This window comes from Scardinius erythrophthalmus (genome assembly GCF_964197995.2).
Source record: "Scardinius erythrophthalmus genome assembly, chromosome: 4".
In the NCBI taxonomy this organism is placed as follows: domain Eukaryota; kingdom Metazoa; phylum Chordata; class Actinopteri; order Cypriniformes; family Leuciscidae; genus Scardinius; species Scardinius erythrophthalmus.
Window position 1 is genome coordinate 4,242,464 of NC_138224.1, and position 72,089 is coordinate 4,314,552.

Consider the following 72,089-nt stretch of genomic DNA (forward strand, 5'->3'; position numbering starts at 1 on the left):
TGATATTTTTCTGAAGTTTTCTCTTCTCCAAATCACTAAACTGTCAACACAACTCGCTGCGCAGTCTCTGCTCCGTATCTTCATCCAGACGAACGCGACGGCAGTGTAGGCAAACCCGGTGTAGTGCCGAATTCTGTGACTCTAGTAGGCGCTGTAGTGATAGTAGGGTTAAGATTAGGATTGGGATTAGGAGTAGGTTGGATTAGCACAATACAGCGCCTACTAGGGTTACAGAATTTGGTGGGTCACAGAATTCGGCACTACACCGGCAATGCAATATACATCATGGCACTGAATAATATGTAGTACCTCCTTAAAAATGTATTATGAATTTGATATGAGTAGATTAAAACATTCATACTATATGCCTATCTGAGTGTGTTATAACCATACTTATTAGTGAATAATCAGAATAATAAAAAATTGCATGTAAACTGTAAGTGAAGAGTTCTGCTCGTGTCATGTAAACATCTTACTGCGTTTAAGACCTAGTCTGATTATTAGAAATAATCGCATTATTGGTGCACATGTAAGCGTAGTCACTGCTGCAGCTCAGAGTCACTGAACGGCCCTCCAACAAAACCAGCTGCGTTTACAGACACAGATGTACATGTTCATCTAAAGGAAGAGAAAATCAATCAAGCAATTACATTATGATTTACAGCACTAATTCTAGATGATCAGACAGTGGCTTCTCATACAAAAGTGTATTTTTAGTGCTGAAAGTCATATTGTGACTGTGAAACAAAGTATACATCACATAATACTTTTATGGTGAAATTGCATCTTTTTCCTGTCAATCCATGTTTATTGTATGACCATAAACAATGCACTTTCATTGCATCCAAATGCAATCTAGATTGTGTTATGCAGTTACTGTATTACATTCACAGCATTTATGTCATGTTGTGTTGGCCATGCTGGTTTTAAAAATGATTTATTACATGAAAATGATAAAAACATTAATATTATTATTCCATATTTAACATTTTAAATATAATTTTTATGTTTAATTTATATAGTTTAAGGTTATTTTTTAGCTTTTAAGTCTGAAATCTGAAGTCTAATAAAGTAATGACTGTGAGTAAATTAGAAGAGCCTCTTGATACTCACACTGGACGTCCAGCATCACTGATGCGTTCTGAGGGTTTCGCCCTCCTGTGGTGATTTTTGTAAATTACACCATTGGAAATCGAGTCTAATGAACATAAAAGTCTTTCACCCTCCTGTGGTGATTTGTGTAAATTACACCATTCCAAATTGATTATAATAAACATAAAAGGGTTTTGCCCTCCTGTGTTGATTTGTGTGAATTACACAGTTGCATATCAAGTCTAATAAACAAAAAAGTGTTTTACCCTCCGGTATGCTTAATGTACAACTATGCAATTTCTTTTCCATAAACACTGGATGAAGCTGATTACAATTATAATCTTTTTTTAGCAAAAAAAAAAATACATTTTGAATAGAAAATGAATACACTGATGTATAATAAAATACTATGTTAATGTTTTATTGTATATAATAAAATAAATGTTTTATCCCTCCAGAAGGAGCTCCTATTTTTAAAGGAGTTTCTGTCTGAAAGTGTGACACCAGAAGAAGCTGACTGTGTTCTCAATCACAAGTAATGTGCAACATAAACAACACACTGAGGTGAAGTCCGTTTCCCACTGCTGATCTGTTAAGAGAAGAAATGCTTGTTCAAACTCATGCTATTTTACAGAAATGAACTTCTGACTCCTATATTTTCTGTAAGATCTCTGACCAAAGGTCACAAATGCGATAAATCGCGGGTATGAATATACACTGTTGGAAAGTTTTCTTTCATCGAAGCAAGACCAGTAGACGTTGGGATAAGCAGAAGTGATTTATTGGGATCTTCGCTGTGTGTCGTCTGTAGTGTTCTTCCAAGTCTAACTCAAGACAGTTGCCTTGCAAATTTATAGTCATTTAGGGGGAGGGATTTACACTGAGGTTGAACAAAGCATGCAAATTAAGTATACAGGTTAAGGAACCCACCCCAGACTCCAGCGTGTTACCAGTCTCAATCCAATCAGCATAACCATTCAAACGCATATGTGCTAATCCAATCAGCCCAACGATTCAATGTCTGGGCTGTGGCTCTGGGTGAAACTGGGACTCCAAGAGCCATTAAAGACAATAAGGAGAAAACAGGAATTGCAACTTTGCATAGCAGAATCATTATCTCAACCTTAAACGCTAAATACAATATTCTTTACAGTGATGTAATGTATGGAAGTATATTTGAAATAGATTTAAAATTTGTAACCCTTCAGTCGCCCGTTTGAGAGTTCTTAAAAAAACTCTCACATAATATACAAATTTAAACACTTATTCTGTGTTGTGTCCTTGATTTACATGAGTGTCATAGTTCTTCTCAAAACATAACTGTTGACACATACGACGCAGGGTGTAAAATGTCGTATAAATTACATGATTACACAGAAAACCATGTAGCATAAGAGTGGAAGTCTTGAAAATCCATGGCGCCTGAATTGCTGTGAAGTCTGTTTCCTGTAGAGTCCATTTCCCATGTAGAGTCGCTCGATGACTCGTCCCTCATGAGGCTTGTTCATGGAAATCTTAGGTGATGCTTTACATTAGGATGCCGCTTGTGAAGACATCAACACATACCTGTATCACAAGAAAACAAAGAAACGGCAGACCAGCAGTATTCATGCATAGACTTCATTCTTCCATAAGTCATTTGATCGTATAGTGGTTTTACGTCTAACTCTTATCAAAGTAAACTTCTGCTGACCATATAGTTTTTACATATAACTATATTACAGTAAACATTGTGATCGTATAGTGTTTTTTCTTAACCTAGTCTTAATTGATTCGACACCTATGGACCAGTGAGGTAGGGATAAACTACTGAGGGGGAAACCTATGAGGAAATCTTCACCACATGGCTGACCCCTGAGGCCTGTTGCACTTCGGTTCTTCCATGGGCTCCGCACTGGTCTGTGTGTCCTATTCTGTCCCTGTGTTGTGTGCACACTGTACAGTGTGAGAAAAATTGGCACATTTACATTCTCCAGTGAAACATCAGTCATAATAGACATCATAATACAGGATTGGTGCCTAACTGGAATATTCTGTGGTATAACATTTAAGGCTGTGAGTCTTACTTAACCAGGGTCCCCCAAAGGAAGGCGGAGACAGTCACTTTACTTTTGTTCTATTAAAGAAAAATCAGTCTTTCATCTTTGTTGTTGTTTCTGGGGAAATTAAGCACTCTCAGCCCAAATGGTTAACACATTATCAAGTTGCCCCCGAGTTAAATGACGAGGGGAGGGGCTGCTTCAGAGTAGCAAGCAGGCTGAGCAGAAGCTGAATAACTTTGTTAACTTCTTTAAAGTACTTTTTGTGTTTTCTACATTCTTTTCCAAAATGTCTGTGCTTACCACAGTAAGAACAACTGGCTTCTCTAGGACTTTTGCGTTTCTTTTGCTTCTCTGAGTTGACCTTAAAAGAAACTGCTGCAATTCTTATTCTCTCTTTGACATCAGAGTCTCTTTCCCAAGTAGCTAAACTGTCCAAGTTGTTTTGCAAAGTTCTCGTAGCCCATGTGATGTTTAAGAAAGGCAACGCCTTTCTGTGTTCTGACAAAAGCCCATCAAACTATGTGTGAACTAAAGGGCCATTATCATTTAACACCTTCTCTGAAGTGTCCGCTATACCACTGTATGCTGCAGATGACTGACAAAATCTTTCTGTGTACTCACAAACAGTTTCACCCTTCTTCTGTAAACAAATGGTGATATTTGACCAGTCAACTTTTGGTCCAACAATGTTCTTTAGCACTTTCAAAACTTCCTCTCTCAATTCATCTTTACTGGCCTGTTGCAGTTCAGAATTGTTTACAGCACTTTCAAAATCATTGAATTCTGACTCAGTCAAGATCTGTGATATTAGCTGGGTGACTTCATCTAGAGACATATCATAGAGCCGCATCTTTTTAGACAACTCTCTCCTAAACTCAGAAAAATTTCTTTGCACTGATGGCAAACTTTCAACAAGTCTGTCTATTTCCTTAGGACCTAAATATGTTTGGCAACAGTTTGTATTTGGACAACAGAAGAGTTGGGAGTAACACTTTCAGTTCCCTGAGATTGTCTCCTAGCCCCACAAACCTGCACTGAATCTACAGGCTCATCAGTTACTGATTGGATGGCTACATCTGTTTCAAAGAAAGCTTTTAAGTCAGGATAATTGTTATCAGGCTGACTAACTTCTTCCACATCAGTTTTTTCTGCATCTTTGTTGCGGTTAACTTTCTTAGTCACAGAAGATAATCTAGCATGGAGCTCTTTGATCTGTTTCTCTAGCTCTGAGTTGCGCTTAGACTGTTCTGTAGTTAGTGTTAAACCAAATTCTCTGTGACAACAGATAATGGCTTTCACATTGTTCTTGCGAACTTGCTCCTAGTACCTTCTTACAATCTTCAATTGACCATACTTTGTCTGGGTGAATGGCAAATTTCTTTGTCAAATTCAATCTGACTTCCTCAGTCACGATTGAGTCCATGCATTCTCCTAACAAAGACTTAAACTCATTGTCTGTCCATAAAAGGGTAGCTAATCCACCTTTCTCCATTGTGGGAATCAGCCTAGCATTCCTTCTAACCATTTTGTGACTTCCTTTGTTACTTCACAATCAAAAAACACTAAAACTTCTCTCTACTGTCTTACAAACAGGGTACAATCTTATTAGCACATGACGCTAATCTTCTCTAGCTTACAGAGGATAGATCTTGTCTAGCAAGAGGATACACACAAATATTAACATGTACTGCTAATCTTCCCTGCATGGCAGAGGATATCTTTCATCTCTAAAAGCAAACTTTAGAGGCTTATCTTTAGTTAACCAAACTCTACAGCTGTTTGTTAACTACTTCTCTGAACGGCGCAGAGGAAAACAATTTTGTACTGGTCTGCAATGGTTCTTTGAATGGAGTGAAACTCACCAAGTCTTTCGTTTGTAGAGAAAGATTCCATCTGGAAAAATTCAGTCTTTGAGATGTTTTTGGAGCTTGAAGTTTTCAATCTGGATTCAGAAGATTCAGTCTGGAACTTAGTCAGATCTTTGGGCTTGAAGTTTCAAGATTCAGATCTTTGAGCTTGAAGTTCTTTGTTGAGTTTCCTTTTTCTCCATCTGGGTCACGGCACCATCTGTTTGAAAGTTTTCTTTCATCGAAGCAAGACCAGGAGACGTTGGGATAAGCAGAAGTGATTTATTGGGATCTTTGCTGTGTGTCGTCTGTAGTGTTCTTCCAAGTCTAACTCAAGACAGTTGCCTTGCAAATTTATAGACATTTAGGGGGAGGGATTTACATTGAGGTTGAACAAAGCATGCAAATTAAGTATACAGGTTAAGGAACCCACCCCAGACTCCAGCGTGTTACCAGCCTCAATCCAATCAGCATAACCATTCAAACGCATATGTGCTAATCCAATCAGCCCAAGGATTCAACGTCTGGGCTGTGGCTCTGGGTGAAACTGGGACTCCAAGAGCCATTAAAGACAATAAGGAGAAAACAGGAATTGCAACTTTGCATAGCAGAATCATTATCTCAACCTTAAACGCTAAATGCAATATTCTTTACCGTGATGTTATGTATGGAAGCATATTTGAAATAGATTTAAAATTTGTAACCCTTCAGCACTATATTGTTATCGCGGGCACTTCAAAATACCGTGAAAAATAATAGATCAGAATTTATATTTATAGTACGCGCATTAGCTTATTTTCCATCAACCGCTTAAACAAACACTGCGTATATGCTGCGCAAAACACGTGCGCACTCTGATGTAAACAATCCGCACATGTATTAGCACTGTGTGCATGCGGCGCAGTGCGCACTCTAGTCTAATGTAATGAATCCACACATGGAGAAGCATGGCGGAAGGAGGAACGCTGCCGACGATTTATCCCCCTTCTAAAAGCAGGGCTGCCAACTCTACGCATTTAGCGCGAGACTCACGCAATCGACACTTTTCACACGCTCTCGCGCCACACATTCATTTTCTCACGCAGAGAAAAATCACGGAGCAAAGAGGACACTGACACCGACAGACTAGACAGAGCAGGCTACTTATGATATGAAAAAAATTCTCAGCTCTCATGTTCTGTCCATTTTATTACAAAATTCATTCGTTTTGGTGCCTCAGTTCAAGTAAACCGATCATATTACTTTTTATTTAAAGATACAGTACAAGTTACCGAAAGGTATTTATGCCTCATACATAATATCGATCAATCAGTGTTTTTCAACCACGGAAAGAGGTCAATAAAACTGCAGGTGAACAATTATGTCACAGAACGTTACATTTACCTCAGGAAAGCCGTTTAATGACCAACACGTTAGCTGACTACAAAAAGTATTTTGCTAAATATGTGCACTATATTACATTTTTATTATATTTTTACTTGTTTCACAATTTATTATAATGAAAACCAAATTATATTATTTAATTTAATTTGTTAATTTTTAACCTTTAATAATACCAGCTGACAGGGCTCTCTGTATGTTTACAGCATTATGTGAGATATATTTTTTCTTGAGAAAAATTAACATGTAGTCTATCTACTGTAGCCTACCTAATATTTATCCAAAGAGTCAATAATGAATCAAGATTGAAATCAAATCCCAAGAATTGAATTGAAATCGTGAAAATTGTGTAAAATTCTGTTTAGTTACCAAATGTTTTGACAATCACAATTACACCTATTGTGATGCAAGTTGTTTTTTTTCTACATCCCCCCGCCCAATCCATCCGTTTCTCTTGAGCAATTAAAATATTGTGATAATAACGTATACCGTGATAAAAGCTCAATCAATTAATCGCAGCATGAAAATTTGATACATGCCTACTTTAGAGTAAGTTTTCACTTGTTATCATTAGTAAACACGAACGAACGAATGCTTTGTTAATATTAGTTAATGTTAATTTCAACATTTACTAAACAAATTTTGCATTACCTAACGTTAACAAATGTTAACAAATCAAGCTTTTAATGTTGTTTATATGTCTATGTGGTTTGGAGACAAACCATGTACAAATGCATTAGTCAACACCATTGCTGAGTATTTTCTCCTTAAAACTGCAATGAACCAAAGACAGTCTCAAAAACACAGTTTGAATTCGCTGGTGTTTCTGACGTCACAAACTTGTAACCAATCAGGCCAACGAGTGGATCTCTGAGCTGCTGTGAGTGAGTGTGTGTGTGTGTGTGTGTGTGTGTGTGTGTGTGTGTGGGGGGGGGGGGTAATTTGCATATTCATAGAACCACCTATACTAAATGAGTCAAGGGTGTAGAGTTATATTCAAACTATTTTAAGGCATTTTAAAGAAAAGAAAAAACTTTTAAATATGTAATTTTGGTGATCAAAGATGAGTTTTAAGCGATAAAATACAGGGGACTTTAAGTGTTACAGATTATTTCAAGTAATTTGCCATAAAGTAGCTAATATCTGTCCATCATAATGTTAGTTCATTCATATAGTATATGGATAGTTCGTAAAAGAAGATATTTTGGAGAACATTGGCAACCAAAAACATCATTGGACCCCATTAACACTGAGGGGAAAAAAAACACTTGAACATTTTTCACATTATCTTCTTTTATGTTCAACAGAAGAAAGAAAGTCCTACAGGTTTGGAATGATAGAATTGCAATTTATTGGTGAAAATTTGCTCGAAAAATCCATTTGTGGTGTTTGAGTTATGCATAAAGATTTTAAGGTTTCGGTTCATTCTAAAGGCTCGTTCACACCAAGAATGATAACTATAAAATCATAACAATATTATCGTCCACAGTCACACCAACGAACAATATCGTTCTGTTTATTATAAGTGCGCTCTGCAGTTTTGTTGTCTACTGCTTTAAATGCTCGAGCTCTTTACAGCAGGATGGATTCTGATTGGCTGTCAATGTTTTTTATCGTTCATCAGCTGAAAAGAAAAAAATACTTTCAAAAATATAATTTTTTGTGCCGTTATAGTTATCGGTCTAAACAGGCCTTTAATGTTCCACAACATCTGCACTGACCAACGGTGAAATTGCATTCTGTCCGAGTTGGTACTATCAGTGTAATGATAGAGACGGATGCAAAATGCAAGTAAAAACTGTTTATTAGTTTTCAGTAGTATAAGACAACAGTTCAGAGGACAAACACTCAGGTGAAATATGATGCAGGGACTTCGACGGGCAACCCAGTGATGGTGTGCGGTGATCAGTGTGCTCAGGAATCCAGGGAACAAACAATCCAAACGAAGCCACAACGATCTGACAACATGAGACAGTGATCACTGAACATATAAAGGGAAAGGGAAGTGATTACAGCTGGTGCTAACAATCAACCTGAGATTGGATACCACGCACACACACACACACACACACACACACACACACACACACACACACAAACACACAAACACACAAGAGAGAGACAGTGGATTCCTGAACCGTGACAATCAGGTCATGTGACCTACAGTGTCAGCTGCGTCGCTTCACTGCCATTCACAACTCCTCTCCCGGGGCCTAATTGGGATAATAAAGTGTTCATGATACTACTTTTTCGCATACTGTATAGCAGGGAATAATTCGATTTTGGACAAAGTGCAACTGTTCCTTTTCTGTCTTTAAACAAACAAGCGACAGGTCATGTTTTCATAAATCGTGTCTTCTGATGACACATCCGGGATCTTCGCCCTACTATCTTGTGGGCTTTGGTCTTCCTTGAGGTCGGTCGCAGATGCTGCGTCTCCTGCAGAATGATGACAGACCTCAGCATATTCCTCGGTCAGTGAGGAGGCGCCCCTGATCTCTCCTGACGGCGGCTCTGCGTTCGGGAAGTCGATGGTGGAATAATGAAGAGATTCTGGTGATCTTGGTGTAACGGCTGACAGCATGTCATTATTCCCGTAAACACACTCGCCGTCTCCATGGGAATCCGTGGCCTGATGGAGCAGAAACACAGCAGAATCAGATGAATGTCCGTTTGTGATGTCTTTGAAAATGAATAGTGTGAGTGTGTTTAACTCACTATTTGAGACAGTATGAGTCCAGATGCGTCTACTTGTCTGGTTCTTGAAGGTTTGGGATTCCTTCTTCTGAAAAATGTTTTTAGGCTATCAAAAAATAGATTAGATTTCTGATATAATATGTCAGTCAGAATCACAAATCCGTCTTGTGATGAGGCTAGTAAAGTAAAAGTCTCATCAAATCAATGTGATCTAACTGTTTATTTGGCTTCAAATGATGTTCTTCTGTATTTTTGTCTTGTTTTCCAGTACAAATATATGAAATTAAGACACATTTACTTGAGAAGCAAAGTGGCATATAAAAGTCTTGTTTTCTGAAAAATCTATCAAAATTAAGATTGTTTAAAACAAGAACAAATATTTGCCAATGGGGTTAAAAAAGTGTATTTCTCTGAACCCATTGGCATTTTTCTGAAAACAAGACTTAATATCTGAAGACATTTTGCTTCTCAAGTAAAAGTATCTTGATTTAAGAACGTTTAGATATTTGTACTGGAAAACAAGACAAGCATATTTTGGAGTGAAACTTTTTAACACGTTTACCAGAATAGCCGAAAAAATCTCTGTAATCATCTATAGTTTAGCCTCAGCTCATTATATATTGGACCAGTTCTGTGATAATCATGTTTGTATGATGTACCCACCGTTCATTGTAGACTGCTATGATGCACAAGATCATCATCGCTAATGCACCGACAGCAGCTCCGAGCAGCACAGACGGGTGATGGAAACCTGGAAAGCAGTGTTTTATTGCTCAGAGGTTGGTCTTTTCACGAGTTCACACTTACAAATAGGTCAGATGGAATAAAAAGCGTATTTGGCGTGCTGTCCGAGGAGAGGGCTCCGGGCTCGGTATTCGGCCCGAACCCAGAGTACTCCCCTTCACGAGTGAGGAGTTGGGGTGGTGGAGGGATGCTGAAAAACTGTCAAGGAATGTTAGGTGAGTTGACAGAGTGGATATATATATACTTCTTGTCATGCTGATTAGGGAAGACGTAATTGTTTGATGACAAGTAGATTGGATTGAATTATCTGAACGTGCTCCTCTCGAACTTTGTTTATAAAACATCATTTATAGCTCAGGACTCTTAAATTAGATCATTTAAGTGTCTAAAATGTTTCTCATGAGTGATAAAAATGAATGTGAAGAGCAGCTCAGATCATTTGATCATAGATTCGATTCAAGTTCATACTGAGATCTGATATTTGATTACAGACTTTAGTGTCTTGGCAAATATGAGCACATTTCTCTGGAGAAAAGTTTCCATTTGGTCTCCATTTGATCTCTTGGAGAAATAATTCCCCTGTGGAAAAGAAGGGGAATAAAAATAAAAAAAAGTAAGAGAAAAATGTAATATTTAAGTGTGAACTGAAGGTAATGTTTTCAGACACATAATTGACCCTTCGCTAAGCCCCTCCCTCCTTAGTTACTGTTGCTACGCCTGTCAAGCTTTTGCGTCTGGCACGTCTATTACAGTATGTATGCACCGGTTTCAGACATTCCTAAGGAGATAATTAGTAATTTTTGGCGAACAGGTGAAAATATGAGAGAGCAAGACTGCAGTATGCATTCGAGGGCTATATCCACGACATAATATGCAAACGATTAGAGAATAATTTAATCAAAATTTAAGCTAAAGCATATAACGTTAGGTCCCAGCGCAAGCAGTAGCCGCCTTGTACGCTGATCATTCAAATGGGAAACACACAAATTCAGGAACAGCTATGTGCATGCACAGCAGCGTAAGTGAAATTTGAAAAGATTCTAATATTTATAAATCAAACAGCTTATCCATAAGTATTGTGGAATAAACACAAGAAATTAGCCTGACCACTTTGCAATGATAACGATCTCCCACTTAAATTTGTAGTGCGCCAAGCTACTGCTCACACGTCGTGGGTCATGTAAGTGATTAACTTACTGTTATGAACTGATTAAGTTTGCATACCAACCTTTTCCTTGGAGATCTCCGGCAAGCCCCCTGATGTTCCCTCCTTTTACTAACTACCTTTTACTTTTACTAGACACCGGGAGAGTCGCGATCGGATTGGGGTGGGGTAACGTTACTAGTTTGGCGGTCAATTAACAAAATGCTGAAATATATTTTTAAGTAACGTTAAATTATGTCTGTGAGCCTCCGTCTTGCCTTTAATCACACTGCTTGATCCACGAGCTGGACAATAACTTTATTCTAGAGCTGCTATAAAGCCAAAACACTTTACTTTAATTTCCTATTATCAATGTAAAGCTGCTTTGGAACAATCTACATTGTTAAAAGCGCTATATAAATGAAGATGATGCCCGGCATTTCTCCCCTTGGGTTTTAGGTTCCGGGAAGGAAACAAAATCCACCACCCCGTCCAAACTTTTACGATACCGGGTATCTGATTTGCACAATCCATACGCACAACGCTTCGGCATGTTTCCCTCGCTCAAAAGCTTGCCAGACCTCCCGCGCCTAGTTAAGGTTGCTAAGCCACGATTGGCCTGTGGCGGTTTTACATTTATATTAAATTCAATTAGCCAAACATAGAGTTCTTTTTTAATTTCTCAATTACTTCTATTGTCTTTGAAATATGGTGAAAGTGTACAGCACTTTGTTTTTTTCTACTGATTAAGTATGAGCTGTTTAATTAATAAAATGTAATTAAAATAAAAAAATAATCAAAACAAATTAAGGACAACTAAATCCATAAAATCATCCCTAAAAGATTCTATATATGAAGCACCTTACAGAAACTTTTCTTCTAAGAGTGTATACTTTTAAGATTTGAAGTACACTGCAAGCGCACATTAAATTCAAATTAAGTACACTTCTTTTTCAGAAGGGTTAAGATATTCTAGAGATCTCATTTGTGATCATTCTTGTTGATCAGATAAAGCTGTTGTTGTGCATGTCAGAGAAGCGAATCTCACGTGTCTCTGTCCCGGACGTCCGTGTGACGGGATGAAACCGTTGGCTGGCGCTGGCGGTGCCGAGAGTGTTTGCACTGAAACACTGCAGGACTTCCGTGTCTGTGAGAGGCTGATTGATGGTCAGGATGCTCTTCAAACTTGTGCTTCCTAAAGTTTCATTCCTGATGAACGTGTTTGTAGAATTGGTGAGAACATTTCCAGATCGACGCCACTCTAGTTTAGGCGAGGGATTCCCATGAGCCTCACAGACACACGTGATTATGTTGCTTTTGTTACAAGAGCTGGAGATTTTGGGCGCAACTGAAAGAGACAATAAGATCATAAACTGTAGTTTCTGTGTAGGATCTGAGCAAAATAAAACAGCTTGAGGACCTGTTTCACTTAAGAAAAACTGCTGAACATCTCACTCGGGCTTTTCACACTTGAAATATAGTTAACTCTGGGTCACACTAAAAACCGTGTTAACAGAATTCTTGGTTATATTGCTTCACGTTTCACATTGGGGTTAACATTTATTCCTGAGTATTTAGAAACACATTCCTAAACCATAAATGTTCTTATTTGCATATTTACCATTCAGCCACACTGCACATCCTCATCGACTGAACTATCAAGTTTATAATGAATGGGCTTTTCGGACTATAAAGGTAAGAATGATATGGTCTCTTCTTCACATCAATTGTCACGTTTTCTGTCACCATTTGACAATTTCCCTTCAAACGCTAAACTACTATTTATACAACGCCCATCACTGTTCAAAGCATGTGCTTATGAGCCTCGCAATTAGCTGTTTGTTGCTAAGTGTTTAGCCGTAACATTCTGACACAGATCATTTCACAATGCACTGGTTGCAACGCAATGCGGGATTAAAGGGACACTTCACCCATTGAGATGGGAGAAATAAGAATTTAAGTGTTTCACTTCCTGCTTATAATGACGTAAAAATCGTCATTTTGCGTCATAATAAGCAGGAAGTCACATTTCATTGAATAGTGTATGAGACTACAAACACTAGCTCCTCATTATTCCAGGGGGTGGGACCCACTCACCCTGCAGGCCTATTACAGATCAGTGGGTGGGACTAAACTTATAAACGCTTATGGAGTCAGATGGGAATTTACGAGAATGGCTGAAGGAGCTACACATGATATGGAAGAAGAGGATTTTGAAAGTCTGTTGCTCGAAACAGATGTTCGTGGCTATCTGTACGAGCCGCAATATAGTGAAGAGCAGCTGAGGCTGATGGTGGAACAGGAGGCGGCGGCTGCAGCCAAGGCAGGAGACCTGCCTGTCGCGACGAGGAGCCTGGGCTTAGAGTCCTGCATGGGACGGGTGATCCGCAAATTTTGCTCAAACAGGTGAAAAATATCCAACTGTGTCGGATACGGGTGCGGGTCGGGTCGGACACGGGAGAAACACGGGCCTAAACACGGGTTTAAAACAATCACATGCAGGCGTAAAAATATATGCATGTTTTTAGGAACACATCTACAAATATATGACTGTATTTTAAGTTGATAAAATAATTTAAAATCCACATCAGTTTATTTGTGCCCACGCGCTATGCCCTCCGAGGAATCTATAACGTTACCTAGGGCTACTTTCACTTTTAAAAATTCCTCATAACCGCGCGCGCGATCTGCTTGCAGTCATTGAGATGGATGCTGAGGAGTTGAAGAAAAGAATAGCTAGTGGAGATTGTAAAGTTGTCGACAATATGTCATCAAAAATCAAGTCTAGTGTGTGGGAGAAATTTGGAGTTTCTGAAGAAAATATTGTGAAAGGCTTTGCTGCATGCATTTTCGTGTTGGATTATAGCCGCAAATGTGGAACTTCATCGCGGAGGAAGCACGCAGATAACTGTGGAATGCATCTTTTTCAGCGATTTTTGAGTGAGCATATCAGTGAACACTCCTGACCACTCGGTGAGTTTCACGTCTTTGTAAACGAAAGTTTAATGTGTTTTAGGAAGGAATGTTCCAGTGCACCTAGACAACCATTGTGGGGGTGGGGGGGAAAGCGAAATAAACCTAAAATTCTCGGGACAGGAGCATGTGTCCAAATTTTAATCTTAACCGTTCTATTTCATCAGAAACGATCTGTAAACAGGGCTTTAAGTGTAAAATACCGAACTTACCCTTTAAGTGTGTGGTGTGCAGGGCGTGTTTGAACCCAAAATTGTCAGATGTAGGCTAGACGAAATTGCGTGGCAGAATAGTGTTGTAGCCGCGTCTGTTCGATTGGTAAAATGTTATAAGGCTACTCAGTTTTGTGGTAACGTTAGCCATGTTCTTCATGTCGGCTACTTGTCTTTTGACAGCTTCGGCTGAAGTTGTCCTTGTGTTAATTGTCGTGTAATAACTTCTGTATGACCTGGCAATAAACATTTTTGTAATTGTGTCTAATGTGATTGGCTAAACTGATTTTATTTCGGGTGGGTGTCGGGGGACTGAACATCCCGGTACCATGCAATAGTTCACCATTTCAAAATAAATAGTAACAAGGAATAATTCAATAATAATTCAATAGAGTTCGCCAAACAAAATTTTTTTTTTATGTGAAATGAATTTCAAACTCAAGCGGTAGCTAGCCTAGTGCTTTCTCTGATAGGCGGATTTCTCATAGGCGGTGTTCTGGATTAATGGGAGTGGCTTGTGGAGCTGTGCAAATGTGTTGCATTGTGGGAGTTGTGGTTTTCCATACAAATGCGCCCTAAAGTTACTTTCTGTCATAACTATGCAGTTTAGTCATAACTATGACTATTTTTACGAAAAGGCAGCAAATTAAAAAAATTTAATACATTTCGACTACATATATGACCCACTTTCAAAAAAGATCAATGTCCCCACGGGTGAAATGCTTGACGCCAAATTAGCAGTGCTACTCCTGTTCCCGAGCAGGGTTTCATAACCCCGGGTAAGAATTTTCTCTTTACCCTCGGTTTCTCTATCGGGTAGGTGTAGAAGTCAGGCCACTCAACCGAAGGTAGCGTTAACGTTAATCCTGTCAGATCGTCCATTGACCGAGCGTGTACGGTCATCTGGTTCCGTCCGTTAAAATGAACTTTTGCAAATAACAATCGCGGTCCTGGACAGTGAGTGACCTTGCACATTAAGACAAAATCAGATTTTCTACAGTCATTGTTAAAAAACAAGCTAACAAAACTTGCAAACTAGCGTTAGTGAAGCGGCCAGAGGGATCTTTCTGCCTCCAGCTAAGCCCCGCCCACACAAATACGTCGCCATGTTTTCCAACTGTAAAAGGGTCTATAAAGATTATTATTTTTTTATTTTTTTATTTTTTTTTTAAGTCAGGTTGAATGAATGATTCAACGACTCGCTCAAGGAATTCACTTGTTTCATTACTGGATGAATCAGCGTTTTTGAACAAATCTCTTGAATGAATGATTTAATGACGGAAATTTTTTTTAAAAGTCACTTGTCGCCTGTGTAACAATTGAATTGATACAATCTTTATTTGAAGCATCAAGTTACATTCACAAGGTGATTTACTGTATTTTGATCGCTACTGCAGACATAGGTGTTTATATCCAAACTATAAACATTTATCCCAGTACTTCTATGATCATTTAAATTAATGCAACACAATATAAAATAACAATACTGTGTGGTTGAAAAGACTGTTTGTGAAGCTGTTTCATATTTATACATCACAACTGCTCTCTCCACCAACGCAGATCTGAATGTTCGCTGTGATCGTACTTGTTAAAGGTTTAATAGACATATAGCTGAATCGCTGTCATTCAGGAATAAAATTGCATGGGTGTTTGAATCGAGATCGTGATCTTTTAACAATTAATCGCGCAGCTGTTAGAAACGCCTGCATTCTGTTGCCAATGGTCAGTCGCTTGTGTTGCTGGAAATCGGTAGCTCTCCATTGAAATGAATGGTATCATGTCACTTATGCGCATAAGTGTTGTGCTGTGTAAACAGGGCTTTACAAAGTAGTATTCAATTGTAAAAAGTGTCAAAAATGAACATTCTGTCACCAAACCTGTATGACTTTCTTTCATGCATGTAACACAAAAGTAGATATTTTGAAGAACGTTGGGAACAAAATAACATTGGACCCCATTGAAAAGAAGAGAAAAACACTGAGACAATATCTCTCTCAAAAAAGTCATACAGGTTTTGGATGACAAATGATAAATGACAGAATTTTCATTTTTGTGTAAACTATCCCTTTACTTCAAACTGTACACTTATAATACATGCAAGCAATATACTTGCCGCTCTGCTTTGAGTCTTTGCATGTATTACTATGTAAAGTGTGAATCTGGCACTTTTTTTTTTTTTTTTTTACACATCTTTTAACAGAAGTACAATTTCACGAGTTCACCCTTACATCAATTAAACAGAGTAAAGATTATGCGTATTTGGCGTGCTGTCCGGGGGAGGGCTCCGAGCTCGGAAATTTTGCCCGAACCCAGAGTACTCCCCCGTTGTTGTAAGAGTATTCAGGACTAGAAGCGAGGAGATGGGGTGTTGGAGGGATGCTGTTAAACTGTCAACGAACAGAGGTAAGCTTGCAGTATACACCTCTTACCTCATTTATTGGGTTGATTAACAGTGTGGTCCACTCGTGTTTAATTAGGTTTAATTATCTGAACGTGCTCCTCCCGAACTTTGTAAATAAAACATCATTTTAGAGATGTGTAAATGTTTGTACTGGTATAAGGAACTTTTTTTTCCTCCATGTTCTGTACCGTGACGTCTTGTATTACTCATCTAAGCATATTTTCGCATTACTGTAACAAACAGCAATTGACTTGATGTTCAAGGAATTTTAGAGAACTTGAGATGTCGGTTACCAGAATTTTTTTTTTTTTCTTACATTTAATCACATTGCATTAGTATTATAAAAAAAGTTGACAGCTTCATGCAATTTCACTTGCTTCAGTGCAGTTTCACAAAGGTTTCATATTAAAAAGTGTTGCATTTCAAAACTTGAACAGCTCTGTAGGGGAACCAAATCTCCTGTGGTCTTTCCATATACATTTTCTGTATATGAAGAAAACACCCATGCAAAAGTGTTACACACATTTAACAGCATTTCTAGCATGCAACTGAACTGCAACTTACTGTATTGTTGGTCACTGTCAGCCTGTCATAAGTTTTTTTTTTTTTTTTTTTTTTTTTTTTTTTTGGCGAATGTCAGTATGCATTCTTCATACAAGATATTAAACCACTGTGTAGTTTATTTGATCAAATAGTCTTTACCATAAGCTATACATCAAATTGAAGTCATTTAAACATGGTTTTGTGGTTTTTGCAACTCTTCAATAGTGTCTTTTTAGTGCTGAAAGTCATATTATGACTGTGTTAAACCGTATCATCACATGCTTTTATGGTAAAATTCACCTTTTTAATCTCAATACATGTTTATTTTCACCATAAACATTGCACTTTGCATCCAAATGCAATGTTATGCTTTTGCTGTAAGGGATCAGATTAAATGAGTGAATATAACAGTGCAGTAATTTTTCTTTGTACTCACACTGAGCATCCAGTTCAATTGTTGCGTTGTGTTGGCCATGCTGGTTTTGAGCTGTACAGCGATACCGTGTGGAGTGTGTAGGGTTAGACACAACATAGGTATGAAATCCGGTCTGGAGGAGCTCAAGCTGAGATCCGGTCTCTTTGTACCAGGTGAAGTTGAGCACCGCTGGTTTTGCATCAGTGCTGCAGGTCAGAGTCACTGGATGGCCCTCCATCATAGAGCCGGAGGGAAAGAATGACAGCGATGTGTTTTTTGGGGCATCTGAGGAAAAAAGATGTGTAGTGTAGTGTAGCAGTTCAAGATCTCAGTTAGTAACTGAATAGCTGTATGTTTAAACCTTGTTATTTTACAAGTTTCAGATGTAGGCAGTATGTTGAAGCATGTGTGCAAACATCTAGACGAACACAATATAAAATAACCGACAAAACACCATGTGTCTGTATTTCACCTCTTACGTTGTTCGCTTTACACTAGCTGTGCAATGGTTTTAATTAGCTACTGTGCTAAAGCAAATCAAGACTATATGATGAGAATTTGTAGTAAACATGATAGGACTGTTTTTCATTTGTCGACTGGACAGTGTGTTAGTCTGAACTGAGAACAGCTGCTCTGTGAGCAACTGAAGCACATCTGGGAATAAATCAAAACCCACTGACACTGAACATAAATTTGCAGTTCAGTGATGTTCAAAAACGTCAGTATCTACAGACAGGCCTCATTACTTGGATCATTAATGTTAGGGTTTGCACATTAAATCCTAATCAAAATAACATTTTATAAAAATTTTTTTGAGCATTGAGTATATCAAATCAATTAATTCAGTCCTCTTGAATGTGAGTAACTGATTGATAATAGCGATTGCCAAACATTCACAACGGACGTCCAGCAGAATTCAGGCTGTCACAGTCGATAGCATTATGACAATCTTCCACAAATAATAGTAAAGACATTTACTGAAAGTATTTTTAAATGTGTTAAAAATATGAAATATATTTAAAATATATGCATTAAAATATAATGTATATATTTGATTTAATTGTATTTTTATTTATTTATTTTTTATTTAGCTTTTAAGTCTGAAATCTGAAGTCTTATATAGTAATGACTGTGAGTAAATTAGAAGAGCCTCTTGATACTCACACTGGACGTCCAGCATCACTGATGCGTTCTGAGCGCCGTGTTGGTTCTGAGCTGTACAGACGTATCGTCCGCTGTGTGTTGGGTCGGTGTTGCTGATGGTCAGGTTCTGTCCGCTCTGCACTGGTTTCAGTGGTTCTTCAGTGTCTGTGTACCAGGTGTAGTTGAGCACCGGTGGGTTTGCATCACTGCTGCAGCTCAGAGTCACTGAACGGCCCTCCAGAACAAAACCAGATGCACTTACATGCGCAGATGTGTTTTTAGGAGCATCTAATGGAGAAGAAAAACATTTAGGCCATCAAAAAAATATTTTTAATAATTGTTATGTCATTAATGCGATGAAATAAGACTAATGTAAGTATGGGAAGGAATTACTGACAAATAAAAATGCTTTTGAAAGAGGTGGTTGATTATTTCACTTTTCTAACTTTAGTTAGTGTAGTGTGTAATGTTGCTGTTTGAGCATAAACAACACTGCAAAGTGACAACACTCAAAGTTCAAAGCAAAGGGAGATATTTGCTTTTAAAGAAATAGTTTTTTAAGGACTACAAGAAACGGCTGGTAGAGACTACACAACATTCCTCCCGGGTTAGTGACATCACTAACACTAAAATTTACATAAACCCCGCCCCCTGAACACGATTTATAGATTATCAAGACAGAATATGCTAATCAATAACTAGAAGTTAACTCCACATCAGCTACATAAATTCATCAACTAAACATTCAGAAATGTCCTGTTGCATTTTACATGTTGTCACTTCTTCTTGAGTCTCTCCATCATTGTCTGAATCTGGTTTAAACATAAATGGCTGAAAGTTTTTGAAATTTTCAGTGCATGTTTGTGTGAGTGCAAGCTGTTGAAGCTCCGCCCCCTGTGCCGGGAGCAGCAGCTCATTTGCATTTAAAGGAACAGACACAAAACAGTGCGTTTTTGCTCACCCTCAAAAATTGATAATTGTAACATGCTTTATAAAAATATCTGTGGGGTATTTTGAGCTAAAACTTCACATACACACTCTGGGGACATCAGAGATTTATTTACATCTTGTGAAAAGGGCATTATACCACCCCTTTTAAATCGTACACATTTTCTCATCCATGTAAAAAGGGTCCGCTGTTAGCAGGTTAAATGACTACAAAGTCATGTTTTATTATATTTGCATTTAGTTCTTGTCGTTCACTGTACATTTACAAGTCTAGTAAAGGTTGAAAAAACTGTTTAAGCAAAGATCATTTATAGTAGCGGTTGTTTTTATAGTTATTGTTTTTATATTTAAAAATATATATAAAATAATTTTAATATAATATGTATAATTTATATTTTGTGTATTTATTTACACTATTCTTCTCTCTCTTTTTCTGCATATAAAATAAATTATATGCAATATTTTATACTTGTAGTATATGTATGTATAAAGTCTGAAATCTGAAGTCTGATATAGTAATGACTGTGAGTAAATTAGAAGAGCCTCTTGATACTCACACTGGACGTCCAGCATCACTGATGCGTTCTGAGCGCCGTGTTCGTTCTGAGCTGTACAGACGTATCGTCCGCTGTGTGTCGGGTCGGTGTTGCTGATGGTCAGGTTCTGTCCACTCTGCACTGGTTTCAGTGGTTCTTCAGTGTCTCTGTACCAGGTGTAGTTGAGCACCGGTGGGTTTGCATCACTGCTGCAGCTCAGAGTCACTGAACGTCCCTCCAGAACAAAACCAGATGCACTTACATGCGCGGATGTGTTTTTAGGAGCATCTAATGGAGATGAAAAAAATGTAGGCTATCATTTTTTTTATTTTTTTGTTATAATTGTAAAGTCATTAATGCTAAGAAATAACACTAATGTAAGTATGGGAAGGAATTAGTGACAAATAAAAATGCTTTTTAAAAAGTACACATTTTCTCATCCATGTAAAAAGGGTCCACTATCAGCAGGTTAAATAACTACAAAGTCATGTTTATTATATTTGCATTTAGTTCTTGTCGTTCATTGTACATTTACAGTAAAGCTTGAAACAACTGTTTAAGCGAAAATCATTTATATTAACGGTTGATAATGCTACTCTGTGCAAAACAACTGACCTTAAATATTTGGAATTAAATTAATTAACAGTGAAGGTTTTATATATTATGTTTAAAAAAATAATAATAAATATAAATATATATATAATAACATTATTTAATATTGTATTTTATGCATTAAATACTTTTATTGTTGACATTAACATTAAAATGTATGTATAAAAAAACTGTGATATAAAACCTTCACTGTATCTTTACTTTCAAATATTTAAAGTGAAGTTTTTATATTTAAAAAATATATAAAAAATGAGTTTAATATAATATGTATAATTTATATTTTGTGTATTTATTTACACTATCCCTCTCTCTCTCTTTCTCTGCATATAAAATAAATGATATGCAATATTTTATACTTCTAGTATATATGTGTGTATAAAGTCTGAAATCTGAAGTCTGATATTGTAATGACTGTGAGTAAATTAGAAGAACCTCTTGATACTCACACTGGACGTCCAGCATCACTGATGCGTTCTGAGCGCCGTGTTCGTTCTGAGCTGTACAGACGTATCGTCCGCTGTGTGTCGGGTCGGTGTTGCTGATGGTCAGGTTCTGTCCGCTCTGCACTGGTTTCAGTGGTTCTTCAGTGTCTCTGTACCAGGTGTAGTTGAGCACCGGTGGGTTTGCATCACTGCTGCAGCTCAGAGTCACTGAACGGCCCTCCAGAACAAAACCAGATGCACTTACATGCGCAGATGTGTTTTTAGGACCATCTAATGGAGGAGAAAAACATTCAACAATTATGTTACGATGTACAGCTCTAATTCTAGATAATCAGTCAGAATTGATTGAAATACGTCTTACACTGAACACGTAGCGTACGGGACTTGTTGTGTTTTGTGATCTGCTCCTGAAGCTGGTGTGTTACAGTGCAGGTGAAATTGGCTAAATGATGACGGTGAGTTACAGTGAAGATCAGATCAGAGATGAGCTCAGTTTGCTCCTGACGCTGATGTTGTGTGACTCTCTCGTTGAGGAGGTGTTCAGGAGACGAGCTCCATGTGAGATTTGCTGGACGAGAGGAACAGAAGATCTTAGTCGAGCAGCGCAGAATCACAGAGCTTCCCTCCATCACCTCCGTCACGTTCTTCACCTCCGTCACCTCCTTCACCTTCTGCTGATCCTTAAACAGACTCACTGTGGGTTCGGGTGGAGACTCTACAACACATAGAGATACAGTCAAACATTATAGGATTATCATATCCAATAATGAAGGCACATATTGTACAGTAGTTGATTTATTTATTATTTATGTCCAGTAACATTATCCAACTCATTTTGCATCGCAGACATAAGGTATTTTCTGTGAATGTGCGAGACTTCTGATTCATAAGCCGCATATTAGTAAATGATTAGAAGAATAACTGCAGTAACTGGTAAAACTAATTGCACTACAAACCAGTGTTTATGATAATAAATCAAAATAATATGATAACAATTATTAGTTTGCAATATAAAGCAGCATAACAGACAGTTTTTGTACAAGTTAATAACTGGTGTCACCAGAAGCTTCGCACAATCACAGTTACTAATGCCACACTTACATTAATATAGAAGCAGCATGAACAATATGACACTCACCTATGACAGCAATTTCAACTTTGTATTCAGGTTTGTAGTAGCTATATTTCAGTTTTCCGCTGCTTTCAACTCTGAAGTAATACGACCCATTATCACTCTGACCGACATTATCGAAGCGGGTGGTGCAGTTTTTCTCTGTAGGAGTGCCAAATATTTCTCCTTTTAATAGTCCAGTGTCGGGGCTACTGGAGTCAAACACTACAGTGAGAGGGTTAGTGTTTCTGTCTTTTTGCCATATTCTCTTTGAATCTTCAGTGAGTTCTGTTACATATTGTTGATCAACATCAAATGTGCAGGGTATGAAAACACAGGATCCTTGTAGAGCTTCTACTTTATTCGGCAGACTGATATTATAAACACATAACACTCCTAAAACACACAGACAAGAGGAACTGATCACACAGAGTTTATATGCAGAATAAACTGCTGCACTTATTCATATGGAAATTATCTCAGAATATTAATTCAGCAGAGGAATAATCTATAAGAATGAAACCTTGTATCAGACATCCAGTGAGGAGGAACGTCACAGATATTTCCATCATTTCCATTCACTCCACCTTACAACAGAAAATACAAACACAATCATATACACTCTTAAAAATAAACTGAAGAACCTTTAACATCCATTGAATCTGTCCATTCCATAAAAGCTTCTTTATAGTGAAAAAAACAATGTTCTTAAGATTATTAAAAGGTTCTTCATATTAAGAAAAAATGGTTCTTTTAGGAAGTGTTCCCTGAAAGTTTCCATAAATTGTTCGTCTATGGAATCGCTGTGAAAAATCGCCTTTATTTTTAAGAGTGTATAAACTTAACAGCAGTTATTTCCTTTTTAAACTTTGGTGTAAACACTATTTATAAATCCAAAAACTATTTTTCATTAATGAGAGAAATGTCATGATGATTCGTTGAATTTAATTAAAAAAAATTTTCGTAAGTGGTTGTACACAATTGATTTTAGCTACATTTAAACAAATGCATTAAGTTGAACTTAATTTTATTTCAACTTAATGCATTTGTTTAAATGTAGCTAAAATTAATTGTGTGCAACCACTTATGATAATTTTTTTTATTAAATTCAACAAATAATTTTTTTCTGAATCAAAACTCTAAATCACTTTCATTTTGAACAAGTTTTACAACCTGAGTGTCAAAAGACTGAAAATCTCTAAATGACAGAAGATTTAGTGTGTTGTGTGTAAATGACTTACCGGAGAAGAGTGAAAGAGCGACTGTGACTCTTCTACACTGGATAGAGGGAGATCTGTGTGTGTAAACAACATGTCTTTACTTCTATTAGAGTTTTACCACTTCCCCTTTCAGGCCGAACTAAATAACTATAGCCTGACTGAGTAATATATGCTAATCAGTATGAAGCTTATTGAATAATATTAAAAAAAACATTTCTTTATATTTACTTGAAACATCTTGTGAGATCCAGTAACGCTTAATAATTACTAAATATTATTCAGGAATAAGTGTTGAATCACATTTAAAACGCAATCTGTTAAGGAAACATTAACATTTCATTTCTTTGTGTTTCTTACTATTTAAGGTTGGCTATTATAGTATTACAGTAAGAAACATGGTAAATTCAGGACTAAATAGCTTGCAGATTCTTTCCTACCCAAGATACTGAGTGAAACCTAAAGCAGAACAGATTTCAGCAAATACTGCTGTTTTGTATCATGTTTGTTTCTCTAATTCCGACACCGATGATCAAATGTATGGAAGCTTGTTTCCAATTCCACCAATGAAATATTAATTACTCTCAGTGTCACTTTCATCAAAAAATTTGTCATTAAGAACCTTAAAAATAAAATGAGTTAATAATATTTTATATAATATAATATTTTATTTTGCCTATATTAACAGTGGTCTTGATGGGGGGAGGAGTCAGTTCTGCCACTCTCAGGTACGCATTAATGAATCTCGATCATATTAATCTCATCAACAGCGATCATAATGGAAAACTATTAAATATGAAACAAAAGACTGCAGGCTTCAGGCACATCTCAGAATAGCTCAGAAGATAACAACTCTCACGCATTCAACATGAGATTCACGCAATTGACACTGACACGCTCTCACGGCACGCCCATTTTATCATGCAGTGAACAATCGTGAAGCAAAGTGAGCATTGACACCAACAGACAAGACAGAGCAGGTTTATATGATATGAAACAGTCTCAGCTTTCTAATTCGGTCAATTTTATTATGAAATTCAAACAATAAATATCGTTTTATCTCTCCTAAATGTGACGTGACAGATCGTGGCACTTGAACTGATCACAGTCCCGGCTCCAGCTTTGAGATATAAGGTCCCAGCAAACATTGGTCCGACGGCAACGTCGTGTCCCTGGCCAAAAATAGTCGCGGTATGACGGCATAAATCGGTAAAAATATGTAACACAGAACATTTCCTAAAAATGCATTCAGATACATTTGTACATGTCTACAGTTCTCTGGGGTTGCATGTTTAATTGTTATTTTGACTTTTAGCTACGTGTAGTTCAATATAGTGTATCGGGTGAGAGGACGTCACCTGGCGACGTCTTTTACACGTGCATTTATAGTCCATCATGACCCTCCATCATGGAATCCTTGTGAAATATGCAAAAGCTATGCTTAATCCTTGCATGGTAAATACTGCAAAAAATGTGGAATGTATGCATATACATGTAAAACAGAATTATATCTGGTCACCATTTATGTCCAAAACTGTGCTGCCAAGATGTAACAAAAGATCTCCCGACATTACCAAATCCCGCGATAGGTTAGATTATCTCACGAGATGTTAACGCGTTTTCCCCATAGACTTCACTCCGGAACACTGAAGTTTGAACAACCACGAAGAGAGGAGGAATTGAGGTCCATATTTTTAGAAATCTACTGTTGGGTACGTACATTTTGTATTATTAGATTCACGTGCTAGAGTTTTACTTGTTTGACATGAATGAACCGAAAGAAATGATGCCCACATTGTCAACTGAAATTGGCTAACTGAGTTTGGCTAAAATTAGCTAGTAGGCTAAAAGTTAATTTGAACTTATACAACGGTATACCATAGTATAAAGTATGTTTAATGATACAGTCAAAGTTATTACTGTAAATTATTAATGTAGCCTTTTGAGAGTTTCTTTCAGAAAGTAAATGATCTGAAGTAGAATGAAATGTTTAGCTGGATTTGAACATGTATGTTTTCAGTAACTGCTTTAAAAATATTTTGTAATTTTAGAATAGCTAAACATGTCTATTTAGGGGACATCACAGCCCACCTGTCTTTATCAGAAATGTCCTGTTCACTTTCTCACTGTTACACACCTAGTTAAGGGTCTTTCTCAAGGGCACCACGGTGGTATTGAAGAGGCAGGGGACAAATGCTGTTCCCCCCGCCCCAACTGATCTAACACCAATTTAAAGCAGAACATCTTTTATACAATAAAATAAAATGTAATGCATGTTGATTACCTTTTTCTAATGTTTCATTCATGATTCATTCATCTTGTTCCATGTTTTTTTTTTTTTATTTAGCTGAAGACCATAAAAATATTTTGAAAATAAGTGCATGTCATTTACCTCAAATTTTTAATTTTCATTTATTTTAAAAATAAATATATTCTCTTCCCTTAGATGCTGTGAAGAGGTGGAGCCCACATGCTACAGACACTGAAACTAATGCAGCAATGGCAGAACACCTGAAACACGCTCCAGGAAGAGCTGGGGGTGGGGGATACAACAAATGAGCCAAACAATGTGTTTAAGGGATAGTTCACCCAAAAATGAAAATTGTCAACATTTACTCAACCTCATGTTTCAAACCTGTATACCTTTCTATGTTATGCTAAACACAAAGATGTTTGGAAGAATGTTTGTAACCAAGCAGATGTCGCTTCCCATTTAACTACCATAATCATTTTTTCTCCAATAATGGTAGTCAATGGATGCTCTATTTGCTTGGTTACAAACATTCTTCAAAATATCTTCTTTGGTGTTCAGCAGAAGAAAGAAACTCATACAGGTTTGGAATTTGGTGAGTAAATTACATAATTTTCATTTTTGGGTGAACTATCTTTATATAATAATTCAGTATTTTGCAATTGGTATTTTAGTTTGGTTAACAAATCGAGAGCTTAGAAGTATAAGGTTCTATCTCCGTTTATTGTAGTTTATTGAGGATCAAAGTTTTTAAACTCGGTTTATGTTTTGTGAGATGGAACCTTTTTATTTTATTAATAACTACTAACAAAATATTTTTTTACAAAAATAACACCACACAGGCATTAATAAACACCTAATGGATCAGATTGTCAAAAACTCAATTTCGACCAAAAGTGGAGATGGAACCTTATAATTCTAAGCTCACAAAAATGTTACACATTGAAAAAAATAGAGAGAAATTTTGGCTGTTCAAGATCAATACAATGTTGTGCTTAATCAGAACATGCTTCTTTTTTGCTTATGTCCACAAATAATGTGTTATTGTTTTTGATGTACACGTGATCAAAACGTTTTATTGACGATCAGGTCTGACTGGGCCAATTTTGAACCTTTTTAGAACCTTTGTCAAGATGTGTAAACCTCAAGACTTGATTGCCTTTCACGATGTTATACAATAGGTGTGTGATTATTTTATATGCAGGCTTATATATACACTTAAATTATGCAGCAACACATTTAAACACATGACGACGCATTTAGACGTCCAGGGACGCGCAGAGGAGACGTGGAATTCACGGCCAGAAAAGACGTGGAATTCACGGCCAGATGACGTCAAAGACGTCGGTTCAACTTTCATTTTGGAACTATTTTTCAACCATTACGGGACGTCTCTGTCGGACGTCTTTTCAACGGTCATTAAACGTCCAAATGTTTCCTGGGGTGGGCCAAGTGAAATTCCCGGTGGGCCCTGAGTTTTAACATTATTTATTTTTTCCCTGTAACAAAACTTTATTTTAGAACAAAAGAGGCAGGTCTTGAAAGGGATTCTGCTTTATTTACAGGGCTCAACGCTAAGGAGCTTTTCTACAGTCAGTAATAAAACAACAAATGACCAAATTACAAACAGTAGCACAAATAAATGCAATCGGGCAGGACTGAGGGGTCTGGGGCCTCTGGGCTTGAGTTTATGTCGGGGCCCTACCTACACTAAAAATGACCTCAACTAGAACATCATTTTGGAGTAGCACAAAATACACAAACATAAAATATGCTTTGAGGTTTCTAGAACAATTAATATGAATATGCCTACCCTTACGAAAAAAAAGTATACTTCAAGTTCATTTTATGAAGTATACTTGAGTAATGTTCAAGTATATTTTTAAGTATACTTTATGTAGTAAGTATACTAATGTCAATATGTACTAGAAGTAAACTTGTAAGTGTACTATTTTAATACCGCTTGGGACTAAATTGGCCCACTTGAAGTATATAAAAGTATATGTTTAAGTGTACTGTAAGTGTAACAGTAGTAAACTTTAAGTGCACAACTAGTTTTCTTTTAATGTACTCTCAGTAAACTACTAGGTTAGTAGTTTTATACTACAAGTTTTCTTTAAGTGAACTTAACATTATACTTATAGTTTACCATTTCTATATTATTTTTACTCTTTTAGTGTACTCTCAGTAAACTATTAGTTTATTAGTTTTATACTACAAGTTTACTTAGAGTACACTAAAAGAGTAAAAATAATATATAAATGGTAAACTATAAGTATAATGTTAAGTTCACTTCAAGAAAACTTGTAGTATAAAACTACTAAACTAGTAGTTTACTGAGAGTACATTAAAAGAAGACTTGTAGTATAAAACTACTAAACTAGTAGTATTCTTTAAGTGAACTTAACATCATACTTATAGTTTACCATGTATATATACTTCCGGCATACCAATCATAAATGTTTGAGGAGGGATTAACATGATGCCGACAGTGCAGCGACGTTGAAGGAGATTTATAGATCACATTACTCCTAGCTTTTTGCTATTTTTACTCTTTTAGTGTACTCTCAGTAAACTACTAGTTTAGTAGTTTTATTCTACAAGTTTACTTTTAATGTACTCTCAGTAAACTACTAGTTAAGTAGTTTTATTCTATAAGTTTTCTTTAAGTGAACTTAACATTATACTTACAGTTTACTATTTGTATACAATTTTTGCAGTTGCAGTAGGCCTGCAGTATACTACTATGTTCAAATGTTATTTTTTATACTTGAAAAATACCTTTAATTCTACTTTAATTTTAAAAACATTTTATTAGCTTCATCCTTTTTTATCAACACTTAAATGTCAGTAAGTTTCATAAAGAAAGGGAACATTTTGTTAAAATGTTGAGAAAATAGTTGAGAAAAATCACATTTTTGTCAAAGACTACGCCTTGATCAGATCAAGAACGATGATCAAAACACAGGTGGAGTAGATCGAGTCCAACACCCCCAAAGCTTCAGTCGTTTTCTCTTCATGGGTTAGGCCTACACTTCATTTCATTTGGAAACATTAAGCAGTTTTGATTTACAAGCTGTTTAATGTTTGATGTCACATTATTTTACATTTGAGTGAGCAATCTTCTATCACATGTTTCAGCTTCTTCTCCTGTGTTTTGATCCAGAGATTCTGTTTTATGTTTTACATATCTGTTTTATAGCAACACTTTAATCAATATTTTCAAACAAAGTTTCATAAGACTGTATATGAAAAACGATGTAAAAAAAGTATATTTAATAGGCTACTCGATCAAAAGAGTTAACACAACTACAAGCCAAGTATACTTTGAATAATTAAAATTTTAAGTATATCTTGATCAAAAGATTGAGTACAAGTATAGGCTAAATATACTTGGACTTTTCTCTCAGTATAAGTCAAGTACACTTAAGTGTATTTAAGTATATTTTTGAGAAGTATGTAAAATGTAGACTAAAAGTATGCTTTCTTCTTTTTAGTTTAAAAGAAGTATACTTGAATAAACTTATTTTCCATGCTCATTTTATTTACTCTATAAGCTATTCCACCTGAAACTTTGTTACTATATAAAGCTGAACATGTTAGTTTATAAGACGGTGTGTAATATTATGTTTTTAAAAAAGTATTTAATAAGCTCCTCATGAAAAATAGTAAACACAAGTACAAGCCAAAAATACTTAGAATACTTTATACTTTTAAGTATATCTTGATCAACAAGTATAGGCTAAATATACTTAGACTTTTCTGTCAGTATAAGTCAAGTATACTTAAGTGCAATTTGAAGTATATTTCTGAGAAGAACATAAAGTATATTTCTGAGAAGTATATGAAAAGTAGACTGAAAGTATACTTTCTTATTTTTAGTTTAAAAGAAGTATACTAATAGAACACTTGAATAAACTTCTTTTTTTTTGTAAGGGTAGCCAAGTCAAAGTTTATAGGTAATATTAAATAGTCATTATAATACAATAAAATACAGGTTATATAATACAAATCAAATAAAATCAAAACCCTGAAATAACACTGAGCAATAATGCTAGCATCTGTGTCCTTTTATGTCAGATTGTTTAATCAGGAATTTCGGAATAAAAAAGACACTGTAGGACTACAAATCAAATGAGATCAAATCAACAAAATACATCTTTGGATTTAATGCAGCTCAGACATAGCATGAACTGATTTAAACAGCAATTATAGTGGCATAATCAGTGTTGGTTTTAATGCTGTTAGCAAGGTTACAGACAGACAGATGAAGATCAGGATAAAGTTCAAATGCACTTCAAAAATACTTTTCTATACTAATACTAATCTAATTACAGTGTTGAAGCTTATGAATTGAAATCGTGAAATTTGTGTCAAGAACTAATAAAACAGAAGCCTACCAGTCATTCTCTACCATGTAAACATTGTAACATGTTTGTTCACTTTTTTTTAAAAGCACAAAAGTGTTCGTTCATTTAACTCACAGCAGTTTTAAAACCTTCATAATGAAAAATAAAACCTTCAATAATCAAAAGATATTTGTCCAAAAATTATGAAAGGATACTTTTTTATTTAACTTTTTTGTTTAGCATTTTAAATTAGTTAAAATTTGTATTTTATTATATCATTATCAACGGCTCAGTGTGTATCACTGAGAAACGTCCTGCTCGAGTTGTCCTTGCGATGGAGGTTTGGGTAGAATGACTAGTTCTTCCAGTGTTTCATCATTGCACTCGCGCTCGGATTTATATGGTAAAATCGACGTCATTGTTCATTACTGTGTTTAGTTTACGGTGTAGGAAGCCTCAGGACATGCAGAGCTGACGTTGTTATGGCAATGGGCATTTTTGTTTTCGACACACACGCTGTACGCTGTAAACCAATCACAACAGACTGAGCTCTCTGGCCAATCAGAGCAGAGTAACTCACGATTGATTCATCTGACGAGCCGTTTGAGAATCATTGAAAATGTGGTGATGTGCAAATGTATTTTATGAGAAAATTAAACAGTTTTTTTACCTTTGATGCATGTAGGAGACTCCAAAACAACATTAGGAAACTTTAAAATAGCATAATAGGGGTACTTTAACAAAGATGAATCTGTTTTTAATACAGTTAACACTTCAGTGTTATTTTACATTTAATTATTACATATCTGTAGCTGAATACTAGCCTGACTAAGTCAGACTTCGTACTTTCGCTCAATTTCATTTCGCTTCTGTGCTCAGTCTGAGATAGCGACCGTTTTCCCCGTTTTCCTCCGGTCTGAAAACAGCCGGCCAATCAACGAACAGAGGGCGGGCTGAGAGCCGTGACGTAGACGCTGATTGTAGCGTGGAATGCGTAGATTTACTTCACATAATCTGCAAAAGCCGTTCACAGCCATGTTCACTCCGGTATTTCGCTCGATGGTTTTGTTTTCGCATCATACATGTGTTTACAGTGTTAGATGTGGCTGAAAGAGAAAGAAAACGCTTTTCAATTATGCCATGCCAGACTCTGTCTACGAAGCAAAGTAGCAGAGTTTGGTATTACTAGGCTACCTGAATACTACTGTTGGACCTTACTTTATTTGTAACTTTGTTATATTGTATTTATCTTGTAATTAGTTTATTTGCATTTTTTTTTTTTTTTGGTTATTTGAATCCGATCCGTGACTCAAAAACCATAATATGATTCAAACCCTGAGTTTTGTTATTCGTTGCACCACTAGAAAAGAGACAACGCTGACATGCACCAACATAAATTAGAAAGCTTTTACACTACTCAGTCATGACCAACCATACAAGAATTGATCATGTTTTATTGTAGTAACAAGATGTAGTTATACAATAGTTAGGCTGCTATTTTTCATAGAAAGTATGTAGAAATACAGAGTAGAGATACAGATACAAATAGAGATACAGTAGTACATTGTCCTATAAGCACTGATCTTACCTGTAATTATAGTTTTAACAAACGCCACAAGTACTTCTACTTTGAAAACATGCTTAAATAATATAAGTTATTACATATCTGTACCTGAATGCTACTGTTGGACCTTACTTTATTTGTAACTTTGTTATATTGTATTTAACTTGTAATTATTTTATTTACATTATTTTTTTTTTTTTGGGTTATCTGAAATCTGATCCATGACTCAAAAACCATAATATGATCTAAACCGTGAGTTTTGTTATTCGTTGCACCACTAGAAAAGAGACTACGCTGACATGCACCAACATAAATTAGAAAGCTTTTACACTACTCAGTCATGACCAAGAATTGATAATGTTTTATTGTAGTAACAAGATGTAGTTATACAATAGTTAGGCTGCTGTTTTTCATAGAAAGTATGTAGAGATACAGAGATAGAGTAGAGATACAGATACAAATATAAATACAGTAGTACACTGTCCTATAAGCACCGATCTTACCTGTAATTATAGTTTTAACAAACGTCACAAGTACAAAGAAGAATCAAGAGCTTCATAGAATCTGGACTGTCATGAATTATGGACCAAACTAATTTTCTCTGTGTAAATTGTGTTCTGTTTTGATGATTGATATTAGGAAAAACCTGCCTTTCTGATATCCAAAAAGATTACATAAATCATTAAGGGCATGATGACTATTAAAAGTGGGAATTAAAATTTTTCAACAGAAGAAAATGTTAAGTGAAGTTACACTTCCCATGGCACTTTGAAGTAGAAGATTCTGTCATATATAAGTACTTCATACAATGAATGACATGCAAACAAGGAATTATGTTCATTATTGATTAATTGCAGTAAACAGCTTTGCATGTGTAGTTGTAAGTAAGCTACCACAATAAAAGAAAGAATATGCAAACGCTTCACACTTCAGCCTCAGTGGCTCTTCAAACTGAATCTACACTCACGCATCTGTGTCTGTAGTCATCATTACGAGATGCTCACTTGGTTAACTTCTACTGTTCCATCGTAACTCTAATACTGTAAATGTTTCACTTCTTTTTTTACAAACTGAGACGTGTTAGAATTGCTACAGATGTCAGGAGCTCAACTGGCCCAACTGCCTGACAGTATTCTCAAATTAATCATTAAATTCTAGACTTATTGTTAAATCATGTGAAGAGCATTTTTATGTGAGCATGTCAGACAAGAATTATTTTGAGAGCATAAAATAAATAGGAATTAAGCAAAACTAAGCAAAAAAATTAAGCAAAATCTATCCTAACACTTTCATTACAAAAAATTCTCCATCAAACATTTTCACAATATAAATACACTATATTGTGGTATAAATACTCGAGTCCAATATGTAATGATTGTGGTTCTGAGCTGTACAGATGGATCGTCCGCTGTGTGTCGGGTCGGTGTTGCTGATGGTCAGGTTCTGTCCGCTCTGCACTGGTTTCAGTGGTTCTTCAGTGTCTCTGTACCAGGTGTAGTTGAGCACCGGTGGGTTTGCATCACTGAGTACGTTTACATGCACCCTCATAATGCGATTATAATGGGATTTTGGCAATATTGCGATTAAACTTTACCTCATGTAAATGCAATACTTTGATGAAACTAATACGATTAAGCTTATAATCGTAGTAACCATATTTGCATTAAACGCAATAAACATGAATTTAAACACCTTAATCTCAGTGCTCGGTTCTACACGGATGCCGTGTGTTGTTCACACAACTTCATGAATGAACTCCGTGATATTTTTCTGAAGTTTTCTCTTCTCCAAATCACTAAACTGTCAACACAACTCGCTGCGCAGTCTCTGCTCCGTATCTTCATCCAGACGAACGCGACGGCAGTGTAGGCAAACCCGGTGTAGTGCCGAATTCTGTGACTCTAGTAGGCGCCTTAGTGATGGTAGGGTTAAGATTAGGATTGGGATTAGGAGTAGGTTGGTTTAGCACAATACAGCGCCTACTAGGGTCACAGAATTTGGTGGGTCACAGAATTCGGCGTAACACCGGCAATGCAATATACATCATGGCACTGAATAATATCTAGTGCCTCCTTAAAAATGTATTATGAATTTGATATGAGTAGATTAAAACATTCATACTGTATGCCTATCTGAGTTTGTTATTACCATACTTATTAGTGAATAATCAGAATAATAAAAAATTGCATGTAAACTGTAAGTGAAGAGTTCTGCTCGTGTCATGTAAACATCTTACTGCGTTTAAGACTTGATTATTAGAAATAATCGCATTATTGGTGCACATGTAAGCGTAGTCACTTCTGCAGCTCTGAGTCACTGAACGGCCCTCCTACAAAACCAGCTGCGTTTACAGACACAGATGTACATGTCCATCTAAAGGAAGAGAAAATCAATCAAGCAATTACATTATGATTTACAGCACTAATTCTAGATGATCAGACAGTGGCTTCTCATACAAAAGTGTCTTTTCAGTGCTGAAAGTCATATTGTGACTGTGTGAAACAAAGTATATATCACATAATGCTTTTATGGTGAAATGGCATCTTTTTCCTGTCAATCCATGTTTATTGTATGACCATAAACAATGCACTCCACCAAAACAATTGACCTTAAATATTTGGAATTAAAGTAACAGTGGAGGTTTTATATAATATGTTTAATATTAATATGTGTACGTGTGTGTGTGTGTGTATATATATATATATATATATATATATATATATATATATATATATATATATATATATATATATATATATATATATATATATATATATAAAATAACATTATTTAATATTGTATTTTATGCATTAAATGCTTTTATTGTTGACATTTACATTACAATTTATGTATGTAAAAAAAACTGATATAAAACCTTCACTGTATCTTTACTTTCAAATATTTAAAGTGAAGTTTTTATATTTAAAAATATATATAAAATAATTTTAATATAATATGTATAATATATATTTTGTGTATTTATTTACACTATTCCTCTCTCTCTTTCTCTGCATTAAAAAATAAATGATATGCAATATTTTATACTTCTAGTATATATGTGTGTATAAAGTCTGAAATCTGAAGTCTGATATAGTAATGACTGTGAGTAAATTAGAAGAGCCTCTTGATACTCACACTGGACGTCCAGCATCACTGATGCGTTCTGAGCGCCGTGTTCGTTCTGAGCTGTACAGACGTATCGTCCGCTGTGTGTCGGGTCGGTGTTGCTGATGGTCAGGTTCTGTCCGCTCTGCACTACTTTCAGTGGTTCTTCAGTGTCTCTGTACCAGGTGTAGTTGATCACCGGTGGGTTTGCATCACTGCTGCAGCTCAGAGTCACTGAACGGCCCTCCAGAACAAAACCAGATGCACTTACATGCGCAGATGTGTTTTTAGGCGCATCTAATGAAGGAGAAAAACATTTAGGCCATCAATTATTATAATTTTTCTTGTTTATTTTTTTTTAAGGTGATTAATGCTATGAAATAACACTGATGTAAGTATGGGAAATAATTAGTGACAAATACAAATGCTTTTTAAGTAGTACACATTTTCTCATCCATGTAAAAAGGGTCTGCTGTCAGCAGGTTAAATGACTACAAAGTCATGTTTATTATATTTGCATTTAGTTCTTGTCGTTCACTGTACATTTACAAGCCTAGTAAAGATTGAAAAAACTGTTTAAGTGAAGATCATTTATAGTAGCGGTTGATAATGCTACTCTGTGCAAAACAATTGACCTTAAATATTTGGAATTAAAGTATGTAACAGTGAAGGTTTTATATAATATGTTTAATATTAATATGTGTCCGTGTGTGTGTGTGTGTATATATATATATATATATATATATATATATATATATATAAAGGCTATATATAAAATAACATTCTTTAATATTGTATTTTATGTAGGGATGGGACGGTATGAAAATTTAATATCACGATTATAGTGACCAAAATTATCGCGATTATCAATGTTATCACGGTTTTGTTAAAACGAGATGAAAGTGTTCAAAAAGAGTTGATGATCACACTGAAGACATTTCAACAAGTTTTATATTTGAAAATCAACAAACAACAAATAAAACAAGCAGTTCTATGCACTTTTTAAAGCATTTCCTTTCTCCTTATAATGACGGTCGTCAATAGCAACGCATTATAACACCGCGCACATCCATTGTAACGGCCACCTAGTGTTAAGTAAGTGTTCATGACATGAATGTGGATGTGCCTTTAAGATAACTTCTATGGCGTACGTTATTGTATGCATGCTATTTTTATGTAAGCGCCCACGCACAGTGAGAGTGAGATTGTTCACGCAAAGAGGAAGATGACTGCTCTACCGCTGACCGTTGTTTTATTATAATGTGTTTACTTCCACTTTGATTTGTAGCGTGTTTTAGAGTGTTTTCTTTTCCCTTTTAACATTCGCTCTTCGACATGTATGTGAAGAGTGTGCTAAACTGAGAGAAAACATCAATAAAAGTCTCGTGGAACTAACAGTTCATTTGCACTGTCTTGTATTCTTCATCTGGGCAAACTTCAAACTCTCTGACAGACGTTACACCATGTATCACAATGGACGCGCTCTCTCGCTTCATTCAAATACAACTTGCCGTCTTGCGTCTCCGTTTTTAATTGTATTGAAAATTAAATCAGAGTTGATTTATTGTTTACAGAGTTTGATAATATTGTTGTGATCATCTTGTCTGAACGATTGTTCTCTTACGAGAGGTTCTCTCGTATTTGCGTAAGCTAGCTTACGCTATGGGAAAAGTCATCTTTTTCTCGAGATACTGAAGCCAAAAAATTATCCTAATTTTTCATATATTGTCAACCCAGTGCAGCAGGCAGCTCAGCAGAGCTAGAGCGGGCAATACTGCGCGCTCATTGGCTGCCGCGCGGCAACTGCTTAAGCCTACCAGTGAGCCCCGCGTGACGTCACGCCCAATGAGGGGCCCGCCATAAGGGGCGGCGTCAGAGCGTATATAAGGAGGGCTCGGAGGCTAAAATCTCTGATTTCTGTCTCTTCAGCGAAGCGCTCGCATCGCTGTTCTCCGAGAGAAGCCGCCGCCGTCGAAAGAGCATCGAGCCAGCTTAGGACAGCGCCTGAGGAAGCCGGACGAATTCTCGCCGCCTTCAGCCTGCCGTGCCAGCTCAGCTATCCGGCGACATATCCTTTTCTTGCTAGTGTGTGTGTGTGTTGTCGTTCACGCGACACTACTAAAAGAGCAGAGGCGTTTGTTGCAAAATGCCTCACAATTCCTGCGGCTCCTGCCGCTCTCACCTCAGCGACGGAGACCGCCATATGATCCGCGCTCTCTGCCTGGGACGTGACCACGCCGCCGTTGCTATGTCTTCAGGCGGCTGTGAATTCTGCGAAGAACTGCCGATGTCGACCCTGCGGGCTCGACTCGCCTTGTTCAACGCTGACCCCGCTCCAGTCTCCGGGCCGCGCAAGAAAAAGCGCCGCTCTCAGAGACCGCCGGAGTCCGAGATGCGAGACAGGCTTTCGCCGGAGGCCCTCCCGCGAGCCTCGCTCTCTCCTTCTCCGCCCCCGCTTCCCGACGCGCAGCCGCCGGCTACCGCCTGCGATGCCGTCGCCTCAGGGGATGAAGCGGAAGATGACGCGCTACTGGACAGCTGCTCTCTACTGGCGTCAGACAGCGAAGGGTGGTCCGGTTCTCACTGCTCCGTCGCTTCCTCTACTCACGAGTCTGGGAGAACCCATGCCAGTGTGGACGCCGAGCTTCTCCGCCTCCTCACTATGGCTTTCTACCGGAGCTTCACGCAGAGCTTTCTAAGTCGTGGGACGCTCCAGTTTCGGCCAGACTTCGCTCTCCAGCCACAGCGACCCTCTCGCACGTGGACGGAGCCGCGGAGAAGGGATAAATCAACATCCCTCCCGTCGAACAGGCGGTCGCAGCACACCTTTGCCCCCCATCCGCGAGATGGCGCTCAAAGTCTGCCCTCCCGTCAAAGGCCTGCAGGACCACTTCAGCCCTTGTCAGCCGCGCCTTCTCCGCCGCTGGTCAAGCCGCTTCAGCCCTGCATACAATGGCGGTCCTTCAAATTTTCCAGGCGGACCTCCTTCGTCAGCTGGATGAAAAGGGCCCGGATCAGACCGCATTGACAGACCTGCGCAGCGCGACTGATCTCTCCCTCCGCGCTACGAAGATTGCAGCTCAGGCTATTGGGCGTTCAATGGCTTCGTTGACCGTCACAGAGCGCCACCTCTGGCTGACGTTGGCTGACATGGGATAGGCAGAGCGGTCCGTTTTTCTTAACGGCCCGCTCTCCCCCACTGGCCTCTTCGGCCCGGCGGTGAGCGGCCTAGTGGACCGTTTTTCTGAGGTCCAGAAAGCTTCACAGGCCATGAACCTGTTCCTGCCCCGCCGCTCGAGCTCTGCTGCAGGCCGCTCGCAGAAACAGCCTCCTGCACGCAGCTCTACCCAGTGCTCATCTCACCCTCCGCCTTCGCAGCAGCGTGGCCGCCCGAGATCGCGGTCATCCAGCCGGCACAGGCCGCCGGCCCCACGGGGTCCCCGGCCTAAATTTTCACTGAAACCGGAGCCTGCGAAGTCCTCCTAGCACGCGCTGGGGGCAAAGACGGCTGAGTCCCGCCGCGGCCGGACCACCGTCCAAACTCTTCTGCCTCCCTCTGCCAGTCCCCTTATTCAAGGCTTCTGCAGTAGTGTTTTCCGCAGCCAACGAGACAGTTTCTCAACTCGCTCGCCTGCACACAAACGCCGTTTTTACGGCGACCCAGATAATTCGCAAAAAGAGCTCAATGTCTGGTCATCCGGCCCATGCCGGCAGTGTTATGAGTGTAGTAAATATGCCCACGTCCCCGTGTTCATGTCTACACAAGCACGATCACCCCCGTGTGTCCCACAGAGCACACTCACATAAAGCGCGCGTCTGCCGCTCGAGTGTTAAATGTAGGAAATGTGCCCACGCCCCAGTGTTCACCCCTACACACTGCCCACTCTGTCTCACATGCTCGGGGTTCAGATCTCATAAAGCCCCATGCCATCGGCGGTGTGCTAATAAAGAGTCCTGTGCCCGCTTCTCAGCACTCACACTCGCCTGTAAACACCCCCAAGCTAGAGACCGTGTCAGTGAGCACCGCTCAGCCGGTCGTCATTATCAGCGAGCCCCCGCTCCCCAACACCGACAGCGCGCTCGCGCTGCTGCCGTTTCGGGTCTCTTGCCCCGCGCAGAGCAGCGGGCGAGACCCGGAGGCCATTCGACCCCTAGCTATGAGTGCGGCTGCATGGAAAGCTATTCCGGGCGTGTCGAATTGGGTACTGAGCACTATAATACAGGGCTACTCGCTTCAGTTCCGCCGCCGTCCTCCGCGCTTTCGAGCACGCGTCGAGACGAAGGTGAATGCAGAGGCAGCTCATCTGCTTCATGCAGAGATAGCGAATCTGTTGCAGAAAGGGGCTATAAAGAAAGTTCACCCTTCTTTAACCGAGGCAGGCTTTTACAGCCGTTATTTCCTCGTTCCCAAGAAGGACGGAGCGCTAAGACCTATATTAGATCTGAGATGTTTGAACAAAGCTCTCATGAGCCGGCCGTTCAAGATGCTCACTACCAGACAAATTCTCGCGCATATTCGCCCGAGGGACTGGTTTATCTCTCTCGATCTGAAAGACGCATATTTTCAGATTCAGATTATACCCCGTCACAGGCCATTCTTGAGATTCGCCTTCGACGGCCAGGTATATCAATACACCGTCCTTCCGTTCGGTCTATCCCTGGCACCCCGTACATTTACGAAGTGCATGGATACGGCGCTCGCTCCCCTGAGATCACAGGGGATGCGAATTCTGAACTATCTGGACGATTGGCTCATTATAGCGCAGTCAGAGGAAGAGCTCACTTCCCACAAGATGACGCTTCTCAGTCATTTAGAAAGCCTGGGTCTTTCTGTGAACTGGGCCAAGAGCACGCTAACCCCCAGCCAGTCAATATCCTTTCTGGGATTAGAACTGGACTCGGTGGCCATGACGGCCAGGCTGTCGACACAGCGCGCGCGCTGTATTCGACTCCTCACCGCGTCTTTTCAAAAAGACAGGTGTTTCCCCCTGAGAACGTTTCAGAGGATGTTGGGCCATATGGCATCAGCTGCAGCAGTTCTGCAGCTGGGTCTGCTACGAATGCGCCCGCTTCAATGCTGGCTGAATGCGAAAGCGCCCCGCAGAGCGTGGGTCTCAGGCTGTGCCCGAATCAGAGTGACTCAGGGTTGTGTTTCAGCCCTGCAGCCCTGGCTGGCAGCCGACTGGTACCAACAGGGAGTTACGCTGGGAGCGATCTCACACCGCAAACTGATCTCAACAGACGCATCCAACACGGGTTGGGGAGCGTTTCACGAGGGCAGACCGGTCGACGGCCACTGGTCAGACCAGGAGAAAAGCCTTCACATAAACTGTTTGGAGATGCTAGCGGTCGAGAAGGCGCTCAAACACTTTCTCCCGTATCTGCACGGGCACCACGTGCTAGTCCGTACGGACAACATGTCAGTGGTGTCTTATGTGAACCGTCAGGGCGGAACCAGATCCAGAACTCTGCACGCTCTGACAGAGCGTCTTCTGATCTGGGCCCAGGGACCGTTGCGCTCGCTGAGAGCCGCGCACGTGCCCGGTCGCCTGAACGACGGACCAGACAGGCTGTCCAGAGACAGCGTTCCCCCCGGGGAATGGGCTCTACACAGCCAGACAGTACAAATGCTGTGGCGTAGTTTTGGCAAAGCAGAAATCGACCATTTTGCCACGAGCGAGAATGCTCAGTGCCAGAGGTTCTTCTCAAAAAGCGAGGACGCGCTGGCCCAAGTTTGGCCCAGCTGCCCGCTGTACGCGTTTCCCCCGATCTCGATGCTGCCGCAAGTGATAGCGAAGATCAGGGAGGCACGCTCCGCGGTGCTCCTCATAGCCCCGCGCTGGGAGAACCAGTTTTGGTTCCCAGAGCTGACGGCGCTGTCAGATACAGCCCCGTGGTCAATCCCGGTGAGGAGAGACCTTCTCTCTCAAGCCCGGGGCTCAATTCTACATCCCCACCCAGAGCATTGGTCTCTGCATGCGTGAGTATTCAACGGATATTCGTTGATCTGCCAGAAGGGGTAATTAACACGATTGCGCAGTCCAGAGCCCCCTCGACGAGGCGGCTCTATGCGTCTAAATGGTCGGTGTTTAACAATTGGTGTGCGGGTGGAAGGGGATGTGGAAGGTGGAATTGGTGTGCTTCAGCGTGGAAGGGGACCTGCCCGCGTCCAGAAGCTCTTGGAGGTAGTTCTAGCCCTGTGGAACTCCACAAGATTGAGCATTCAAGCTCTTACCCGCACACCAATTGTTAAACACCGACCATTTAGACGCATAGAGCCGCCACGTCGAGGGGGCTCTGGACTGCGCAATCGTGTTAATTACCCCTTCCAAGGTTTATGTTGCGGCGATTGCTGCGCTCGCCGACTCGGCGCGCGGCCGCGCACTGGGAAGAAATGAGCTCATTACCCGCTTCCTACGAGGGGCCAGGAGGCTGAATCCTCCACGGCCGCCTTCAGTGCCCATTTGGGATTTGTCTTTGGTCCTAGAGGCCCCTAGACTTGGCGGAGTTGAAATACCTGACGTTCAAAACTGTTTTTCTGTTAGCCCTGGCTTCAGTAAAACGCGTGGGTGACTTACACGCGCTATCAGTGAGCGCTACGTGTCTTGAGTTTGGACCTAATGACTCATTAGTCATTCTCAAACCAAAGCACGGTTATGTCCCCAAGGTGTTGGGTACTCCGTTTAGAGCTCAAATTATTTCCCTTTCAGGTCTTCTTTGCCCTGTTAGGGCTCTAAGGCATTACGTCACATGCTCCGCCACCTTCAGGCTTTCGGAGCAGCTCTTTGTTTCGTTCGGAGGGCGCACCAAGGGTTCCGCCGCCTCGAAACAGACGCTATCCAGATGGATAGTGGACGCTATTGCTACTGCTTATGCGTCCAAAGACCTGCAATGCCCCTTGGGCATACGGGCTCATTCCACCAGAGGCATGGCCTCGTCGTGGGCATGGTCCAGAGGAATTTCCATTCAGGACATTTGTATGGCGGCAGGCTGGGCCTCCCCCTCTACATTTGTTAGGTTCTATAACCTGGAAGTTCCCGCCTTGCAGGCTAAACTTTTGTCAGTCTAGTCGAGTATATGCCCTGTTCATGTGTGCACAGGCTAGCCACTCGATTTAGCTCTCCTGGTTGAGCTGCACTGGGGAATGTCAGACATATATTAGACCGGCTGCGCCGTTCTTTCTTCCCTATCAGTGCTTCTGAACGTGTGCTGGCCCGCCCCGCTGGCCACCCGTTTTTTCCACTTATGCTTCCCGGGCTCCGGGAATGTGATGTGGATGTAAGGCGCGCACGGCGTTGACAATAGGGTTCCTGTAGCGTAAGCTAGCTTACGCAAATACGAGAGAACCTCTCGTAAGAGAACGATACTAGGTTACTTGCGTAACCCCGGTTCTCTCTAGAAGAGGGAACGAGTATTTGCGTTCCCTGCCGTGCTCACGCCTCGAGCTCATGTCGCTTTATTCGACAGAAACCAGAGATTTAAGCCTCCGAGCCCTCCTTATATAAGCTCTGACGCCGCCCCTTATGGCGGGCCCCTCATTGGGCGTGACGTCACGCGGGGCTCACTGGTAGGCTTAAGCAGTTGCCGCGCGGCAGCCAATGAGTGCGCAGTATTGCCCGCTCTAGCTCTGCTGAGCTGCCTGCTGCACTGCGTTGACAATATATGAAAAATTAGGATAATTTTTTGGCTTCAGTATCTCGAGAAAAAGATGACTTTTCCCGTATCGTAAGCTAGCTTACACAAAATACTCGTTCCCTCTTCTAGAGAGAACCGGGGTTACGCAAGTAACCTAGTATCGTTTTGTACGCTGTACATAATGGATTTATAAACAGGTAAGATTTAAAACATTAATCTCAATTCAATGTCCCTGTAATTATGTGGTAAAAAATAAGTGTATAATGAATATAAATTATTATCCCTTAAGTGTAACTCTTAATAGTCTTGTTTGAACTTGTTCGTTCGTCTTTGGCTCAAAGCCACTTGCTGCGAACTTTTCTTTAACTTTTCGAAAGCTTCACGTTTATTTCAAGTGATTGATATAAAATAGTTCAACTTAAAACAACATTTTATGCCCATTTATTTCCCAGACGTAGTTTTGGGATTGAGGTCAAAGTTAACTTGCCTTGCGTTCACTGTACAACAGTTAATGGTCACACAACACGACTCGGCAGATCTAAAGTGTTTCTATTGCAGCGACTTTTTCTTGTGCATGTTCTGCTGACAGGGTGACCATCCTCGATTAGCCTAAGTTTCCCCCTGTGCCAGGATTAGCAGCTCATTTGCATTTAAAGGAACAGACACAAAACGGTGCGTTTTTGCTCACCCTCAAAAATTGATAATTTTAACATGCTATATAAAAATATCTGTGGGGTATTTTGAGCTAAAACTTCAAATACACACTCTGGGGACATCAGAGATTTATTTACATCTTGTGAAAAGGGCATTATACCACCCCTTTTAAATCGTACACATTTTCTCATCCATGTAAAAAGGGTCCGCTGTTAGCAGGTTAAATGACTACAAAGTCATGTTTATTATATTTGCATTTAGTTCTTGTCGTTCACTGTACATTTACAAGCCTAGTAAAGGTTGAAAAAACTGTTTAAGCAAAGATCATTTATAGTAGCGGTTGTTTTTATAGTTATTGTTTTTATATTTAAAAATATATATAAAATTATTTTAATATAATATGTATAATTTATATTTTGTGTATTTATTTACACTATTCTTCTCTCTCTTTCTCTGCATATAAAATAAATTATATGCAATATTTTATACTTGTAGTATATATGTGTGTATAAAGTCTGAAATCTGAAGTCTGATATAGTAATGACTGTGAGTAAATTAGAAGAACCTCTTGATACTCACACTGGACGTCCAGCATCACTGATGCGTTCTGAGCGCCGTGTTCGTTCTGAGCTGTACAGACGTATCGTCCGCTGTGTGTCGGGTCGGTGTTGCTGATGGTCAGGTTCTGTCCACTCTGCACTGGTTTCAGTGGTTCTTCAGTGTCTCTGTACCAGGTGTAGTTGAGCACCGGTGGGTTTGCATCACTGCTGCAGCTCAGAGTCACTGAACGTCCCTCCAGAACAAAACCAGATGCATTTACATGCGCGGATGTGTTTTTAGGAGCATCTAATGGAGATGAAAAAAATGTAGGCTATCATTTATTTTTTTTTTTTTATAATTGTAAAGTCATTAATGCTAATAAATAACACTAATGTAAGTATGGGAAGGAATTAGTGACAAATAAAAATGCTTTTTAAAAAGTACACATTTTCTCATCCATGTAAAAAGGGTCCACTATCAGCAGGTTAAATAACTACAAAGTCATGTTTATTATATTTGCATTTAGTTCTTGTCGTTCATTGTACATTTACAGTAAAGCTTGAAACAACTGTTTAAGCGAAAATCATTTATATTAACGGTTGATAATGCTACTCTGTGCAAAACAACTGACCTTAAATATTTGGAATTAAATTAATTAACAGTGAAGGTTTTATATATTATGTTTAAAAAAATAATAATAAATATAAATATATATATAATAACATTATTTAATATTGTATTTTATGCATTAAATACTTTTATTGTTGACATTAACATTAAAATGTATGTATAAAAAAACTGTGATATAAAACCTTCACTGTATCTTTACTTTCAAATATTTAAAGTGAAGTTTTTATATTTAAAAAATATATAAAAAATGAGTTTAATATAATATGTATAATTTATATTTTGTGTATTTATTTACACTATCCCTCTCTCTCTCTTTCTCTGCATATAAAATAAATGATATGCAATATTTTATACTTCTAGTATATATGTGTGTATAAAGTCTGAAATCTGAAGTCTGATATTGTAATGACTGTGAGTAAATTAGAAGAGCCTCTTGATACTCACACTGGACGTCCAGCATCACTGATGCGTTCTGAGCACCGTGTTCGTTCTGAGCTGTACAGACGTATCGTCCGCTGTGTGTCGGGTCGGTGTTGCTGATGGTCAGGTTCTGTCCGCTCTGCACTGGTTTCAGTGGTTCTTCAGTGTCTCTGTACCAGGTGTAGTTGAGCACTGGTGGGTTTGCATCACTGCTGCAGCTCAGAGTCACTGAACGGCCCTCCAGAACAAAACCAGATGCACTTACATGCGCAGATGTGTTTTTAGGAGCATCTAATGGAGGAGAAAAACATTCAACAATTATGTTACGATGTACAGCTCTAATTCTAGATAATCAGTCAGAATTGATTGAAATACGTCTTACACTGAACACGTAGCGTACGGGACTTGTTGTGTTTTGTGATCTGCTCCTGAAGCTGGTGTGTTACAGTGCAGGTGAAATTGGCTAAATGATGACGGTGAGTTACAGTGAAGATCAGATCAGAGATGAGCTCAGTTTGCTCCTGACGCTGCTGTTGTGTGACTCTCTCGTTGAGGAGGTGTTCAGGAGACGAGCTCCATGTGAGATTTGCTGGAGAGGAACAGAAGATCTTAGTCGAGCAGCGCAGAATCACAGAGCTTCCCTCCGTCACCTCCTTCACCTTCTGCTGATCCTTAAACAGACTCACTGTGGGTTCGGGTGGAGACTCTACAACACATAGAGATACAGTCAAACATTATAGGATTATCATATCCAATAATGAAGGCACATATTGTACAGTAGTTGATTTATTTATTATTTATGTCCAGTAACATTATCCAACTCATTTTGCATCGCAGACATAAGGTATTTTCTGTGAATGTGCGAGACTTCTGATTCATAAGCCGCATATTAGTAAATGATTAGAAGAATAACTGCAGTAACTGGTAAAACTATTTGCACTACAAACCAGTGTTTATGATAATAAATCAAAATAATATGATAACAATTATTAGTTTGCAATATAAAGCAGCATAACAGTTTTTGTACAAGTTAATAACTGGTGTCACCAGAAGCTTCGCACAATCACAGTTACTAATGCCACACTTACATTAATATAGAAGCAGCATGAACAATATGACACTCACCTATGACAGCAATTTCAACTTTGTATTCAGGTTTGTAGTAGCTATATTTCAGTTTTCCGCTGCTTTCAACTCTGAAGAAATACAACCCATTATCAATCTGATGGACATTATCGAAGCGGGTGGTGCAGTTTTTCTCTGTAGGAGTGCCAAATATTTCTCCTTTTAATAGTCCAGTGTCAGGGCTACTGGAGTCAAACACTACAGTGAGAGGGTTAGTGTTTCTGTCTTTTTGCCATATTCTCTTTGAATCTTCAGTGAGTTCTGTTACATATTCATCATCAATATCAAATGTGCAGGGTATGAAAACACAGGATCCTTGTAGAGCTTCTACTTTATTCGGCAGACTGATATTAAAAACACATAACACTCCTAAAACACACAGACAAGAGGAACTGATCACACAGAGTTTATATGCAGAATAAACTGCTGCACTTATTCATATGGAAATTATCTCAGAATATTAATTCAGCAGAGGAATAATCTATAAGAATGAAACCTTGTATCAGACATCCAGTGAGGAGGAACGTCACAGATATTTCCATCATTTACATTCACTCCACCTTACAACAGAAAATACAAACACAATCATATACACTCTTAAAAATAAACTGAAGAACCTTTAACATCCATTGAATCTGTCCATTCCATAAAAGCTTCTTTATAGTGAAAAAACAATGTTCTTTAGATTATTAAAAGGTTCTTCATATTAAGAAAAAATGGTTCTTTTAGGAAGTGTTCCCTGAAAGTTTCCATAAATTGTTCTTCTATGGAATCGCTGTGAAAAATCGCCTTTATTTTTAAGAGTGTATAAACTTCACAGCAGTTATTTCCTTTTTAAACTTTGGTGTAAACACTATTTATAAATCCAAAAACTATTTTTCATTAATGAGAGAAATGTCACGATGATTCGTTGAATTTAATTAAAAAAGAATTTCGTAAGTGGTTGTACACAATTGATTTTAGCTACATTTAAACAAATGCATTAAGTTGAACTTAATTTTATTTCAACTTAATGCATTTGTTTAAATGTAGCTAAAATTAATTGTGTGCAACCACTTATGATAATTTTTTTTTATTAAATTCAACAAATAATTTTTTCTGAATCAAAACTCTAAATCACTTTCATTTTGAACAAGTTTTACAACCTGATTGTCAAAAGACTGAAAATCTCTAAATGACAGAAGATTTAGTGTGTTGTGTGTAAATGACTTACCGGAGAAGAGTGAAAGAGCGACTGTGACTCTGAGGGAGATCTGTGTGTGAAAACAACACGTCTTTACTTCTATTAGAGTTTTACCACTTCCCCTTTCAGGCCGAACTAAATAACTATAGCCTGACTGAGTAATATATGCTAATCAGTATGAAGCTTATTGAATAATATTCAAAAAATCTTTTCTTTATATTTACTTGAAACATCTTGTGAGATCCAGTAACGCTTAATAATTACTAAATATTATTCAGGAATAAGTGTTGAATCACATTTAAAACGCAATCTGTTAAGGAAACATTAACATTTCATTTCTTTGTGTTTCTTACTTTTTAAGGTTGGCTATTATATTATTACAGTAAGAAACATGGGAAATTCAGGACTAAATAGCTTGCAGATTCTTTCCTACCCAAGATACTGAGTGAAACCTAAAGCAGAACAGATTTCAGCAAATACTGCTGTTTTGTTTCATGTTTGTTTCTCTAATTCTGACACTGATGATCAAATGTATGGAAGCTTGTTTCCAATTCCACCAATGAAATATTAATTACTCTCAGTGTCACTTTCATCAAAAAATTTGTCATTAAGAACCTTAAAAATAAAATGAGTTAATAATATTTTATATAATATAATATTTTATTTTGCCTATATTAACAGTGGTCTTGATGGGGGGAGGAGTCAGTTCTGCCACGCTCATGTACGCATTAGTGAATCTCGATCATATTAATCTCATCAACAGCGATCATAATGGAAAACTATTAAATATGAAACAAAATAATGCGGTCTTCAGGCACATCTCAGAATAGCTCAGAAGATAACTTGCAGAGCTGACAACTCTCACGCATTCAACATGAGATTCACGCAATTGACACTGACACGCTCTCACGGCACGCCCATTTTATCACACAGTGAAAAATCGCGAAGCAAAGAGAACATTGACACCGAACAGACAAGACAGAACAGGTTTATATGATATGAAACAGTCTCAGCTTTCTAATTCTATCAATTTTATTATGAAATTCAAACAATAAATATCTTTTTATCTCTCCTAAATGTGACGTGACAGATCGTGGCACGTGAACTGATCACAGTCCCGGCTCCAGCTTTGAGATATAAGGTGGGCCAAGTGAAATTCCCGGTGGGCCCTGAGTTTTAACATTATTTTATTTTTTCCCTGTAACAAAACTTTATTTTAGAACAAAAGAGGCAGGTCTTGAAAGGGATTCTGCTTTATTTACAGGGCTCAACGATAAGGAGCTTTTCTACAGTCAGTAATAAAACAACAAATGACCAAATTACAAACAGTAGCACAAATAAATGCAATCGGGCAGGACTGAGGGGTCTGGGGCCTCTGGGCTTGAGTTTATGTCGGGGCCCTACCTACACTAAAAATGACCTCAACTAGAACATCATTTTGGAGTAGCACAAAATACACAAACATAAAATATGCTTTGAGGTTTCTAGAACAATTAATATGAATATGCCTAGCCAAGTCAAAGTTTATAGGTAATATTAAATAGTCATTATAATACAATAAAATACAGGTTATATAATACAAATAAAATAAAATCAAAACCCTGAAATAACACTGAGCAATAAAGCTAGCATCTGTGTCCTTTTATGTCAGATTGTTTCATTTTAATCAGGAAATTCGGAATAAAAAAGACACTGTAGGACTACCAATCAAATGAGATCAAATCAACAAAATACATCTTTGGATTTAATGCAGCTCAGACATAGCATGAATTGATTTAAACAGCAATTATAGTGGCATAATCAGTGTTGGGTCTAATGCTGTTAGCAAGGTTACAGACAGACAGATGAAGATCAGGATAAAGTTCAAATGCACTTCAAAAATACTTTTCTATACTAATACTAATCTAATTACAGTGTTGAAGCTTATGAATTGAAATCGTGAAATTTGTGTCAAGAACTAATAAAACAGAAGCCTACCAGTCATTCTCTACCATGTAAACATTGTAACATGTTTGTTCACTTTTTTTTTAAAAGCACAAAGGTGTTCATTCATTTAACTCACAGCAGTTTTAAAACCTTCATAATGAAAAATAAAACCTTCAATAATCAAAAGATATTTGTCCAAAAATTATGAAAGGATACTTTTTTATTTAACTTTTTTGTTTAGCATTTTAAATTAGTTCAAATTTGTATTTTATTATAATAATATCGACCGCTCAGTGTGTATCACTGAGAAACGTCCTGCTCGAGTTGTCCTTGCGATGGAGGTTCGGGTTGAATGACTAGTTTATCCAGTGTTTCATCATCGCACTCGCGCTCGGATTGATATGGTAAAATCGACGTCATTGTTCATTACTGTGTTTAGTTTACGGTGTAGGAAGCCTCAGGACATGCAGAGCTGACGTTGTTATGGCAATGGGCATTTTTGTTTTCGACACACACGCTGTACGCTGTAAACCAATCACAACAGACTGAGCTCTCTGGCCAATCAGAGCAGAGTAACTCACGATTGATTCATCTGACGAGCCGTTTGAGAATCATTGAAAATGTGGTGATGTGCAAATGTATTTTATGAGAAAATTAAAAAGTTTTTTTTTACCTTTGATGCATGTAGGAGACTCCAAAACAACATTAGGAAACTTTAAAATAGCATAATAGGGGTACTTTAACAAAGATGAATCTGTATTTAATACAGTTAACACTTCAGTGTTATTTTACATTTAATTATTACATATCTGTACCTAAATACTAGCCTGACTACGTCACTGAGAAACGTCAGTAGCGTCAGTAGAAACGAGATAGCGACCGTTTTCCCCGTTTTCCTCCGGTCTGAAAACAGCCGGCCAATCAACGAACAGAGGGCGGGCTGAGAGCCGTGACGTAGACGCTGATTGTACCGTGGATGCGTAGATTTACTTCACATAATCTGCAAAAGTCGTTCACAGCCATGTTCACTCCGGTATTTCGCTCGATGGTTTTGTTTTCGCATCATACATGTGTTTACAGTGGATAACGGATAACACACGCTTACGGGTAACCAATGATTTTAAACTTCAGACAAGCGCCCCCCCCGCGAGAAAGAAAACGCTTTTCAATTATGCCATGCCAGACTCTGTCTACGAAGCAAAGTAGCAGAGTTTGGTATTACCAGGCAACCTGAATACTACTGTTGGACCTTACTTTATTTGTAACTTTGTTATATTGTATTTATCTTGTAATTAGTTTATTTGCATATTTTTTTTTTTTGGTTATTTGAATCCGATCCGTGACTCAAAAACCATAATATGATTCAAACCGTGAGTTTTGCTATTCGTTGCACCACTAGAAAAGAGACAACGCTGACATGCACCAACATAAATTAGAAAGCTTTTACACTACTCAGTCATGACCAACCATACAAGAATTGATCATGTTTTATTGTAGTAACAAGATGTAGTTATACAATAGTTAGGCTGCTATTTTTCATAGAAAGTAAGTAGAAATACAGAGTAGAGATACAGATACAAATAGAGATACAGTATACATTGTCCTATAAGCACCGATCTTACCTGTAATTATAGTTTTAACAAACGCCACAAGTACTTCTACTTTGAAAACATGCTTAAATAATATAAGTACTTCATACAAGGAATTACATGCAAACAAGGAATTATGTTCATTATTGATTAATTGCAGTAAATAACTTTGCATGTGTAGTTGTAAGTAAGCTACCACAATAAAAAATAAAAAGAATATGCAAACGCTTCACACTTCAGCCTCAGTGGCTCTTCAAACTGAATCTACACTCACGCATCTGTGTCTGTAGTCAGCATTACGAGATGCTCACTTGGTTAACTTCTACTGTTCCATCGTAACTCTAATACTGTAAACGTTTCACTTCGTTTTTTACAAACTGAGACGTGTTAGAATTGCTACAGATGGTGTCAGGAGCAACTGGCCCAACTGCCTGACAGTATTCTCAAATTAATCACTAAATTCTAGACTTATTGTTAAATCATGTGAAGAGCATTTTTATGTGAGCATGTCAGACAAGAATTATTTTGAGAGCATAAAATAGGAATTAAGCAAAACTAAGCAAAAAATTCAGCTAAATCTATTCTAACACTTTCATTACAAAATATTCTACATCAAACATTTTCAGAATATAAATACACTATATTGTGGTGTAAATACTCGAGTCCAATATATAATGATTGTGGTTCTGAGCTGTACAGACGTATCGTCCGCTGTGTGTCGGGTCGGTGTTGCTGATGGTCAGGTTCTGTCCGCTCTGCACTGGTTTCAGTGGTTCTTCAGTGTCTCTGTACCAGGTGTAGTTGAGCACCGGTGGGTTTGCATCACTGAGTACGTTTACATGCACCCTCATAATGCGATTATAATGGGATTTTGGCAATATTGCGATTAAACTTTACCTCATGTAAATGCAAAACTTTGATGAAACTGATGTGATTAAGCTTATAATCGAAGTAACCATATTTGCATTAAACGCAATAAACATGAATTTAAACACCTTAATCTCAGTGCTCGATTCTACACGGATGCCGCGTGTTGTTCACACCAGAGGTGGAAAGAGTAATAAAATATTCTACTCAAGTAAAAGTACTATTACTACAATTTTTTTTTACTTAAGTACAAGTAAAAGTACCGGTCGAAAAATCTACTCAAGTAAAAGTAAAAAGTAGCTCATTTAAAATGTACTCCGAGTAAAAGTAACTGAGTTACTTTTTTAACAGCGGGGGTGGGTTGGGGAGTCCCCCGAGTAGGGTTGTAAAGGTATGAGATTTTCACAGTATGATAACCGACTAATATAATGGTATTAAACAACTAGATTAAAAAGTTCGTCGAGACAAACTTTAAGTTGGCTTGAGAAAGCCGGACCAGAAAGTTTGAAGAAGTTTGAAGTTTAAAGTAGTTTAAAGTTTAAATTAGTTTGAAGTAGTTTGAAGTTTAAAGTAGTTTGAAGTTTAAATTAGTTTAAAGTAGTTTGAAGTTTAAAGTAGTTTAAAGTTTAAATTAGTTTGAAGTAGATAGATAGATAGATGAGTTTGTTAGTTTAAATTTCACACACAGACATGCTCACTAACTCTGTCTCACACACACGCACACACACTCACACACACACACACACGCGCACACAGACACGCTCACTAACACACACGGACAAACACACACGCTCACTAACTCACACATACACACACTTTCTCACACACACACACAAACACACGCAGACACGCTCACTAACACACACACACACACACACACACACACACACACACACACACACACACTAACTCACTCACACACTCACTCACTCACTCACTCACTCAGACACACACACTCAGAGTTTATGAGTTTTGGGCGGTTGCTAGGGTGTTGCTATGGTGTTGCTAGGCGGTTGCTAGGGTGTTCTGGGTGGTTTCTATGTTGTTGCTAGGCGGTTGCTAGGGTATTCTGGGTGGTTGTTAGGCGGTTGCTAGGGTGTTTTGGGTGGTTGCTAGGCGGTTGCTAGGGTGTTCTGGGTGGTTGCTATGGTGTTGCTAGGCGGTTGCTAGGGTGTTCTGGGTGGTTGCTATGATGTTGCTAGGCGGTTGACAGTTACAGTAAATGGGATGAAAACAGTATTTTTGGAAACATTTGTTTTGTTTATTAAAATTTCAATAAAACATGTCTAATCAACTAATTTCAATAAATGATTATGAATTTGATTAAAGGAGTAGTTCACTTTAAAATGAAACCAGCCCATGATTTACTCACCCTCAAGCCATGTATATGACATTCTTCTTTCAGACGAATACAATCAGAATTATATTAAGTCAAGTCTCCTTCATTTATACAGCGCTTTAACAATATAGATTGTTTCAAAGCAGCTTTACAAAGATAATAGGAGATTACAGTAACAGAGAGTGTTTTGGCTTTACAGCCGCTCTAGAATAAAGTTATTGTCCAGCTAAAGTTAGTTTTTGATTCATTCATTTTTGATTGATTCATTCGTTGCGAAAAGCACATTAGTTATTAACTTAGGGGCCGCTAACACGACACCGCTTTAACAGAAAACAGAAAACTTTAATGTGTTCTGGCCGTTCATTTGCACGACACTACTTCTGACGTCATGAGTTGCATAAGTTGCGTTTAAGGTGTAAGTAGACTGTGTATGGTGTACTTTTTTGAGCTTTAAACTGATGGTTGCAATCCACTGCCATTATAAAGCTCAGAAGCATCAGAGTGTTTATTAATATAACTCCGATTGTATTCGTCTGAAAGAACAAAGAAGAAAGTAATATAGCCTACACCTAGGATGGTTTCAGGGCTGATAAATCATGGAGTAATTTTCATTTTCATTTTAACTACTCATTTAACAACTTATTTTTTATCATTAATAATTTATTAAAATGTTCAAGAACAATAGACTTCTATGAAATGTATTTAATTCAGAAAAATCCTTTTTGTTTTTATGATTTAAAACAAATATATTATCCAAAACGGTGGTAATCAAATCAAAGTTTAACACATTTTTTTATCCTTTTATTTTTTGGCAAAGTGCTGCAAAACAGATTTACTCAATTCAACCATGGACAAAAATCCTTAAATAATGATTAAATAATCTGTATTATTATTGTTGTTGTTAATATTATTATGAGAAGTACATTCTATTGTAGGCCCACAACAGTTATGTCATCATTTCTTCGTAGTTAAACCAAACTTTTATTTTGATGGGTTGTAATGAAGTCCTGTTTCAGAGTGTAGGCTATTTGACAAGGTTTTTCTCAAAGGTCATTCTCTCAGAGCAGCTCTGGAGATGTTCATGTTTTCATGTTCTCATATTGTTTGTGAGATGCTGAAAACACTATTAGCGCGTCGCGTACTTGAGTATGTAGTAGACGAAACGGTTCGTCTCATTCGCACTGATTCACACAGACACGCATATTATACATTTATATAGCAGTCTCTTGTGCTTTAATATATAGACTACAGACCATGTCGCAATTTGATTTATTGTACAGCTTTACTTTCATGTGATTTACGTGATCTGCGTTACTGTAGGCTAAATTCCATTTTCATGATAATGAAACTCCGGGATTCCCTCTGCATCACAGAAATCCTTCGACCTTAAATTATAAACGGGACATATCTTAATCTGCACGGAGGGATGGTGTTCCCGAACACGTTCTATGTGTTTCCTTCTTTTGCAGCCAATTTGCGTCCACAATTTTTGCAAAATGAATAGGCTATGCTCGAGCCTCGAGGACAACCACGCGTTCGTTTTTCTATATCCAAAGTATCCCCATACTTACCAGGGGTTCGCCTCACGTGTGTGTGTAAAGAATCTGTGTTGTCCGTCTCCATATTTTTTGTGTTTTTTTTTGCGTGTCTGTTCTCCCGCCCTTCAATCAATCAATGCTGAGCACGAGCGCGCGCGCTGTTTTACCCATAGTAGGCTAGTTCATTTTTTTAATGTTTTTTTTTTTTTTTTTACTCAGTAACGGATATGTTTTTAAATGTAGCGAATTACAATACTTTAAACAAAACATACTTAAGTAAAAGTAAAATTACAGATTTTAAAAACTACTTAAAAAAGTAGAAATACACAAAAAAACTACTCAATTACAGTAACGCGAGTAAATGTAATTCGTTACTTTCCACCTCTGGTTCACACAACTTCATGAATAAACTCTGTGATATTTTTCTGAAGTTTTCTCTTCTCCAAATCACTAAACTGTCAACACAACTCGCTGCGCAGTCTCTGCTCCGTATCTTCATCCAGACGAACGCGACGGCAGTGTAGGCAAACCCGGTGTAGTGCCGAATTCTGTGACTCTAGTAGGCGCCTTAGTGATGGTAGGGTTAAGATTAGGATTGGGATTAGGAGTAGGTTGGATTAGCACAATACAGTGCCTACTAGGGTCACAGAATTTGGTGGGTCACAGAATTCGGCACTACACCGGCAATGCAATATACATCATGGCACTGAATAATATCTAGTGCCTCCTTAAAAATGTATTATGAATTTGATATGAGTAGATTAAAACATTCATACTGTATGCCTATCTGAGTGTGTTATAACCATACTCATTAGTGAATAATCGGAATAATAAAAAATTGCATGTAAACTGTAAGTGAAGAGTTCTGCTCGTGTCATGTAAACATCTTACTGCGTTTAAGACCTAGTCTGATTATTAGAAATAATCGCATTATTGGTGCACATGTAAGCGTAGTCACTGCTGCAGCTCAGAGTCACTGAACGGCCCTCCTACAAAACCAGCTGCGTTTACAGACACAGATGTACATGTTCATCTAAAGGAAGAGAAAATCAATCAAGCAATTACATTATGATTTACAGCACTAATTCTAGACAACAGACAAGACAGCACGTTAATATGATATGAAACAGTCTCAGCTTTCAAATTCTGTCAATTTTATTATGAAATTCAAACAATAAATATTGTTTTAGCGCTCTTAAATGTGATGTGACTGATCGCAGCACGTGAACTGATCATCTCTTCCTCTTTAGTAAATAAACACGAATGAACATTAGAACTTAAGGTATGTTAAAAGATACAGTAGAACTTACTGAAATGAATCATATGAGACATATGTCTCATGTAATCACTCAATCAGTGTTTCAACCGTGGAAACACATCAATAAAACAGCTGGAGTAACGACATTTACCCCAGGAAAGCCATTTAATTACCACAGCATGTTATTTAGCTAGAAAAATGAACCATAGAGAGGAGTATTTTGCTAAATATATGCACAATATTACATATTATATTTTTACTCCTGTCATTAAAAAATATTAAAAAGTTATTATTAATTTGAACCTTTAATAATAATACTAGCTGACAGACTCCCTGTATGTTTACAGCATTAGATGAGAGATTTATTTTCTTGAGAAAAATTCACATGTAACTACTGTACCTGATATTTATCCAACTTAATCTATATGGAATCAAGATCGGAATCAAATTGCAAGTTTATGAATTGAAACCCTGAATTTTGTGGTGGGCACAAAAAAAAAAGTAGGCTACCGGTCATTGTACCATGTAAACATTATAACATGTTGTCCCTAAACTTAATGAAATTCTGTTTAGTTACCGAATGTTATGACAATCACAATACAGTTATTGTGATGCAGTTTTTTTACAGCCAGTTTGTTTGCGTTTTTTAAAAGCACAAACATGTTCACTCATTTGCCCACATCACAGTGAGGTGAGGGTATGGTTTAGGGGTGGGGTCGGGTGAAAAGCATCATTTTCTTTGCATGATTTATAAACCCACCAGTTTGAAAACACCCAGAAATTTAGAAACGCCCACTTTTGTTCCGCAGAGACTCCAAATAAGGGGACTGGCGACGTCAGTGGTGTCCACAGTGTTTTTCTCATGTTGTGCCGGGGAACAGATAAACACCTGTGTTGGATTAAAGCTATAAAGGTGTGATGTTTTTTGTTGTTTGGGTTTTTTGTTGGTGCTGCTGAGTTCCTTGCAGAAGCTGCCGTGCCGGGACGTGGGCTGGATATTGTTATACGATGTGTGCAAATAGATTGGGAGGTATATTTTGTAGTGTTGTGATTTTGGTTTACCTTTCAAAATGTACCTTTGGCCACGTTGATTTCCCAGAGCGCTGTATCCCATGTCTTGTAGCGGGTAATGAAGCCAGCAGTAGCCTACACTTTTATTTCCATCGCATGGGTTGTTTATATTATATATATATATAATATTTAATTGTTACTGTATCTCCCATATGTCTCCTGTACTGTATATTGATGATGGCTTTGTATTTAGCTTGAGTGGTATCAGTGGCACTGATTGATATTTGGTGTGCATTTATTTATGTGTGGTATTTAAGTGATTACTTAATCGATATTTATATGTGATGCAGGGAGGAAATCCAGTCAGATGATTAAGTCAAATTTTATTTCTTAACAGCAGACAATCAAATAATAAATGAAGAGTAAAATTCATTCATCCATAATAAAAGTTTAAAATAGAAACGTAAAATGAACAGTTAAAATCGCTTCTAATATTTCTAAGTAATATATGATTAACTCACTCTGGGCCCTATTTTAACGATCTGAAACGCAAGTATCAAATGCGAAACGCTGGTAACTTTGTGGGCGGATCTCCCCGACGCAAATCTAAAATGGGTTGGTCTGAAGTAGGTGTGGTTTGGGTGTAACCAATGAAACCAATGAAATAAACCAATCAGAGCATCATCTCACATTCCCTTTAAGAGCAGGCGCGCTTGTTCCATGGCGGATTGATATTATAACGGCAGATTCGCCAGGCGCACGCCAGGAGCGGTTCACAGCCGAGGAGACCGACGTTCTCGTCAGGGCCATAAAACACAGAGAAGTGACATTGTATGGGGATGGAGAAACACACCCAAATTAGCTTCGGTTAAACAGGCGTATAAAAATTTGGGTAAATGTGTAAGCTAGAATTATTCCTATTTTTCACATCTTCGTGGACACAACAATGATTCATTCAGTCAGGCAAATTAAGAAAGATCACGGCTTTAGTCAACATGTAAGCCTATTTTAAAATAAACTATTTTACACAACTAAATGTTGTGTTTTTATTTTTTAGTAAAAAATTTGTTAAAAATAAAACTAAATAATCTGTAATACCATACATTAGCCACTAGATGTCTGTATAGCCCTTTACATAAATATATATATTCAGGCCTGTGTGTATATTTTGCAAATATTGTACATTGGACCAAATTCTTAATAAATAAAAAAATTTTTTATATATAATATTTCTTCTTGCTTGACTTTATTTATATACGTGACCTTGAAGTAATCCAAAAGTAATCAGTTACATTACTTTCGTATTATAGTATTTGGATTACGTTACTGAATACTTTTTTTAGGAAGTAATTTGTAACTGTAACGGAATACATTTTTAAAGTAACCCTCCCAAGCCTGCAAGCATGCGCCCTTAAAATAGCATGAAGAACATAAGCAACTTGCCACTGACTTTAGACTAGGTTTTTACTGGTCTGTGGTGGAATTGTTTTCTAAACCTGCAAAATAGCATCAGGGAACGTTTGCGCCGGAACACAACTCCTCTTTGCGCTGAACCGCCCCCGGGATTTACCAACGTGCGTCTGTGGAGGGGAAAGTCCTCTGTGCGCCGGTGCAAAATAGGAATGATACATGTGTCAGTGTACAAAGTCAATTGCACTGGGTGCAAGATAGGGCCCTCTGAGTATAATATTCTTGCCTAAAGACAATTAAAGTTTGTTGAGAGATCTCTCTTTGAAAAGACATGTTTTAAAAGAGCAAGGTCTCAAGTTCCTCTTTCCTTTAACATTCGAACACACTTGAAAAAGACATATCTTTCTTTTATGGTTTCACAACGTGGAGGCGGGGCCACAAATTGTCTCGTACCCCAAATGTGTCAGAAAGTTGTTAATCTTAATGTAATGTACAATACAGAGCAACCACACGACATGACCCTTCTGCAAGATGTTCAGCTAAGATAACATCCGTTTATCACGTTATTCTAAGACATTCGAGCAGTTGTGCGCTCTCTATTGGAAACTTGCAGACTTTTGCCCTCATCTAAACAGCAAGCACAAAAGTTCACCCTAGGTCAATCAGCTACAGTGAGGAAAATAAGTATTTGAACACCCTGCTATTTTGCAAGTTCTTCCACTTAGAAATCATGGAGGGGTCTGAAATTGTCATCATAGGTGCATGTCCACTGTGAGAGACATAATCTTAAAAAAAAAATCCAGAAATAACAATGTATGATTTTTTAACTATTTATTTGTATGATACAGCTGTAAATAAGTATTTGAACACCTGAGAAAATAAATGTTAATATTTGGTACAGTAGCCTTTGTTTGCAATTACAGAGGTCAAACGTTTCCTGTAGTTTTTCACCAGGTTTGCACACACTGCAGGAGGGGTTTTGGCCCACTCCTCCACACAGATCTTCTCTAGATCAGTCAGGTTTCTGGGCTGTCGCTGAGAAACACGGAGTTTGAGCTCCCTCCAAAGATTCTCTATTGGGTTTAGGTCTGGAGACTGGCTAGGCCACGCCAGAACAGTAGAAGAAGTGGGAGAACTTGCAAAATAGCAGGGTGTTCAAATACTTATTTTCCTCACTGTATATTTGAGGCATAAAGATTAATAAAAGAAAATCATTTAAACAGATGACATTTGATTAAATGATAAAACATAAGCAAGAAATAAATTTTTCCCGTTTTCTGATTAATCAATATGGCTTTGAGGTTTGCTGTATAATGAAATTATACATGTTAGATGATCGTATTAACTATGTATTTCACAACAACCTTTGAAACCCCATGCTGAATATGTTACCCTGTTCGTTGATGTCTTGTTCTTTTCTAAGCTAACTTATTGCTGATTATCATTCATTTCAAATACACAGTCAGTTGAATTGGGTTTTAATACTATGATTGTATAATCTTTTTTTTTTTTTTTTTTTTTTTTTAACTACTTTTGGTTATTTTCTTGGTTATTGAGCCCACATAAAATCTTTGGTCCAGTAGAGAACCTGTGAATTACCCTTAGCCTATTATATGTTACAAGTATGTATGACTGTCAGTCTGTAGGTTTCAATAAACTGTTATTGATTCAACAACTGCCCTGTAATGGACAGGCCATTTGTCCAGGGCGTTTCTCTGCTTTCGGCCCGAGACGCTGGGACAGGCTCCAACATCCCCGCATAGGACCCTACACACACAGGACAAGCGCTTTGGAGAAGGGATGGATGGATGACTGGCACATGCATGAGACCAGATGAGTGTGTTAATGTGCTTCTTGAGGACAATAAGTGTATCTGCATTATTATAGGGAAACAACAGGACCAGAAACAGCTGAAGAGGCTGATCAAGATCTTTAGGTTTACTAGAAATCTTCCTGTCACATGTGTCTGGATTAAAATATTCTGCTATGTGAGATCACAATATAAGGCACAAACTGATATGTAATGTTTTAATGTCCAAATAAATTTGAGCACTGTGCATTTGTACTAGAAGATAGGCATTCATTTTGCGTTAATTTGTAAAGGACAAACAAAAATGGATCATTTTTAAATCCATAAAATAACTTAATTTTAAATTCTGGCAACATTACATTATGAAAAACATTTTACATTATGTGCTGTTGACTTCCGCCTTGTTCACATTCTTACACATGGGGATTCAAAAGAGAACTTTTCTTTTCCTTTTTAATGATAGAACTGTTGCAATTATTTAATTTGACAACTAATATAGAAAGTTAAACATTTTTTGACAAACTCAGAATTGGTTGAAGAGTTCATTGATTATATAAAACGTATTGAAGGTTGAATAATATTTGGATTACAGTAGTTATCTGCATGTTATCTCATCCATGAAGATGCAACAATGTAGAACAAGCTATTAGAGATTTTGAGAACCAGAACCAAGCTAACTGAGCAAGTTGAACTTTAGCTATAGTCTGTACCCTTTTATTACTATTTAATTAATTTTAATTATGTATTTAATTAATATGGGGGTAATAATAAAAAAATATATAAAATTCACTCAGTATTCCATGATTCCTAATTCACTACTATCTCAATTACAATTAAGTACTAATTAACTTTATTCAGTTGTGTAGGCACTAAAACAGTCCAATACATTATAGTCAAATTATTTTTTATGATAAAATAATAAAGATTTCTGTGCCACCCCGGACTGGTTGCTGGCCCTTGCCTGGCCACCCCTATGAAAAAATCCTGGGTCCGCCACTGACTATTGCAGTGTTTTCTGGATTAATGTGAGAGTCAGCAGGAGTTGTGTGAAGCTCTGATGTTCTCCTGTTGCTTCATGCTTTTCTACTTCCTGTTATGACTGGGATATGAGAGTAAAACATCCTTTAAAATGGTATTTTAATTGAAAATGTCATAATATTACTACAAATATGAAACAATTAAGTAAAGAGACAGTTACTAGACACTTTGCGGTTGGTTTTCATTGCTTATCATTTCTGTAACCTTGACTGATGTTTTGTAGGTCTGGCATTCTTTGAATGATGAATTAGTTTTTAGTTTTATTCAGTTTTAATAATTTTGTGGCCTGTAAGACAGTAATTGAATTAAACAAGACGAACAGTAGATTTATACAGCATTAGTGATGTATAAAATATTTCATTGTAGACAATTTTTTGTAAATTCAGATTTTTGTTTGGATGTACAGTGTGTAATGATGTGTTTGATTATGCCGTGACTCTACAGAATCAGTGATGTGTTGTGGAGCGTAAACCCGGCCAACAGAAGCAGAGCTCAGAGTCGTGTAACAGACATTGACTGTAATGATGGACTTCTGCTCATGGACAGGTAATGTATATGATGTGTGATTGTGTTTTACTGTGCTAAACATGTAGGTTCCCATCACTTTCTTTTTGAAGGGCCACTCCTTAGAAAAGCAAATGATGGGAACCTGAACGAGTGGGGAAGGGATGGGGAGTGACATTTTTATATACTAATAATTTTTTTTTTTTTTTTTTTCGTTGTCCAAAAGCATAACCGCTGCTGGTGACTGTGCTGGAAGCTCCAGGGGGAGACCGCACTGGTTTCCCCCTCGTTTGGGCGCGCCACTCACACACACACCATACACACACCATACACACTCCTATTGCAGAGACCCGGCTGGGATTGAACCAGCAACCTCTGAACCGTGAGGCAGCGCTCTTACCTGTGAGCCACAGATCTCATGTCTCTTCATGTGAAGGAACTTCTATTTCACTATTATCCTGAGAGTTTCCAGTAAAGCAGTTAAAGTGAGATTTGAGCCCGTGTCTTCATCACAGTCTTGTTCTCTGAGAGTGTGTGTTTATCCACTCACCCATCATGGATTTCACAACAATAAAAGTTTTTTGGGACTCCTTGTCTAATGAGAATAATTGAAAGTCAGCAATAGTGGGATTTGAACTTAGGACGCTGTGATTGAAACACAACGCTTTCTCTCCTGAGCCACTGAGACTGCAGAGATGAGGAGCGTTTTCAACAGGTTTGATCCAGAGCTTTGTGTTAAATGATGAAGAACTTCAGCAAATGTTGGGTTTGATCCAGAACTTTCTGGTTTGAAAGGGAGACAACTATCCACTGAGCCACAAAGCCTGAGATGCACTGATGATGTTTTTAAGGTCATTTAGATTTGATCTTAACTTAGGTTGAGGAAAAGATGTTCATGTCTGTGGGATTTGATCACAGGTCTCTGTTACAGTGTTGTGATTCAGAGGCACTCGTTTACCCATTACACCACTGAGTTTTAGCTAATAAATGTGCTTTATAATAACTTTATCTTGTTTGTAGTGTGAAAACAATGAAAAAAAAAGTTTGATCAAACAATGATCCTCTCTATCACAGAGATTGTGTCGAACTCAAGGCTGGTTTGGTCTTTCACATTAGATTTAATTACTTTTTTCATAGTTCAAACCTTAAGACATACTTTTTGTCATTGTGTAAAAATACTCAATTACAATATTGATAATCACTGATATTGCAAGGATTAATTATACTTCACTCATTAACTAAGTAAACAAAAAGATCTGTTTATACTGAGCTGTTCTTGATGAATAACTTTTTTGATTTGTTAAATTGCTTTTTTTTGTCAAATTGATTTTATATCCAAGCTTGTAATTGCGCCCTCCTGTGGTGATTAGCGTGAGTTACACCGGTGCAAATTGATTACAAGAAATATATGTAAGGGTTTCGCCCTCCTGTGGTGATTTTAGTGAATTACACCGTTACAAATCGAGTCTAATGAACATAAGAGTTTCGCCCTCCTGTGGTGATTTTAGTGAATTACACCGTTACAAATCGAGTCTAATGAACATAAAAGAGTTTCGCCCTCCTGTGGTGATTTTAGTGAATTACACCGTTACAAATCGAGTGTAATGAACATAAAAGAGTTTCGCCCTCGTGTGGTGATTTTAGTGAACTCCACCATTGCAAGTCAAGTCTAATGAACATAAAAGAGTTTCGCCCTCCTGTGGTGATTTTAGTGAATTACACCGTTACAAATTGAGTCTAATAAACATAAAAGGGTTTCGCCCTCCTGTGGTGATTTTAGTGAATTACACCATTGCAAGTCAAGTCTAATAAACATAAAAGAGTTTCGCCCTCCTGTGGTGATTTTAGTGAATTACACCGTTACAAATTGAGTCTAATAAACATAAAAGGGTTTCGCCCTCCTGTGGTGATTTTAGTGAATTACACCATTGCAAGTCAAGTCTAATAAACATAAAAGAGTTTCGCCCTCCTGTGGTGATTTTAGTGAATTACACCGTTACAAATCGAGTGTAATGAACATGAAAGAGTTTCGCCCTCCTGTGGTGATTTTAGTGAATTACACCGTTGCAAATCGAGTCTAATGAACATTAAAGAGTTTCGCCCTCCTGTGGTGATTTTAGTGAATTACACCGTTGCAAATCGAGTCTAATGAACATAAAAGAGTTTCACCCTCCTGTGGTGATTTTAGTGAATTACACCGTTACAAATCGAGTGTAATGAACATGAAAGAGTTTCGCCCTCTTGTGGTGATTTTAGTGAATTACACCGTTGCAAATCGAGTCTAATGAACATTAAAGAGTTTCGCCCTCCTGTGGTGATTTTAGTGAATTACACCGTTGCAAATCGAGTCTAATGAACATTAAAGAGTTTCGCCCTCCTGTGGTGATTTTGGTGAATTACACCATTGCAAGTCAAGTCTAATGAACATAAAAGAGTTTCACCCTCCTGTGGTGATTTTAGTGAATTACACCGTTACAAATCGAGTGTAATGAACATGAAAGAGTTTCGCCCTCTTGTGGTGATTTTAGTGAATTACACCGTTGCAAATCGAGTCTAATGAACATTAAAGAGTTTCGCCCTCCTGTGGTGATTTTAGTGAATTACACCGTTGCAAATCGAGTCTAATGAACATTAAAGAGTTTCGCCCTCCTGTGGTGATTTTAGTGAATTACACCGTTGCAAATCGAGTCTAATGAACATAAAAGAGTTTCACCCTCCTGTGGTGATTTTAGTGAATTACACCGTTACAAATCGAGTGTAATGAACATGAAAGAGTTTCGCCCTCTTGTGGTGATTTTAGTGAATTACACCGTTGCAAATCGAGTCTAATGAACATTAAAGAGTTTCGCCCTCCTGTGGTGATTTTAGTGAATTACACCGTTGCAAATCGAGTCTAATGAACATTAAAGAGTTTCGCCCTCCTGTGGTGATTTTAGTGAATTACACCGTTGCAAATCGAGTCTAATGAACATAAAAGAGTTTCACCCTCCTGTGGTGATTTTAGTGAATTACACCGTTACAAATCGAGTGTAATGAACATAAAAGAGTTTCGCCCTCTTGTGGTGATTTTAGTGAATTACACCGTTGCAAATCGAGTCTAATGAACATTAAAGAGTTTCGCCCTCCTGTGGTGATTTTAGTGAATTACACCGTTGCAAATTGAGTCTAATGAACATTAAAGAGTTTCGCCCTCCTGTGGTGATTTTAGTGAATTACACCGTTGCAAATCGAGTCTAATGAACATTAAAGAGTTTCGCCCTCCTGTGGTGATTTTAGTGAATTACACCGTTACAAATCGAGTCTAATGAACATTAAAGAGTTTCGCCCTCCTGTGGTGATTTTAGTGAATTACACCGTTGCAAATCGAGTCTAATGAACATTAAAGAGTTTCGCCCTCCTGTGGTGATTTTGGTGAATTACACCATTGCAAGTCAAGTCTAATGAACATAAAAGAGTTTCGCCCTCCTGTGGTGATTTTGGTGAATTACACCATTGCAAATCGAGTCTAATGAACATAAAAGAGTTTCGCCCTCCTGTGGTGATTTTAGTGAATTACACCGTTACAAATCGAGTGTAATGAACATAAAAGAGTTTCGCCCTCCTGTGGTGATTTTAGTGAATTACACCGTTGCAAATCGAGTCTAATGAACATAAAAGAGTTTCGCCCTCCTGTGGTGATTTTAGTGAATTACACCGTTACAAATCGAGTGTAATGAACATAAAAGAGTTTCGCCCTCCTGTGGTGATTTTAGTGAATTACACCATTGCAAATTGAGTCTAATAAACATAAAAGGGTTTTTCCCTCCTGTGGTGATTTTAGTGAATTACATCGTTACAAATCGAGTGTAATGAACAAAAAGTGTTTCACCGTCTACTATGTTTAATGTGCAACTATGCAGTTTTTTTTAAACTATATCTTTTCCTACCATCTATGCTGATTTGATTACTAAACCTAATATTACCTGTAAGATATTTGACCAGCATGTCAGGTGTTTTACTGGCTAATTATATATATATATATATATATATATATAAAAAGTAAAATAGTTGTTGTATGTCTGTGTCAATAAAGTAGCCTATGTAAATGCTAGAATATAAACTGCATATAACTCTTTGTCTACAGTTGTAAATCAGAAAGGCAGTTTTACAACACTAAGTTACAGACAAAACAAAAACAATCTCGATGTAACAGACTTTTACATCTTTAACAGCAGTAATCTGTCATGTATTGTTCATATTAGGATCCCATTACAGTTATTAAACAGTCCTATTAAAACATTTCTTGGGTGATTTTTATGATGCCTGCAAATACATATTTTAGTATAAATTATTGCCCCCATTTCTCTGTTGAACATTTACTCATTGTATAGACATCTCTACTCTGTTATGATCACAGTGAGAAGTGTGGAAGATATTTGATTGGTGCAGAATTAGCTTTAAAATCCAATCAGTTCAATCAATTTAAGAAAATCTGTGTTTTGAACAAACCTGCATAGTGTTATATCTAGGATAGGCTTTCTGCCGAAACCCCCCCCCCCCCCCCCGATAAAACCAGCCTGGTTTTAGCTGTTCTCCCAGTCTGGTTTAAGATTGGTTTTGGCCACTTGTTTTAGCTGGCCAGTCTGGGAAACCAGCTACTTCCAGCTTAAACCAGCCAACCAGCCCAGACTGGTTTTAGCTGGGTTTTTTCTGCATCATAATATATGTCATAAGTCATTTTGATACAGACTTTAATGATAATTAGACTATTAGAGCATCGGTCATTTGTTCATATAATAAACAATACAGCTTTTCTCTAAAACTGGGGTGAATCTACAAACACCATTGTTTTAACTGTGAACAGAAAACGACAAAGAACACTTAAAAGATCATTAAAAAACTATACACCTAAAGGAAGTATTTTAGAAGATCTTTTTATCCCTATTATTTTTCTGTTTGAGTGTCCTCCATGTGACTCAGATCAACACATTTATCTGTCTGACTCTTACCCCAGTTCATTTGATTTGATCAGCTAGGCCTACCTGTAGACTCTAAGTTTATCTACTGGTTTAGATGCTGACAAAATCCCTGATTTGTTTTAAAATATATCAAATACAATACACGTTGTGCCTTCTCCCCAACGACTGCCACTTTGAGTTTGGTGTTTCTGGTATTAATGCTGCTGATACACTTGTTGACCACAAGAGGGAGCCGGTCATCACCTGTTTTTCATCTGTCTTACATTAACGTAATAAACTCTGAGTTTTCTTATGAGAATGAAAATGTTAAAGTAAACTAGACGTTTAAGAACTGAGTCAGTAACCCAACTTGAAGTGGTTTTCAGTCTGTTGCTGGTGAGACACGACTCGTCTGGTAGAAACTGGTGCAGTTTGTCATTCGCTCCTCTACGGGCGTAAGCGCTTCACGTTCATGACTGCGTTTGATCCTTGTCAACAACATGATGACACCTGATGTCCGTTCTGACCGTTTCACAGTCATAAAAGTACAGATCCTGCAGATGACAGCTCAGTGACAGTGTCACTCAACAGCACATATTCCAGCCCATCAGCAAAATCAACTGACACACACTTTGCGATAATGGGGGAAATCGACAATGTCACGCGACTCACCTGTAAGTAACTTTACGCGTAAAGTGCTTTTCTCTTGTAAAGTCACTATCACGGATTATATAACAGTCCTCATTTGTATTTAAGTTGTTAATTAAGTTAGTATTGATGTATTATTCTTCTGATATCAAATCAGTTTGCTGGAGTCACTGGTTGATGCTGCTCGACTGTTTACATGATGCTCTATTTCTCAACTCACTTGCACCGGCGGCGCCAGGGGGGGTCTTGGGGGGTCTCAAGACCCTCCCAAAAAACACCTTGCCCCCCCATTTGACCCCCCAACCCCTTCCTGATTAAAAAATATATATACCCGGGATAAAGATTTAAAAATGTTCCTCTTACGCAGAACAATAATAATTAATAATTTATTCGACATATAAAAAAATATAAACATATGAATCACTGCGACGCCCCATGAACGTCGTTGCGCCTCGCGTCATTGCGTTCAAGGCGCTGCCGCGAGCCCGCAAGAGCTTGAAGCTAAAAATGGATCGCTTTGCTGGCTATGTTTGCTGGACAAAAGAGGAGCAGAGAAGATGCCAGGGGGAAACTGGACAGAAGTAGGGCAATCAAAAGGTGGTGAGAGTATGATAATCATGGAAGCTTGTTTCCGCCACAGAATAAAACATTTGAAAAGATAATTGCGACTTTTTATCTCACAATTGCGAGTTTACATCTCGCAATTCTGTCTTTATTTCTCAGAATTGCGAGATATAAAGTCAGAATTGCATGAAATAAAGTCGCAGTTGCGTGTTGAAAAATCAGAATTCCGAGATATAAAGTCAGAATTGCTTGAAATAAAGTAGCAATTGCGTCTTAAAGTCAGAATTCAGTTTTTTTCCCTCGCAATTGCGACTTTATATCACGCAATTCTGACTTTATAACAGTGGCGGCTGGTGCTAAAATTTTTTGGGGGGGCACAACAAACTGAATTTTTAATTCAGGACTGAATGTAGGCTTATTGTTAAATAACAATTTATCAGTGATAATAATGTAGCTATCATTAGCCTAAAGTTTAGCTAAAACTTCAGCCGGTAGGGTAGCCAATTGCCAAATAAATCTGAATTTTTGGGCTAAATGGCGATGTATAGTATAATCTGAGTATTTAATTATTATTTTTCTATTTGAATAAAAAACCCTGTATTTAAATTTTTTTTTTAATATTTAATATCCTGATCGATATTGTCCTACAAACAATGTTTATATTGAAGGTTATAAAAACAAACATAGTGTAACCTTGCTGTCTATCTGCAGTCTATCCAAAAAAGGGATCAAATCACATTACATTCTAACATTGCAACATTACAATCTAAAAACAAAATAATGTTTTTTAAAGAAGTAGTTAAATTTACTAAACCAAAAAAAAAAAAAAAAAAGCTAATATCATAAAAATACACATGTAGGTTTGAAATTCTCAAGCACATTTATGTTCACCAACAACAACAAATATTCAACAACAAATGTTTTAGCTAAATATATTTATAATTTAGTGCTAATGTATATTTTAGTCAGAATAATTGCGCTCCTATTCTATTGCGCTCCGTCTGTTCGGCGCGCATGCACGCGGGGGCGCTCGTTCACGGAAGTATAGCTTGCAGAAAGCTCGCCCACTCATGACAGCAAACTGGACTTTCTAACATTTACAGATGGAGAATATGTCCGTGAAATGTAAGTTATGCACTAAGGAAATTATTGGATGTCACTTCAGCTTATGGCTAAATACTATTAGAGGAACATTTGTTTCCACCAATCGCTGCACAAGATGAGGTTACGTATGATGACGAAAGCAGGTTAGTGCGAGCCCTCCCGGAACCCATAGAGAATGCATTGCAGTGCCTGCAGTTCGAAAAAAAAAATCTTTGAATGCAAGTCTATGGGAAGACTCTGGGCGATTCTCAGCCAGAGTGAAATCGCCCAAAAAGAGGCGGTACTCCACAGAACGTGACTCGGCGCTGATTGGACTATATCCAGAGGCAGAACAACAGTGAGTGACTGCTAGCGTAACTCTGTGGTTGAATGAGATAGTGATTGAAAAAGTCCCTTACTCCCTTACACACTTTGGTGGTGCGTCGCCCGATCGCCCTAATGAAGAAACCGCCGCTGCTTTATAACCATATAATTGCGAGTTTATATCTCGCAATTCTGACATCTCAGAATTGTGAGATATAAACTCACAATTGTGAGATCTAAAGTCCAAATCTAGGGAAAAAAAAGACGGACTTTTTTTCTTTTCTTTTTTACCTCAGAATAGTAAATATCTCACTTTATATTTATTATATTTGTAATATAATATTTTGACTTTATAACACGCAATTGCGACTTCATATCATGCAATTCTGACTTTATATCTCCCAATTGCGACTTTATTTATCAGAATTACGACTTTATATGTCACAATTCTGACTTCATATTTCTCAATTCTTAGAAAAAAAGTCACAATTCTGACTTGATATATCGCAATTGTGTGAAAAAAAGTCAGAATTGTGAGAGAAAAAGTCGCAATTATTATTATTTATTTATTATTCAGTGGCGGAAGCAAGCTTCCACAGAGAATAGATAGGCCTACTATTTTGTAAATATGTTTTCTGTCATGGGTGTGGCTATGGCAATTAAAGTTCAGCATATTGTTTGCAAACTGAAATTGATTAATTAATTAAAAACAAAGTAGTTTATATGCTCTGCTGATTTTGTTGTTTAGTAGCAGTAGCCTAATATGCAGTTATTAGCCGTGTCGTGTTTTTTGTTGGTTTGCATGAGACCCCCTCTTGAAATGACCAGGACCCCCCATTGCCCCCCCAATCAAAATTGTCTGGAGCCGCCACTGCTCACTTGTCAGACCTTTAGAAGAACAAATTAATCAGTAATTGTTGCTTTACGTTTATACTGTAAATCTAGGTGATTCCTATAAAGCTTATAAAGTAGAATAATAAGCAGTAGGGCTTTTTATTTGCTGATGTTGTGGTGTCACTTTAGGTAACAGTCTAATGGTCCTTACGAAAATTAACCATGGTTTTACTAAAAAATAAGGTTATTGTAAAACCAGATAACCACATATTACCCATGGTTTTGTTACACTTACCATAGTTTAACTTTTATACAAATTGTAGGCTAATCAATCTGCCAAAAAACAACAACATGGTTAGCTAGCCTAGTTAGCTATACTTTTACTATAACAAAACCATGGTTAATTGGACACTTTAACTATAATATAGCTATAAATATTATATAGTTTTGTAGTTAAATAAAAACTGTAGTTTTACATAAGTTATTTAAATTCTATTAACAAAAAAAAAACCCCGTGTTTTTGTTTTTTGGGCTTAAAATGTGTACAATTGAAAGTTTGAATATGCACTTATGGAGCGATGCCTTTGTTTATTAATGTCTTTCCCTGCAGAATGTGGGATGTGTTTGGACTGTTATACTCAGCCAGAAGAAGCGTGTGGACAGACAGTCACTATAATGATGGGCGTCTGCTCAAGCAAAGGTAATGATTATGTCATTATTTCCTGTTACTGATGAAAAAGAAAGCTTGAGGACCGAATGAATGTGCTTCGTAGGGTAGTCAATACCTACAGTTGTGGTTAGAATTATTGGCGTCCCTGGTAAATATGATCAAAGATGGCTGCAAAAATAAACATGCATTGTTTATCCTTTTGATCTTTCATTAAAAAAAATCACAAAAATCTAGCCTTTCATTGAAGTTAAAGAATTGAAAGTGAGGGGGGAAATCACATTGTGATGTTTTTTTCCAAAATACATTGGCCAAAATTATTGGCACCCCTAGAATTTGTTATGAGTATCTCTGAAGTATATTCCCATTAATATTAATTTTTTTTAGCACACCAGAATATATGTAAATATGAGGAAACACAAATGGCAAATCCGCTTAATCGTCCATTACACTGAGTAAAACCAAAGAATATAGTTCTGATGTGCAACAAAGATTGTTGAGCTTCACAAACTAGAATGTGACTGTAAGAAAATGGCTAAAGAATAGAAAATTCCCGTTTCCACCATCAGGGCAATAATTAAGAGCTAAAGATGTTACGAATCTGCCTGGAAGAGGACGTGTGTTTATATTTTCTTAATGCACGACGAGGGGGAAAGTTTGAGTGGCCAAAGTCTCTCCAATGATCACAGCTGGAGAATTGCAGAGATAAGTTGAGTCTTGGGGTCAGAAAGCCTAAAAAATATATCAAACAACCTCTTCATCACCCTATGATGTTTGGGAGGGTTTCAAGAAAAATCCTCCTCACTAATCCAAAAACGAGCTCCAGAATATTCAATTGTCAGATTGTCAGACACGACGGGACTGGATTCTGTGGTCAGATGAAACTACACAAAAGAGTTTTTTGGGTTTGGTGCAAACAGGGATAGAAAGTACCCCATGTCCACGGTTAAATTCCCTGCTGGATCTTTAATGCTGTGGGCCTATTCTTTTTTGCTGGAGGTCCTGGACATCTTGTTCAGATACATGGTTTCTAGCAAATACCAAAAGCTAAAAAATCAAAACCTGACGGCCTAGAAATCTTATAATGGGCCGTGGTTGGATCTTCCATCAGGACAACAATCCAAAACAAACATCAAAATCAACACAAAAATGTGTCACTGACCACAAAATGACCATCCCAGTCCCTTACCAGAACCCCATAGAAAATGAGTAGAGCACAAACATAGATCTGGGAATCTGAAGGATCTGGAGAGATTCTGTATGGAGAAATGGTCTCTGATCAGAAAGTGTTTAATAAAAGGGTGCGTATTTTGGAGAAAAACATTAATTTCATAATGTGTGTTTCCCGCCACTTTCAATTTCTTTTTACTTTAATGAAACGATAGCACATTTTTTGAATGAAAGATCAAAAGGATAAACTATGAAGATTTAGCCTATTTTTTACAGCCATCTTTGATCATATTTGCCGGGGCAGGGCCGGATCTACCATATGGGCAATCTGGGCACGTGCCCAGGGGCCCTTGCGCAGAGAGGGACCCTCAGTGATCGGAGTTTTTTTTTTTTTGTGCGCCACGTACGCTGCTACATAAAAATAGTATACACAAGGCTTGGCCTCGATCTTGATAATTATCCAATCAGAATAAAAAAAAAAGTGTATATTACATTATGATCTCTTATTCATGCAAATGCATTTAAACAATTCATGTGCGATAAGACAAAAGTGTGACTGTGACACACACACAGACACAGAAAGATGCGCGCACACACCAGTATCGTGCGCACAGAC

The 72,089-nt window shown here is 37.9% G+C and overlaps 2 protein-coding genes across 4 annotated transcripts; both read right to left on the reverse strand.

Moving 5' to 3' along the window:
- Positions 1–8,148: 8,148 nt before the first annotated feature.
- Positions 8,149–23,583, reverse strand: LOC308689731 (B-cell receptor CD22-like). 3 transcript variants are annotated; one of them, XM_081363600.1, is made up of 12 exons: positions 23,525–23,583; positions 22,807–22,870; positions 22,311–22,679; positions 21,534–21,887; positions 21,176–21,442; positions 20,139–20,405; positions 18,655–18,921; positions 17,512–17,775; positions 11,995–12,294; positions 9,722–9,809; positions 9,080–9,164; positions 8,149–8,993 (listed from the first exon to the last, which is right to left on the reverse strand). In XM_081363600.1, the coding sequence occupies exons 2-12, from the start codon at positions 22,859–22,861 to the stop codon at positions 8,676–8,678; spliced, it is 2,634 nt and encodes an 877-aa protein (XP_081219726.1). In that variant the 5' UTR covers positions 22,862–22,870; positions 23,525–23,583; the 3' UTR covers positions 8,149–8,675. The 3 variants fall into 3 exon arrangements, with proteins under 3 accessions (XP_081219726.1, XP_081219727.1, XP_081219728.1); XM_081363601.1 differs by lacking the exon at positions 20,139–20,405 and having other exon boundaries at positions 23,525–23,567; XM_081363602.1 differs by lacking the exon at positions 20,139–20,405 and having other exon boundaries at positions 9,080–9,146; positions 23,525–23,563.
- Positions 23,584–32,003: 8,420 nt separating this feature from the next.
- Positions 32,004–47,034, reverse strand: LOC308689736 (B-cell receptor CD22-like). Its single transcript, XM_081363615.1, has 8 exons — positions 46,987–47,034; positions 46,270–46,333; positions 45,774–46,142; positions 45,031–45,354; positions 44,673–44,939; positions 43,638–43,904; positions 34,800–35,066; positions 32,004–34,037 (listed from the first exon to the last, which is right to left on the reverse strand). Exons 2-8 carry the CDS (start codon positions 46,316–46,318, stop codon positions 34,012–34,014), a joined length of 1,569 nt encoding a protein of 522 aa, XP_081219741.1. The 5' UTR covers positions 46,319–46,333; positions 46,987–47,034; the 3' UTR covers positions 32,004–34,011.
- Between the last annotated feature and the right edge of the window lie 25,055 nt (positions 47,035–72,089).

Excerpts from the sequence above, each read along its gene's own strand:
- LOC308689731 (XM_081363600.1), bottom strand. The coding sequence starts at position 22,861 with ATGGAAATGATGGAAATATCTGTGACGTTCCTCCTCACTGGATGTCTG. Across the intron at positions 22,680-22,806 it reads CACTGGATGTCTGATACAAG|GAGTGTTATGTGTTTATAAT; the intron begins GTTTCATTCTTA and ends TGTGTGTTTTAG. Across the intron at positions 8,994-9,079 it reads GACTCATACTGTCTCAAATA|GCCACGGATTCCCATGGAGA; the intron begins GTGAGTTAAACA and ends CTGCTCCATCAG.
- LOC308689736 (XM_081363615.1), bottom strand. The coding sequence starts at position 46,318 with ATGATGGAAATATCTGTGACGTTCCTCCTCACTGGATGTCTGATACAA. Across the intron at positions 45,355-45,773 it reads AGTTGAAATTGCTGTCATAG|AGTCTCCACCCGAACCCACA; the intron begins GTGAGTGTCATA and ends TATGTGTTGTAG. Across the intron at positions 43,905-44,672 it reads AGTGATGCTGGACGTCCAGT|ATGCTCCTAAAAACACATCC; the intron begins GTGAGTATCAAG and ends CATCTCCATTAG.